The sequence below is a fragment of the Aspergillus japonicus genome (genome assembly GCF_003184785.1).
Source record: "Aspergillus japonicus CBS 114.51 unplaced genomic scaffold BO86scaffold_21, whole genome shotgun sequence".
NCBI classification, from domain to species: Eukaryota; Fungi; Ascomycota; class Eurotiomycetes; order Eurotiales; family Aspergillaceae; genus Aspergillus; species Aspergillus japonicus.
This window is the reverse complement of record NW_020291658.1, coordinates 1-63505: the sequence shown is the minus strand read 5'-3', so window position 1 is coordinate 63505 and position 63505 is coordinate 1. Positions and strand designations below refer to the sequence as shown.

The window sequence follows — 63505 nt, the reverse complement described above, 5'->3', positions numbered from 1 at the left end:
TAGTCATACTGAGGTTCATTTGAATCGGTTCGGACGTCGCAAACAGATAGGTCGGTCGACGAGATGAGATCCGTTCTTTCACCACAATCTGTTACGCTCGACTCTCAGGAAACAATGCTCGTTGTCTGTCAGACATGTATGAACTGCGGACGCGGACGGATGCACAGAAGTCAGTCGGCATTGCGTTGGTCATAACGTGGGCACCAATGAGTTCTACATGTCTAAGACATGCTTGCGTCCATCTGGGGCCGCTATCTTATCATTGCTCTGACATGCAGTGGCAATCTCCGATATCTTTAGTATCTCGTCGTGTGGATGGACTCCAGCCTAGCAACTATTGGTTGACCGATGATACTGAAAGAGCCCCAGTGCCTCAAGCCTCTTTTCTGCAGGTTACTGCTCTGCGTCTATTGGCAATTGATTCCTGGTTCTTGAAGCACGGCATTTTATTTGCGGTCTGTCGGCACAGTCACCAGGGTTCGTTTAAGGATGGGTCTTAAGCTTGTTACAGACATTGGGGCCACCCTTGTTACCATTGTAGCACAACGCTCTAGAGGATGGTCCACGCCCTTAGAACAAACGGATGCGGCTCTTGCGTACTCTACGAGACGAACCATCATGTGGATGAAAGCCTCAAATCAATTCTTAGTGGACACTTGCCTGCGAAACTCAGCAAAGCCGGATAGCCAGGTATCAATAGGTATAGGTATATAGACTCAACTACGCACCGCACTACCTTCTCATCCTCTCTCGCTCAGAAAGGCGAGACTCCGTATACTCCCAGCACCTTCCCTACATCAGCATCTCTCTCTCCCTTGACCACCGTGGCCACTCTCTGACCTCCGTCTGATGGCTCCGCAGCATTTCTCTTCCGCAGAGACTCGGGATCGCCGGTCAAGTTCGTGGCACACAATCCTGGGTCGGCTCCAAACACTTTGAATCTCTCAGCCTTCAGCCGTGCCCAGTACAAGACCATCATCATATTCAATGCAGCCTTGCTCGAGCGATATTCAATCCCCCGCGGGTTATAGTATGGTGACTCGGGATCAGCAGCATGGGTGATTGACCCCGTGCTTGAACTGACAAAGATGAGTCGCTTCTCGGACGACCGTCGCAGCAGGTCCAGAAAGGCCTCCGTGGTGCTCAGCGCTCCGACTAGATTCACGTCCAAGACCTTCCGGTATGCATCGCGGGACGGCGGTTCATCCAGGATTGCGATGCCGGCGTTGTTGACTAGGATATCCAGTCGGCCGTACTTCTTCTGAACGGACGCGGCGGCCTCATCAACGGATCTGTCGTCCGTCACATCGATCTGAATGACGGACACGGTTCCCTTGGTTTCGGGGAGGGTGCGGAGGGCTTGAGCGGCTTCTTCGCCTTTAGCTGGATCGCGAGAGCCTAAAAGGATGTGGTAGTCATGACTCGAAAGAAGAAGGTCTTTGGCCGTCTCGAAACCGACCCCTTGGTTTGCACCTAGATTTGCGCTGAGACAGGAGTACAGGTTCGTTGAAGGTCAAACTTGCCATACCTGTGATCAGGACCAGCTTGGATGCAGTGGCCATGCTCGCATGAACTGAGGATCAATGTCGTTTCTTGCTGTCCTGCGTTTGGTAAGACATGGTAAACAATAGGTAGTATGCAAAAGGTTCATATAGATGGGAGTTCGCCGGTTATAGTAATATTAAGTCCGTTGGTATGGCATCCTGGATCTTTCCCCTGCTATCTCCGTCTAAATCCGCTTGACCCCTGGTGAGGTACACATAATATGATTTAAGCTAATGCACAAAGATACACTATTCAGATCTGCTGGAGATATAAGATTGCTTGTCAAAGGCAAGCACTAGAGTCAGGTTACTACCAGCGGTACACTTGTCAAGAAGTTCTCAGCGACGACAGCACCTTCATAACCATACTATCTGTTAACTTGGACCTAAGTGATTAGTGAGAGCTCAAACTCGGACCTTCACGCCTATCCCATTCAACATCAGCCGCATCCACGCTCAAGGGGAGCGCAAGCCAGTGTTCAAGCCAGTGGCAGACCAACTGGGCTTCACTCTACAGCCTACAGTATACCATCTCCAAGGAACGACCCGTCACCCATCTACCTAGTAAACATCCAAATATGACGTATAGACCTACCAAACCGTGCACTGCACAAGGTAAGGTGTAGAATCCACCCCGAATGACCAGCATGCATACCCCCACGTCCGAAGCATCTAGACCATGGCCACTCTCTGTCCCTGTATCCATCCAGCCATCAACCAAGCGCACGCGAACCCTGAATACGCACAACATCGGCCATCACACCGCACAACAACGTCAACGGGCGGTCAAACTCAAGCCCTGCGAGCCCTGCGAACCCTGGCAACGCACAGCGGCAGCCTCACCCTGTAGCGTAGCGTAGCATCCAGCATTTCAGTATCTAGCATCTAGCATATCAGATGCACGCAACCTCATCACTTTCCGTTCGATAATGTGTCCACCTACAGCCAACATTACCTCCTTCCGATATAATCCTTACATTGCTTCGGGACTCCTTGCTGCAGCGCTCTGTGCTTCGTTCCCAGAGTAGAGTCTTTCAGGCGTAATTCCCCGCGATCCGTGTCTTGCTACTAGTACCAAGATATATATAGATATAGTTCCCGGCCCTGATTTCCGTCACCATGAGACGGTGAGCTCGAGCAGCAGCAGCAGCAGCGGCGGCTGCTGCTGCTGGTTATGCAGTGACCTAATCTCCCGAACAATGTCGAGGCGTCCCAAAGCCGCAAGAAACAGGGAACTGCGCAGATAGGGCGCTACGAATCGCACCATCAGCCGATAGATCCGCATTACGCAGTATCCTACCTACCTAGATTACTGCGCACAGTACATGAGACATGAACCTTCAATCTCCATTCGAAAAAGAAAAAGGGCACAGCTGACTTCCCGGGAGGTCCAGTCGGTTTTAGCGTCAGGATTTCCCGAACAGGAAAGCAAATGCTTCTGCAGTGCAGTGCAGTGGTATATGAGCATCTCGGGAAACCTGCCTTCCTCCAAATCCTGACAGCGGTCTAGACCCCACGACCACAGCACCGCATTTCAGTAAGGATGTGTAGAGTAATCACGGCAGACAGCAAGCTTAATAATGCCTAGTAAGTTAGTTCTAGCAATAAATAAACTAAGGTAGACCACACGTTGTTCCCGTCTTGATTGACTAATATTTAGCCATCTCCCGTAAGGTAAGTTAGGTTTACGTACCGGTTATTCCCCCTCCCTCCCTCCACACCGCAGGTTAGCATTCAACTACGTAGTAAGTGGCACGCGTCACCGACATCTATCAACATCACCATTCCTCCGTTGGTACAGTACTTTCACCGCCAGTTCCTCGAACGCCACATCAGATTAGCCAAAGAAAGTCAAACGCCGGCGCACATGAAAGCCAAAACCTTTAGGGAACGGAACGAGAGAGGGGATTTCGGGGGTGTAACCGGTCGTGCCGAGTTACTTTTCTTTATGTTCTTGCGTTTGTACTAATTTAACGTTGATGGTTATACTAATCCTATGGTGGGTGGGGGTGGGGTGGAAGGGTGGATGGAGGGGTGGGTAATTACCCGATCATGACGGCAGCTATCTATGCGTAGAACCTGGTCCCCGACGGACAGCGGACATCGTCGGTGGGGACTCATTCAGAAAAAAAAAAAAAGAAGTTACCGGAGAGAATCGCCGTAGAGCTTCTGGAAGCCATGGGTTATCCCTGTCTTCTGGGAGGGTTGTTTCGGACAGCTGGTCGCTGAGTATAGTTATTGCCTGTCTGGTGGTGGTGTGTTTATCCGGATTAGCAGAGGTCGGATATTGTCCGTCGAGGGAAATGCCGAGGTACGTGCTGCTGTTGTCCGGTTTCATTGGCGGGGAAATGAGGATTTCCGAAAGGTGCAGTGATGGTGGCTGCTGTTAAGGTGTGATTTTCTTGGTGGTTGATGCTCCTCCGTTCTGTTTCCGAAGGGCTTCGTCGCTGGATGGGATGTGATATTGCCGGTGGTTGCGATCGAGACTCGGCGTCTCTACATCCACTCACTCCTCCCAGTCTTCTACAGAACCCCGGGTAAAGAAGCTTGGACAACGGTAGGTATGGGTACATCCCAAGTTCGCAACCAAGTTCAGAACCGTGCACTTCGACCAGATAACAACATATGCCATGCCATACGCTACGCTAACTACACGTGGTCGCCCGAGTAGCGGAGACAGCGGTTCTCCATAATACTTCTGATGTTCGGACATCCTGGCTCGCCAACTGGAGTCATCCTCCTCCGAAACCCCTACTCGCCCCCTCCGCAATCAATCCTTCAGCCATCCTCATTTCCCCCTTCTTCCGTGCTAACCGACAGAAAGAGAACGGACAGCCCGGTGATGAAAATGCGATGATTACCCGATCGAAAACCCATTTATCCCCGGTCAAAGGATTCCTTGCCCAGTCCGCCCTCCCACACCTATCGCATAATAAATCAAATGTGAGTGGCTTGCTTACTCAATTCTGCCCATAGAATCCTGGATCCTGTAGCCGGCAACCCGGTCCGGTCACTGCGTGGAATCATTCTCGAACGTGGTTGTCAGCAACGTCTTCCCCCCACGCCAGCGCGGGGGCCACAGCCACGAAACGTAGTCCCGATACGGTGCGGCAGCCCGGCTATTCATAATCATACTTCACGTAAGCTGCGGCCAGGCAGGCAGATGGGTGTTCTCCGTATATGTTGTACATCATCTCGTATATGCCGGGGGAAAATGCTTGCTTTCGTGGCTTGGTACTCTGGTGCTGTTGCTGTTGTTGTGTTTGTCGTCTTCATCGATTCTATTATTGTTGCTTGGAGGGTTACACATGCTTACTCTGGGGTTTGGGGCTTGGTGGTGGAATGAGGTTGCAGTGATGAGCCGCGCGGGGCGACTGTGGTCACTAACATGGAGGGTAGGGAAGAGGAAGTATTCCCCGCTGCAGATTCCTACGACTATGTACATACCAGAATATACTTCAATTTCCAACTTACACGAGTACTGTACTTCCCTCGACGCTTAGCAAGAAGAATGACCAGCCCTACCGCCTACAACCCACCTCTACCAGACTACTCCGACAACAGCCATCACCCCGTCCAACTCATTAATATCTAACCGAGTTACTATTCAACGCAAATAGGCGAGAAAGTCAACTTTTTAGGTCAAGTTGCCACCCCCTCAATCTCGAAAACATCCATTCACTCACGAACCCGATCACAAATCCGAAACGACAGTACAATTGGACATCCCGGCACCAACTACCGAACATGATCTGACATTCACACTAGAATACGGGGTATACTACCTAGGCACTGTCCATAATATAGAACCCGATACTATACTCCACAAACTAGACAGTAGGCACAGCACACCCATGTCCCATCTCAGGGCTCCCTTGAAACAATGCTTATTCCGGCCTCTAACCCACGGAAAAACTCCTTACCCTCGACGGGCAAAATACTTCCATCAATCAAATCGCGCGGAGCTCTCCCACTTTACGTCGACCTCAAGCTACTAACGGTACGGAGTGCATACAAGGTTTAGTGAGCTTGTCTGTCGGTTAAAAGCCTAGTCTGCCTACCGCAACTCTACCAACCCGCCTACCGCACGAGTTACCAAAACAGGAGATCTCGCCCCCGTCCACGGTAGTTGACTTATGACCCTACCGTGACAGTCACAGTTCCAGTCACAGTTCCAGTTACACCGTCCAACCGTCCAACCCGCCCACCCCCGGTTGTCGTCCGCATGGAGAAGGCGCTGTACGCAATAAGAAACAGCATTGTTCAGCTGCCGCACTTCCCTATTTCCCAATTCGGGTCTGGGGTTTGACTTCCACTGTGGCAAAGGGTTGGTGGGTGTTACACATGATCCTCGGCAAGAGGTGTCTCGGGCTCAGCCGCTCCTCCGCCCCCGCGTCAGCTTTATCAATCCCTAGGTAGACAACTGGGCGGGCTGCTGCCTGAGCTACCAACAATCGGAGTAGCCGAGTGATTGAGTAACCGAGTACGACTTATTATGTGTGTATGTCGGAGCAGACACGAGATGCAAGTGCATTCGGTCTATTGATTTCGGGAAATGGATACATCGAGATGGACGAGTATGTCCTGTACTATAGTTATACACGGCCAACCAACCAACTGTGGCGGTGGCTAGTGGCGCTTAAGACAAGCTTAGCCTAGCTTTCCATCTTTGTATATACCTACATAGTAACGTATGTGGATAGTACCAGACGTACGGTACGCCCAGTACTTCCTGCATAAGCACATACAGACTTCGATAGTCTTCCATCCTTTCTGTACAGCATGTACAGAAACCGGTTTTCCGGCATCTTATCTACAAGTCTATCGATCGGTGCAGGTTGATGCTGAGGGAGCCATATACCTAGTATACTGTACAGTACTTTCCTCAGAGTATATTCCAAATCATATTAACTGCAAGCTCTGCAAGCAACGCCCTATACGCTATTGAAGGAGTACGGACGAAACGCAAGCCACATCCATCTATCCCATCCATGCATGCGCCAGTCAACCCCGGATGTCGGATCCCCTTCCTTTTTTTTTTTTTTTTTTAGGACACAGTACGGCGCCACTTCTCCCTTTGGACTGTATGTGTGGGAGGGGGGGGGAGTGGAGTTGGTGATGGGCGGAGGCCTACCATACATACCTCATTCTACTTGTTGGAGCTCGATCCCGGAAAGCAGAATGGGAATTGAACTTTGAATCCACTCATGTGGCCATGCGCTCGGACGGGCCCCGTGGGCTATACTGGTACAGCTCCTACATCGGGGAAAGGCGACCATACTTTCATAAAGCAGAAGCAGATATGATATGTCATAGTACTATGATTCCGCCGCCACATTTCGATGATCGACCGTCGCAGCGGAAGCTGTCTCCGCGCGATCACATACCTAGTGCCGGTATACTTTTGTTTACGGTGCTCAGACTTCAATGTCGATGACCACCCGGCCGTCCCCACCGCTCCACCGCTCCACTCCACCCCCCCCGTCGGGCTGGGTCCCCCGAGTACGGTACCGGGGGCTGGGCTGGATCCAACCCAGGGATCTCGAGCCCCCCGTTCCCCCGGGCGGAACAGAATCCGCTGCGAGGGATAAAATGTCTAGTTGATACCCTATTCCTGGGTCCGTGTCCCACTCAGATACGATTTCATTTCCCGTGTGCCCCGGTGGGTGGTATGTGCTGCGTGCTTCCATCCATCCCATGCTACGTCGTCGTCTCCAAAGGGACGGACTTCTGTGGGGTACGCACTCCGTTACGGATACTCTGGAAGTGACTCCGTGCTAACTATCCGTAACCTCCGGACAAAGCCGTGGGTCCATGGTTGTGGCTGGTGGCTGGTGCAGCTCTGCTAGCTTACTAGCCACTACTGCCAATCAGTTACTACTAAGTATGGAAAAATATGATATGCATCGACAATCGTCGTGAGGAGTCCCGATCCAGTACCCCGTACCCATACGGAGAATCCATTCCTCTTTCCCCCAATGTTCCATCTGCATTCTATGGATGTGTCGTCCCCCTCCCCCGGTCGGGAAAGCTCTGGCAAACAAAGGTCCCGGGCTCTGTCAGGCAACGAGGGGATCCTACCTTAAAAAAAGACAGGGCGAAAACGATGCATCACCTTACCTCCCCGTCAGGGTCGAAGCGTACGGTTACTAAAGATAACACACGATCTGTCGTGAATAGATTGACCCATTGGCAAAAGCCTACCGCCTCTTCTCAAAATTATCTCATCTCAGGTACCACACTGTAACATGGCAGCACCAGGGCCAATACTCGATGAAGCGGTGAATTCACCGCCTCTTCGAAGAGAGGGGTACAGTAGGACCGGACCTTGTTTACCTACCTAAACACAAACGACTTTTTTGCCGAAGCCCTGCAGGGACGGCGCACCGCCTTTGCGGGATGGAGGGGACAAGAGGGGGGGAGGGAAGGGGGAGGAGTACGGAGGTATCCCCGTACTGTGTACACGTCCTCGCGGTGGTGGACACTGCTTGGGAGGAGGTGTTACCGAACTCGTTTCCTGGGGTCTGTACCTTTTTCCCACCGCTCATGGCTGCTTTTCATCTGGAGGTGGCACAATCCTTCACCACGTAAGCCTGGAGGGGCATGCCTTGCATGAAGAGGTGTGGATGGTGTGGATGAGTGGCCGGGAGTGGACGGGGGGAAGCGCGGGCAAGCTGCAGGAGGGGTAGGTATCCGGGATGATGGGATGAGGAACTTTTGGAAACGATGAGCCGGTCCCACCGACCAATCGATTAATTTCGAGCGATGGATCGAACCGATTGGGGAAAATTCAGATCGCTGCAGTCGTGTCGTTGCCAGTGAGGAAAAACCCATTCGGACTCGGGGAGGGAAACACCAGAAGGTCTGGAATGTCGAGGGGCTTGCAGAACGCGGATGTACTAGAGTGGAGATGTATCATGCACTGTACCAATTAACCGGTCGGTGTGCTGTGTGGCATCTGGCAGCAACGAGTCTGGTGTACTTTGATCCCCTCGCTCGTACTTGATCGAGTGAGCACACACTGATCGACAGATTAAGTACTGTACCCAGAGGATAGGCTGCATACCTGTGCGTGCTTACTGTACATGTACATAAAATGGATACGGTACAGTACATACATACATACAGCCAATGTATATGCACACTATCCTTAATCGGTGGGCGGTGGGCGTGTGTGTGTGTGTGTGCGGTTCATGCGCAGTACATCCGTACAGTACACTAGGCGGAGGAAGCAGGAGTCGGTAATCCATCGGGGTTGGAATGTGCATCCCACAGTGGAATGGACAGCGGAAGTCGTCATCAAGCATTATTGAACCAGCCATATACCTCACGATAGGCATGGAGTAGCATGTCACTGTCGTACTCATAAACAGAGATGCTCTCTCATCCTCATTGAGGATCGATCTGTCGACCGCATGACAACTGATTCAAGCTAGATCTCCCCTCCTGCAAGCCACAGACGTCGCATCCCTCTCTTCCTTCTTTCCCCCCGTTCACTCCCTTGACGTAACCCCATCCACGAACTTATGACGACGGTGATCACACGGCGGAAGGAGAAGCCCCAGATCCCCCTTAGAAACAGTCACGCATCTGCGTTGAGTGCTCCCCCGGGACTCCTGGGGACGGGAAACTTGTAGCCGCTGTTCCGCGGGTCTACCCGTCGACCAGTCCTATGGTACTTCTTTTTCCCCCGCCAGTCAAATGTTGATCAGTCTCAGACCCGAAGTTTGTTTATTTCTCTTCCAGATAGAGGCTGGATAGGTAGGGCGGAGGGGAGCTCCTAATATTACCGGATCGGGAACGCGACGACGATCCCTGCACCCGAGCGTGGTAAAATGGATCAAAGGGGGGGAAAGAGGGAGCTGGACTGGAAAGGGGAAAAGGATGTGTGTGTGTCTGTCTGTGGGGCAGGCAATCCGATGCAGCGGTTCGATCGCCGGGAGGCGTTTCCGCCCATCCGCCGGGGGGTGTAAGAGTTGTTGCTGCCGCCCGGCAAGTGCTTTTCTTACTCCGTACTTTGACTGCGGTTTACCTTACCTAGGCTTTTCTCCCCTTGAGTTGACGGACTTAACTGACTGACTGACTGATTGATCGGGATCAGAGTTGCCACGATTCGTGATCGATAGCTATCCGAGCCCTCTTTCTGTGTCCATGAGTCCATGAGTCCATGAGTCCATGACATGTAACTGGAGGAAATTGGGGATGTATGCTCCGGGGAAATTAACCCCGAGAGTCTAGAGCCGTCCACGGGTGCCTTTAACCCTTTACCCGGTCGGTCAGGCTCAAAGGAAAACAAAATCGACCGAAGTCAGGTGTTTTCGTGTCTTTGCCGAGGCTGGAGGTTAGTAACTGAACGGTGGCGCCGCTTCTACTGTTCCTGCCAGTCAAGGTTCACATGACAAGATTCATCTTGGAAGAGATGGTGGTGATGGCGTCGAATAGTGTACGGTGATAGCCAGCCACTGGCACATTCTGTCTTGTCCATGAAAGAAAACCACCCGGTCGGTTAATCTATCATCACAAAGAAATCAGGTACTGCGCCTTTAGTCAATGAATGGACGTTTGGGATTGTTGTACTGTAGTTTGTGGTGTTCAGCTCCGTACTTTGGTGCCTGGTTTGCTTCTTCCTGGTCCTCCGGCACCAACATGCCGGCAATCTGAAGCCGGGGAGCCCTAGAGATCAAGCGACTGGTCAGCGGGGTGTCCTTTTGTCCAGGGCAGGGATACATATGCGAAGCAATCTAGATTCGATCGTTGATGCTGCACTGTGCTGGATTCGACCTTGATCGTGTCGCCTTAGTCGAGGACGATAGATGTGTATCTCTGGACTTGATTGTCTACTGGTCAAGGTCGATTGAACCTCTCAGGATTGATGCATCATCCATCGAAGCATTACCAAACGAACAATAACAAAGCAAATCGAACCATGCGACCGAATCAAACCCCTTAGGATTCCACAACAATCACCTGAAACAAAAGTCTTCCCACGCTTCTCCAGAGGTCTCAATAGCATCAACCCCGGCACCAAGGCACACATAGACAAAGGGAAGGAAGGGGAGCGAGGAGGTGGTTTCTGGGGGATGGATAAACCAACATCCATCCCATCCCATCCGTCTCCGCGTGCCGCCAAATACCCGTCGTCTAACCGCCTACGCCTAAAAAGTGTGTGACTGACCCTGGACCAACCCTGGACCAATTCAACCCGCACCCCCGTAGGCTTAGTCTGGATTTACCGGAGTAGGTACGGTACAGTAACTACCAAAAGGGGGGGGGGAGTCAACTCCCGAGTTAACTTGACGATGATTAACCGCGCATCCCTAGAACTTTTTTTTTTCTCTTTCAAACGGTCGGCTAGTCGGTCGGTCGGTTGGGTCTGGGCTAAAAGGACTGAGTTCCCTACTCCGTAGTCAATCTGTAATATTAGCCAGACGCTGGGATTTGATCCTGCCCTCCCCCTTCCCCCGGCAATGTCACACGGCAAAATCCGTATCTGGGAGCGCTTTTCCGCGCCGGTCCTCCGCACGGAGATTGTACTGTTCATTCGCAAAGCTGGCAGGCTCGCTAGTTGATGAGATGGGGACTGCGGAGTGTAGGAATTGTTCGTGGCTGAAACGGAGGACCCAGTCGAGGGGTGGTGGTGGTGGTGGTCCGTGGAGAAGTAAGCCTGGCTCCGCCTCTGGCCCCGAAACTCATGTGAAGATGGTAGTACTCAGTAGAATCAATCAGCCCCGGGGGAAACAGCCTTGGACGGGAGGATGAGGGGGGCCGCTGGTACAGTCCGCATAGTTTGGGGGTGGCAGAGATGGCAGAGGTGGCAGAGGACAAGCAGGTGATGCTTATATGCAGATAGCCGAGCGTTGCGCAGGGTCTGGTCGGTATGGCAGGCATAGTAAGCTCACAGATGGGGCACTGTTGTCGCTTCATGTTGGTTTGATGTTTAGTGTGACCATTTTCCCACAATGATGTGAAAGAATTGAGCACTGTTCAATTTCCTGCGGACCTCCTAGACTCTAGTAATAGTAAAAGGGGGAAACAAAGTCAGGCACAAGAGTACGTGGATGTGGATGTGGATGTTAGTCATTACTCCACAACTGGGCAGCCATCATGGATTCATGATAGCGGGTGGGTCAGTCACGAAACTGGGGAACGGGTATCCAGAACTTTCTTTGTTCTGGCTCCCCGTCGGTTCGTGCCAGACTACCAGACAATACATCAAACTAATGTCCATTGACAGCGGGTAAAGCCTTCTGGTTCGTGTACCCCAGGGTTCCATGGTCGAGACCACCACTCCATGGTATCTTCATGGCCGTATCAACTGCTGATTATATGTTTGTTGGATATACAATCCAACCAGGGGACGACAGGGAGGAAACACCACATAAGCAGGGCTTAAGGAAATAGCCGGGCGGATACCGCGCATTGGGGAGGATCGAGTCTCTTTTCCTTAATTCCCACCACTACCACGGGCTAGACTCCTATCTCTGCTAGAGATTATCTTTTGTTTTTTTTTTTTTTTTTCTTTTTCACGTTTCTCGCGATCAGCGCACGAGTTGATTCTCGAGTCGTGTTTGTCCTTGCCGTGGACAAAGCAGCAAAGCGACAAAGCGACAAAGCGACAAAAATACCACCACCACAGACAAACCGATGTTTGCCTGACTGACCGCCAGATGGAAGGGCCTCTGGGAAGACTCGATCGCATCACCATCTGGACGGATCATGCACGCTGTGTGTTGTTGTTATACCTCAACCACCAGTCAATTCTCCCGAGCCTAAACACGTTTGAAACTTCCTGGGATGCTCAAGCCTCAAGGTGCCACAAAAGTAAACGCTCCCCCCACTCAACAGATGTACATACATACATCTGAGTACATCCCCCCATCCTGACTTACAGCGGGCGGATATGTATGTCTCTTATCCCCCCTTCCCCTTTCCCCCCCCCCATGCTGCACATCAGCCAACCTCCAAATGTGGATGTCAAACATTAGGAGCGGTGAAACCTTGAGGCGGAGTGATGTGATCGACAGCACAGGGGAAAGGGGTGAGAACTGAGAGGGCGTCTTTTTGTTTGAGCTGCAGTATTTAGTATGTAGTCAAAGCGAATGGTAGTCTAGGCATGAAAGAGAGGGCTTTGGAGCTTGGAGCGTCAAGCTTGAATGAACAGCTGGACATCCTTCACACACCGACAAATAGACCGCAAGATCCCGTTGCGATGCACGACAACCCAAACCGACAAACCGACAAACCACCAAACTTGGCCGTTCGACCCCCTGATTGAAGTCATCGCGGGACCCGAGCTGTAAAAGTAGGTACGGTACTTACGTTGTCGAGAGGGTCAGTGTGACGGTGATGGCGTTGGAGATGGTGATTCTACTGCTGATGGGGTCGGAGTGAGACCACCATCATTTCTACTACGGGTCCATTGGGTAGGAATTATGGATCAATTCCCTCGGTTCTCTTCAACCCCCCTGAGCTCTGAAACATGGGCTGAAATGTAGAGGGGGCCCCTCTGTCGATTGCCAGTCCTGAGTCCTGACGATGTTTCTGAATCTCGCGATGCCATCAGCGGTGCGAGAGCATCGTTGCTGGTTGGTACAGTACTCTTGTCTGTTCGCTGGACTCGTGTTGTGTGAAGTGTCAGCTTTATTTTGGGGGTGGCGGAGAAAATCAGTCCATGAGGGGAGACAGACTGTACAGTACGGAGTAGTGAAGTACCGGTTAAGAGCAGATCGAATAGAATGAAACCAGATTAAGAATAAAATAAAAATAAAGAAAATACAAGTTCGGCAAAATCACGATCCATGAGTAAACCCGGAAAGCCCCATCGGTAAGTAATCTTAACAGTTGACTTTCTTCCACTTCATCCCCCCCCCCACGGCCTGGAATCCGATCCGATCTTCCCCGGGCCCGTCGTGAGAAGAGAAGAGAAGAGAAGAGGAAATATAAATAAATCCGTCCCCCGAAAAAGAGCGTGCCCACGGTCTGGAAAAATGAAATGCAAAAAGGCAAAAGTGATAGATCCCACGCCTCAATTGACCAGGGTCGGCTGTCAGATTGATCGAGTCCACCTGCAAACGATTCATCGCGAAGACCTTCATTATTTATCCAATGTACTTTTGTTGCTCTTCCCAAGAGGGAAATCGATGTATACACCAGTCACGACGTCAGGATCCGTCCATTTGGAGACTTGATCAACGTCAACATCACCATCAACATCAACATCAACAACACGACGCGTGAAGATCGTGATTCTGGTACTTCTGGGACTCCTTCTTCTCCTTCTTCTCCTTCTGCTGCGTCTCCTCCCTGTCTCCCTCCGCCTGATCGCCGCGCTTGACTTGCAGCAGCTGCCGGAAAATTCCAAACTGGTCGCTGGACGCATTTGTTTGGTGCGAACGAAGTGATCCCGTGGGGCCCTTTTTTTATTCCCTGAATATTTCTTCTTTGGGTCATTTCTTTTTTAAACCCCCTCTTTTTATTATTGCGCCTTTTATTTTATTTTATTTTTTTGCTTTTAATCTAAAAAATTAAAAGACAATAAAATAAAATAAATCAAAGAAAAAAAAAAAAAGATCCAACCCCCCCTCCCCCCGCCTTATCTGTTGGGAGATGCAAGGGAGTCCAGACCCAAAGACGCCTCTTACCCCCGATCGATCTGGCCCTGCTTCTGCTTCTTTCTTCTTATACAAGTACTTTGACTTCATACACCTTCACCTCGAACTCTCCTCTCCGCCATTTGCTCCCAACTTAACTTGACGGAGGTGATCGTTGATCCCCCCTCCCTCCAAGCTTTATTTACTTCCCCAGCTCCTCCACACGGTCGATCATCTTCTCATTCTCCACACATCCTATCCTATATCTACTCCTCTCATCTCCCACCTTCCTCTTCGCCACTCTCCACTCTATCAACACAACAACAACCAAACACAAACAAACACAACACGCTCTGAATATCTCTCTGCGACCGAGATCATCACCTCACCTATTCGATCTTCCATTCGCAAAATCAGCACACAACTCACAGCCATGTATCCCCTACTTCCTTGGAGTCAAAACCAGTCGAGTGTCCGCTCCTCCTTGAGCGAGGCCACGACCAGCACCCAGACGGTTTCCTTCAGCTTCAGCTATGGCAGCTCCTGCTCGCCGAGCTCGTTGCCGCCTCCACCGCCTCCGTCTCCCAGCGACTCTCTGCTCGACATCACTCCCCGCAAGTGCTCCTTCTCCAGCAGCTATGGACTGAACAACTCGTGTGCTTTCCCCTCCTGGCCAAACCGACCATCGCTTCTGAGTGCCGATTCCGAGGGTTCGACCGCTAGCGCCTACCTGTCAGATGAGGATCTCTTCCCCACTGGTTCCGATGTGCCTTCGGACAGCGCCATCGACGAGGAGTCCGCAGCACAGGATCCCGCCATGGACCTGACGACCGAGCAGCAGATCCAGATGCTCCGTGCCGCAGCCGATGAGGATGCTCAGCGCGCGCGGTTCCTGGCCCAAGTACAAGCACATGCCCGAGCCCAGCAGGCGATGCGGGTAGCCCAGATGGCAGCCACCGAGCGCGAGAACGCCAAACGCAACAAGAAACGCAAGGCCGTTCCCGAGCGGAAAAGACGCACTACTTCTGGGACCAAGGCAACTATTTGCCGGGTCTAGAGACCGGAAGAGGGTGCCCGCCGGGTCCTTCTCTGTAACATCAAACTCATATCTCAGCGTTCTTGTGCATGTTTCACTCTCGATACCCCCCCCACGGTCTGTTTTGGCGGAGATTAGGGCTGTCGCATGACCAGCGCCGATCTATCCGCAGTTATTGGGCTCTATCATATGCGATCAGCGATTCGCATCCGGGTCTTTTTCTTTTTCCTTCGACACCCTTTTAATTACTTTGTTTTGCTTTTCGACTTTCTTTTTCTTCGCCTTCTCCTCTGTATCTGGATTTGATCAGGCTCTTTTCTCTCCCTTCCGACCAGTCAGAAAGAAGTTCAGGCGTCTGAGCATCACAAGGCGCGCTGCATCCGATTATTCTCGAACGGGGATTTCCCATCCTCCGGGAACAAGGCGAAGATGACGATGATGACAGTGAGAGCCGCACGTGCGCAAGCCTGGGGTTACGCGCCGTAGCCGGCGGGCGGAATTGACAGCCTGGAGCCCGGAGTTTCCAACCACGCAGTCTGATTTGGTGCCCGAGCGCTGGCTGCCTGATTATCTAATTTCCCCTTCGCTGTCGGCGCATTTGATTGAATTCGAAAATCAAAGCAACCGCAACCCCTCCTTCGTTACTTCTTTTATCGCCCGTACTCCCCCGAAGGCTCGCACACCCTAAACCACCCACCCCCCACCTGCACGCCGGACAGGGCTTTGCACTGCTGGCTGAGCCTATCAATCCGCACGATCTCACCGCCATTGTCAGGACACGCTCTGATCGCATTACCTACCTTGCCTTGATCAAGTGAGGTGACTCATTCATTGAGAACTGACTGGCATGCGCTTTGATACTCTTACTCGGACTTGCGGACTTCAGTTCCAGACGACTATGCGATGAGGCGAGATAACGATCGGTGCCGCGCATTCCTCGACTTTATTCGGAATTTCCTTATCTACCAGATTGACCTTCACCACACACCACCACCATCTATCTCTATTGTTTCATTTTCTATGCGTTGTCGCGACGGTGTTGGCGGTGTCTCGCTCTTACCTCATAATCATGTTTTCTGTTTTTGTTTTTTTTTCTATGTTTTCCCACTTATACCCATGGGCTTTTTTGCTTTTAATATTCCACGTTTACTATTTTCGGGATCAGAAAGCGCTACTTCCTCACCATCAGCTGGATTACCTGATTTGTGGTTTTTATGTTTTTATGTTTTGTTTTTATCATCTGCCCACAAGCGTCTTTACTTGAAGCGTCCGTCGGATGATTAGATACCCCGTCATGTATGTATGCCTCTTTTTTATCCGTTAATTTTTTTTTTTTTTTTTGTTTTTTTCACTTTTCCAGCCCCATACCCCCGAGCGTGTTACACAGAACAGCTCCAGCGTTACTTTGCTTGAAACTGCATAGCTCGGCGAACCATACCCTAGCGATTAATGCTGCTTTGCTTTGCTTTGCTGGATAGGATAGAACTTAGGATAGCAGACCCAGGATGCAACTGGTTCAGAAATGAAGAATTACACGATATCTATTACTTTCGTTCCCGAACTATCACTGGTAGATTTAAGATTCAACTTGGTAAGACAACGAGTGATCCCGGCCTAATCTCGTCTTCTTCTAGTTGTAGGAGCCTATCTTCGCAAAGCCAGCGGTGGCTCGCTCTCTCGCTGCTGATTATCGAGGCATCGCGGGGGAGAGCTGTGTCGTTATCTGGAAATGCACAATGCAGGACTGACTGTATACAGTACCGGGGTGAGATGGAGATGGGAACCCGAGTACAGTGAATTATTGAATCGTTCACCGCAACTGACCCATCACGTCGCTAACTCATCAGTGTATCCAAGTCATGCATTCCTCCACCCCTCCCTCCAAGCACCAAACACGCCACAATGACCATGATCAAGGAGAAGGAGATGATCTAATCCAGAGCATAATACAGCGTCTCTCTGTGAGAGAGAGAGAAAAAGAAACACTACAGCCCCCGTCCCAGCAACACCTCCCCAACCTCCCGAAGCAGCGCCTCCTCGCCCTGGAGCGCGGGGATCCCCTTCTTCGCGGCGATCATCTCGCGCACGCCCATCGCCTTGCAGAGATCGACGACCTCCCCGTCCTCGGGCGCCTCATACACCAGCAGCCCCAGCGCAAAGAGGAGCCCGTGCCCCGCCTCGCGGCTCTGGGTCTCCCGGTCGAGGGCCTCGACCAGCGAGGCGACGAGCTCGACCTGCATCTCCGTGGGGAGGGGGTCGGGCCGCCCGGCGAAGCGGGCGTTGTGGTTGTGCGCGGCCAGATTGTAGGCGAAGGAGGCGGCGACGATGCGGAGGTTCGGGTGCGGGTCGAGGAGGGAGGTGGTCGTTAGGTCGAGGAGGAGGGGAAGGAGTTGCGGGTCGTTGTTTGGGGAGCTGGCGAAGAAGTGGTCCGGGTAGAGGGGGGTGGTGAAGAGGTTGCAGGCGAGTTGGCAGAGGGTGATCCGGAGGGGGTAGGGGGTTGTGGTTGTGGTTGTGGCGGCGGCGGTGTTGGTCGAAGACAGCAGCGTGCGCAGGAGCTCGTGGTGCGGGTCTTCGGCGGCGAACCAGCCGGATACCCTGGGATCGAGGAAGAGGAGTCGGACGAGGTCGACCAGGGCGAATTGGTTCTCCGGGGTGAGGGTGCCTAACGTGGTTTGGAGGTAGGGGCCGAAGGTTGGGAGGGATGCGGGTAGGGCGACGTCGGCGGCGGCGGCACCAGTAGAGTCAGGGCGGGTGGTGATGAAGCGACGCTGGATGAAGTCGAGGATGGAGGTCAGCGTGGAGTCGTCGGTGTGGGGGTGGAGCTTCTGCCGGAGCTTGTCGAGTGGAGGGATCTTCTTGTAGGTGACGTAGTTGGGGAGGTGACGCTGGAAGCTGGGGAGATGGAGCTGGCGGTGACGGTGCGTCGGGGTGGCCATCTCCAGCAGCAGGCGCACGTTGCCGCGCAGCTGCGCCGGGTTGGCGCCGGACCACTCGTCGACCTTCTGGGCCTTGAGGTAGGTCATGAAGGTGGGCGTGGCGCGCACGCGGTATTTCGTGCTGACGTCCATCGCCGTGCTGATGTCGACTTTGATGAGGATGGCGCGGTCCCCGGCCTCCTCGGCCAATTCGTCGTACATGGGGTAGACCACCCTGCAGGGGGGACAGGTGGCGGAGGTAAAGAAGATGACAGCGCATGATTGGGAGGCGGCGGTGAGGTATTGCTCCAGCTGGGCAAGGCTGCTTGCCATTCGGACCACGCCCTGGCTAACCGGCGGCGAGGAGGGTTGTTGGGCCGGGGTCGCTGCTGCTGCTGCTTCTGCTGGTGGTGGTGGTGGTCTGGAGGCGGACGACGCTTGAGCACCGTCTGTGCCAGTGCCTTGAGTGACACCACGCAGGGCCATTTCAATCTGTGGCTTCATCATCTGCCCAAAGGGAGTGCTCAGAAAGGTCTGCGGGAGGTTTTGGATGTGTTCCGGGATGCCCTTCCCGAGCAGAAACATGGCCAAGTCTTGGGTGAAGTTGTTGCAATTATGCAGGAAGAGATCGTAGGACTGAAAAAGGATGTTAGCTGTTGATTTTTCTTGCATTACACACACGCAACGCACTTCGGGCGTATAGATTTCTGCCATGGACTGAACGTATTCTTCAATTACATCCAGGGGGAGCTCCGTTTGGCCCAGATGCAGCTTCTCCATCGGTTGTCCATGGTGTGTGCTACCGGGGACAGCCGTCTGGATGCCTTGGCCGAAGTAGTACTCGATCCCATTGAGGACCAGCGAGGTGTGGTAGATGGCATCGATTTGGGTGCCGGTCAAGGGCATGGAATACTGGGGGGGGGGGGGGGGGATGCTTGCATTAGACACGATGCAAGTGCTGCTGAGCGACAATGACTTACCAATCGCGCAAGACCCTGTGGGAGAACCAGTCAGTATTGTGGACAGTACCAAGACTCAGAATCAATAGAACCACCTTGGAGAGGTCATAGACGTACAGCTCAACATCCATGATGAGTGGACTGGTAGACAGGACTCTGTGAATGGTGCTGGTTGTTCGTTCTGTTCTGTTCTTTTTTAAAGGTGTGTAGATCCGAGCAGGCATCCTTGCGTTTACGTCAGCCGCAGGCAGTCACGAGATGGAAGGGGAAAGATTCTCAGGTCGAGACTCACAGCGTAGTCAGGTGTACTGTACCTAGTACTAGGTAACTTGTCTAGTGTCAATGCCTCAAAGGTAGTAGTAATAGCTTCTATGTTAAGTCCGTCCCTGAGTTGAGTGGAAAGAAGTGAAGCAAGCCTAAGGCCGCAAGGGTCTCAACACCTCCACCAATCAGCAGCTCCCCCGCGCCCATGGCATTTCTTTGACATTGACATCATCTCCTCATCTCCTCATCTTCTCCAACTCCAATTCTACTGAATATTCATTCCCATTACACTTCCAAGTTTGCGCCCGCGCAATCTTTTCTTCCACCTCACCCTCCTTCCAACATGGTAACGTACTCTCCCAACCCAACTACCACCCCAACACCAATCCCTAACATCAGGAACCCCCCGAACTCAGCCTCCTAAAGCCCGAAAACGCGGCCCCCCACCATCCACCGCATCTGCCACCTCCGCCCCGAAACGCGCGCGACAATCCAAACTCGCCAAGGCGAACGACATCACCGCCGCCGAAGAAAGCGAGATCAAAGAAGTGTTCCACCTGTTTGTGGTCGACGACGACGAAGGAGTCGACGAGTTTCCCGACGAGAAGGAAGGGGTGATCCCGGTGGCAGATGTGAAGAAAGCACTTTCGTATGTACTGTACATACCTACCATACCTTCCCCTACTCTACCCTTCCGGTTTTCTCGATTCTGGGGAGCATGTTCCAGTATACTTACTTCACGAATCCAAAAGAGCACTAGGCCTCCCCCCCACCACCCCCGAACTCCCGCCCATCCTCGCCGCCCTCGACCCCACCGACACCGGCTACGTCCCCTACGAACCGTTTCTGACCGTCGCCGCCGCGAAGCTCCGCTCCCGGTCCGACGAGGCCATGGCCGCCGAGGTCGATGCGGCGTTCCGGCTCTTCACGCGCGGGAGCGGCGCCGGCGCGGGACCCGGTAGCAGCAGCAGCAGCAGCATCATCACCCTGCACCATCTGCGGCGGATCGCGCGCGAGCTCAAGGAGGACGGGAACCTGGATGATCAGTTGCTGCGGGATATGATCCTCGAGGCGAACGGGGGCGCCGGGGTGGCGGCGGGAGTGACCTTGGGCCAATTCCGGGAGGTCATGCAGCGCGCGGGGGTCTTTTGAGCGCGCTCCGGCGTTTGCAAGTGTGGGATGATGATGGTGTGGGTGGCCGTGGTCGTGGCCATGGCTGGGGTTCCAGCGATCGGGACTTTTTTGATGATGATGATGATGATGATGATGAGAATGATGTTATGTGGCGTTTATTTTGGGTAAAGGGCGGAAGGTAAGAGTCAACACTTTGGACTACAGTACATTGGCTATAGCGGGCGTTGGTGGTGCAAAATGGGTAGCGAGGTACAGTACCTAGTACTGTACAGCATATCGTCGGCATCGCGTGGGTTGGCGGTTGTTACGACATTGTACAAGGTTGTTGGATTTATGATGGCAAAGGTGCAAGGTGAATGCCATGCGAACATATCATTAGATCTAGCATGCTTAGTCCTTGTCAAGCAAGGGATGGATGTAAGAATCTTCGAGCCTCCTAATCGCCCACCGGCCTCCTAAAATACAAGCATTGTTGTACAGATCATGCAGCTGAAGCACGGTCCAATGAGAGAAGAACGAGAAAGGAAACTTTTTCCAAGAGAGACAGGAGTTCAAACGCCGTGAGAATGAGTTGTGCACATGAGGGGGTATCACATAACGCTGATATACATAGGTTCGGGTGTCAGGTAGGATGGGTCCATTAATCCACCTCCGACCCCAACGGAGATTTCTCGCCAAGAGGTTCGACCGGCAGCGAAGCCGTGACGCTCGTTGTTTGCGACCTGTCCGAGACAGAGTCCCCCGTGGTTGATGTAGCCGACATGCTGTCAGACGGCGGCCGGCTGAATATCGACGACGGCGAGAGGTCGCCTTCTTGCGAGGCCAGCTCGTCCGTGTCCGCGCTCCCAGTCGAGCTCGGCTCCACTGCCTCGTAGAACAGCATGAAGGCACCGCCTTGGGACATGACGCTCGCTTCGCTGACCATTTGCACGTCCTCGTCGCTGAGGCGGTACCATCGCTCGGCTTTCTCCTTGCCGCCGTCCGCTTCGAGAACGGCTTCCGGTACGTGAGCCGGGAAAACCTCTGTCGTGTACTTGCGGTAGCAGATATAATGACCATTCTCGTGGCGACCATAATGCGTGACCACGGCTCGCAGCTCGTAAAGTCGACGCGAGGAATCGTCACCGCGACCCCGCGACAGCATCGAGATGCTAGGGTCAATTTCCCACTGCTCTATGTCCTTGTGGGTTCGATCTTGGGCCAATCCTCCCAGGCACCATTCATTCAGGTCCATGGTCGTCGGGAACTTGACGGCAGCATAGTTCTTTTGCAGCATCCCTGTCATTTCATCAAACATGCTGCGGTTGACGTGAACAGCCAGACACTTAGGAGGTCGGGCAATCACGGCCTGGCGTGACTTGGTCGTCGATACCCGGCTCTTCGAAGGGATGTGGCATTTCCCTGACAACGTCTTCTCCGTGAAATCTTCCTCCTCGAGGGCCTCATCCACGGCTCGCAGACGCTCCCGGGCCGACTGCCTGAGAGCAGCCGAAACCGTCTGGGACTCAGAACTAGTCGGCGGGGTGCCCTTTTCCTCCTCAATCTGGGACAGCAGATTCAACAACTGACTCCGTGTGCGCAGCAAGGTACATTTGGCGCACTCCACCCCCTCGATTGGTTCCAGATGCATATACTGATGAAGACACTCCCGGATGTCGTACTCGAACTTGGGCCCGAGAGGCACCGTCAAGCAGTTAAACGGAATCAGAGACAGTCCCTCCGTCCACCCGCATTGAATACAACCGACTCGCTGCGCGAGGAGGCCCTCCAGCGGGTTTCCAACGAGCTGGGGTTCCGCGGCCAACCGCAGATCCACAGCGTGATCCGCCTGCACCGACCCTCGATCCCCAGTGCCGATGACATGTTCCTGCGGCCCAGCCATTTTCAGGCCGAGGTTGCGCGTCTGCCAGCGCGTCGCTTGCCGCACCTCGAAGTCCAACTGATCCACCACCTTCGCAAAGTATTCCTGCGCATCCTGCTGCTGCCAGCTACTCATAGACTTCAGGTCCGGCGGCGTCCAGAGCCGCTGTCCGTAGCTTTCCGGACTGTTCAGCCGCTCGATGATCTCCTTGAGGGCCTGGTGGGTGGAAACCGAGGTCCGCTGGCCCAGTCGCTCGAGGTTCCTGTCCAGAAAGTCCTCCAGCGAGTGGAGGGATGCCAGCCCCTGGATGATGCTGTTCTGGTAGCACGAGTTGTCCCAGTTGCCCAGACCGGGTGGGAAGTTGTCCCTGCCGCTCAGGAGCGACGTGCTGAAGCCCGAGAAGGTCGACGCGCGAGGCAGGAGGGCGGAGAGGAATCCATTATCAAGCCCGAGAATTCGTCTCATCGCTTCGCTCTTCGCTTCGAAGCTCATCGACGTCGACGAGGAGGAGTCCTCTGGGTCGGGTCTCGTGGAGTCGAGGGCGGCGACCAGTCGTAACGGGGTCAAGCGGACGGTCAAATCCCACGCGAAACGGGCCAGCGAAAAGGGAACGAAGCCGAAATAGTTGAAGATACAGTATACGGATAAGATGGTCACTAGTACACCGGCTGTGAAGTTGGAGTGGCCTTGCAGATGCTGGAAAGCGGTGTCATAGTTGCTGTAATGCACGCTGCTGAAGGGTCTCTGAGTGGAGAAGTCAATCCCCTCTCTGCGAGCGTTCATGGCTGATGAGAGAAAGTCAAAAGCTGCGGCATGGGGACCGAGCTATAAGCATATCGCAGTAAGCAGTAAAGGCAAGCAGAGCCAAAGGTAAAGACAGGTAGGATGGTCTGATGCGAGGACCAAAAGGCAGTCAGTCAGTAAGTGCCAGCAGAATGGATGGGCGGCCGAACAACAAGCCAGGCCGCAAGGCGGAATGCGCGTTGGGTCACTACCGCCAGCCGGAAAAGGTTTTATCGATAGGAAGGAAAGAAAAAGAAAGTCTCCGTCCGTCTCCACAACAATTTATTCCCATCGCTCGGGCTCACTTGGTATTTTCTGCTGTGTGCACCATGGCAAAGTCGAGACGTAAGTATATGACTTGTTGCGCTGCGCTGCGCTTCTAGCACTTCGGAAAAGTTACAGTTCATTTCTAACGTTATCGCATTACTATAGCCCAGTCGAAACATTCCCGAGCTGCCCGCCGGGCAGCTTCTCCCAGTCTCGATCTCGATAAGTCGTTGACCACCCTCCCTCGCGCGGAAGAAACCACAGTCCAGCGTGAATCCATTCTGGCCGATCGAGCAAATGCTGGCGTCTCAAAGAAGAAGTCAAAGTCGAAGCCTTTGACTAAGGCGCAGCGCGCGAGGCAGCAGAAAGGAATGGAGAAAGCAGAAGCGGTCATGGATCAGCTCGAGAACAAAGTCAACCGAAGTGTCAACCGTGCCAAAGTTGTCAAAGCTCGTAGGGTATGTGTTCAGCTATCGTTCCTGGCCCCTTGCGCACAATCTCACACATGTAATAAATCTAGGGCGAATGGGAGGATCTGAACCGCAAGGCGTCAAAGACGATGTTCCAAACTCTTGCCGATGAGGCCGATGACCTCGACGACGCCATGATGGATGACTCAGCCCCTGTTAAGAAAAGCAAGCCTGCAAAGCAAGCGAGCTTTGCCGTTCAGAACCCGGTCACCGATCAGCATGCCGACAACGATGAGGATGACGAGATCACTTGAACCAGTTGCGCAGGAGAAAGTTTTGGGGTTGCACCAAATCTTTACTTCCTGGGCCTCAGCTGGTTGATCATTCGGTCGATCTCGGCGGCGGCTGGCCCGGACGCCCGTGTCTGCAGGAGCTCAAGGGCATTCAGATTCTTTGCCCGGAAGGCTTCCTCGCCTGCTTTGGCAATCATCCCACACTTCACCCACATTTCCACTTTTTCCTCTGATGGCAGGTTGGTGCACTTGGGGACAAATACTGAGGCAAGCTTCGTGTTCCCCGCTCCCAGGATTTCATTGTAAAAAGGCTGTTGTGAGTCTGGTGAGTATATGCATGCTTCAAGGGCGCGGGGTCGTGAATTCGTCTTACCTCCCACCCTATGGGGGATTTCTTGATTTTACCGATATCTTCCAGATCGCCCCAGTCTCGCTTAGCGACTAGAGCTCTCAATCTCAACCACCAGAATGTTTTCTCTGGCATCTTGAATTCACTCTGGAGCTTCTGTGCTCTTTTGCCGTAGCCTGATCGGATCAACCTAAATATCGTTTCGTTCAAGCTTAAGCCTAGAAACTCGGTCCTGTCAGCAAGATCCTTGTCCAACAGTTCCTGTACTTTTAAAAGCTGTGAGGCCTCCGACAGTAGCTTCTGCTGCAGGACCACCGAAGGATCTTTCGAGTCTGACAAGAGACGGGATGCCAGGTGAAGCTTTTCTGTCTTCCGCGGCAAGTCCGTCTCGTTCAAAGCCTCCGAAAGAAGTACGTTCGAGCCGTCGATGGGGCGGTCATCCTGGTAGAACAAGTCTTTGAGCAATTCTGTGTCCTGTGAGCGGGCGTTGGTCTCCACAAGAGCAGATGCCATAGGACGGGTGTTGATTGTTCGGAAAAAGCTCGCCAGAGGAAGCTTTGTCTTAAGATGCAGAAGGACATAGTTCACTAGATCGACGTCCCCACTCTCAATTGCCTTGTCCAGGGCAATCTCATCCTCTTCCATATTCAGTAATAGCGGAACCTGCTTACCGGCCCGCGGTTCGTGGTTCAGTAATTGTGTTGCGAGCTGCACGCGCCCTTCGTCGTAAGCCGTCTGAGCAATCAACTCAAACGATATGCCTGGCTTTCCGTCTAATCTTTGGACAATGAGTTTACATACGGCCTCGTCATCTCCCGTGGCGACTTTGACTTTTTGGCTCGCCCAATGAACGTAAATCTTGTCGGCGGCAAGTTCGAGGTATTCAGAAATTCGGATCGCCAAAAGGTACTCATGTCTGTTCACCAAGCGTTCAATGAGTCGCTCAGGCGTGAGGCGCATGTACTGCTCGTAAGATATAGGCAATCCGATCCGATAGTCCCTCACAGCTTTCAACACTCGCAGTTTCTCCGTCATTTCCACAAATTCGTCGCTGTTGTATAAGTCAAGCACCGACTTTCCGAAAGAGGCTGCCTTTAACAGACGCTTTTGCCAGTGCGTATCAAATTCCTGGCCCGCCGCTTTGACGCAGGTGTCAACTGCCTCGGGCAGACTTGGGCGAATACGTTGGATGTTTTCATCGGCTTTTGGAGACTTTTTCTCTAGCAGGTCTACAGAATCCAAGAGCACTGATGCCGGTGAGGTAGAACCAAGCCGAAAGATGGCCTCCGTGACATCTGACCCAGGGTCTCAGTGGCTGTCGATAAGAGGGTATGGAGATACAGACCAGTGACTTTATGCAAGAATTCGCATGTATCGTTCGTGATGAGTCGTACACCATCGAATTCCGGTATAACATGAACGGTCCCATCGTAATAATACCTGTACTGGTTGGCATCGCTGGAGCAAATGCAAAATAAGATGACTAGTGACGTACCGAGCAGCAACCCCATTCGGTCCAATGAGATGTACCTCGTCCTCCCATGCAATAACAACAGCATCATCTCCACACCAATCAACAGTTCTGGGTGTCACTCGGGACTCCGGGTCATATTCACTGTACTTACTTTGGAAGTCGCTACTCACCACCCAGACTTTACCTTCTGCAGTGATAAGTCCGACAAATCGCCCGGTTGGTGAGACGCTCGCATGCTTGAACGGTCCGTTCTGTAGGACTTTGTCCTCCGCTTCTGTGGGATCGACCAAGTAGACGGTCTTATCAACAGCCAACAGAACTTCGACTGAGCGGGAGAGCGTGTACGCCGGGGGGATCAAGGACCAGGATGATACCTCTCCTTCTGGACAAGGGGCCAAGAGCCGGGGACGAGGCTCGTCGTAATTTGACACGGCCACGAGCTGATTGTTCGAAAGCAGAGCCACAAATCCAGAAGTCCAGAAACGGCACCCCCTTACACCGTACTCTTCAGCCCCCTGAACCAACGTCAGGATTGAACAGAGCTCGGACCATCGACGCCGGGGAGACTCACATTGCCGAGAGAAAAAGAAGTGAAATCGCCATGGAGCCCAAAGTAACGACGAACCGTACCATCTTCAGTAATGACCAAGAGCTCCTCTCTATCAGACCATCCGAGACCCCGGATCGTGCCAAATTCCCACTGTGAGGAGGATTAGTGAAGTCCAGCTCTTAGTCAAGGGAAGGGAGGGATGCTTACATTCAGACGGTTGATCAGCTTTCCGGAGCACGAATAGATGTCAATACTCGACTTGGTCGTTTGAGCATCACGGAACCGATACGGCTTGCTTTCATCGCGGTGCAGTGCTGTTGAGGGTCATTATTATGATAAGTACGGAGTCGCGGTCCACAGCAGCAAGGCATGTCCTTACCGATAGCTCCCCCGTATGGAGCGCCAGCGATGATGTAGTTCTCTAATTCGATGTCTTCATCGAAGATGGCATCATAGATGGGAACCTTGCGATAGAAACTATCACCCAATCTCTCCCAATTGGCCAAAGGATTAGATGGTGCCATTGACAGGGTGGTCAAGAGACTGAGAACAGCCCGAGAGAATGACAACAATTGAACAATGCAATGAACGATGTTGATGTTCATCTGGAGGGTCCTTCCGGAAAGCAGCCGCAGTCGGGCGGGCAAAGTTGCTAACCCGATTGAGTCATTAGCGTCGCTGCTGTAACCAACTGACCGACAACTGGTTAACTTGGATCTATCGATGCTTCCGAAGGCTGCCTCAGGCTTTAACTACACTTCTTCCACCCCCCCCCCAAACCCATCAAGATGCTGCAGTCATGATGCCTACGCATGCAAAGTACGATGGATCTAAACGTGAGCATCCGCAATCTAGCCTTAGAGTTATCTGATCTAGAGGTCGCTTTGTTTTTATGTCTTGCAGTCCATGAGCATTGTCGGGTCGAGACAACCGACACCAATATCCATGACGTTGCTAAAGAGCTCGCTCTGGTGAATTACAAACTACTCTCCATTCTCAATCCCTCTGGCTAATGTGCAAGGCACCAGATCTGCTCCAATACCTTTGGACTGACTCAGGTTCTCGTCGACTGTTCCTCCGCGACCACATTTGACACATTCCTCTCAGAAATAGCTACACCGCAGAGCGGTAATGGTCGGACAAAATCGTCAAGATCACCTGGACAAACCTTCCAGATCCCCAATGTCATCATAGCGAAGAACTTCAACCACGTCGGAGATGAGATTCAACGCTCAGTGCTCGAGGTCAGCAAAGACTAGTTGCTACCTACCACAGCATGTGCTCAATCTAACATTCAACCACTAGCTGATGCGCTCGAAGCGACTGTCCATGCAGGCTGGGACCTGGGAAGCACCAACAGACTTCCTCTTTGTGCCGTTGATAGCACGCACCGGGGGACGAGGCCAACCCTCGTTGAATTCTCATTTGGTTTGGCATCCCTACCATACCGTACCTGTCTCTCGGCACTGCTAAGACGTATCCAGAATGACCACCTCTTCATCTCCCACTACCAAGAACCCGAGGACGGCTACGTCTATCTCGAGGAAGACAACGACTGGCTCTCAGAGGGACAAGTATCTGCATCATCGGTGATCCGCAAGTCCGAAACCCAACCGGAAAAAGGTCATCCACATGTAGATCGTGAGGTATGTTTGGTCCCGCCCCTTTCCCCCTACCGGGGACTTCAAGTTGATGCGGAAACTCCGCAGTTGTTGGACAAAGTTCGGCAATCCAGCAAAGCTGTCACCGTAGGGGCAGACATCACTCGCTACCAGCAAGATATTATCGTCTTTCTGCGGCTCAGTCGCGCAGTTGCCGGTGGCATCTCCACGCATTCAAACCTGCATTTCAAGGCGTTCTCCAGGTTAGTGCTCCCCTCCACCTTGCCTGTTATGATAGCACGAGGAAGGACATCCCTAGCTTACCGTCATCTCGGCAGGTTACTTGCCGTCTTGCATGGCCTGGACTTCGTCACCCCCTCCATTGTAGCGCTAGCGGCGAAAAAGGTCTTCCGTCATCGTATCGTTGTAGCCAGGCCCGAGGACGACCGAAGCTTGCAGTATGGGAGTGATCTGGGGGCCGTGACCAAGGTGCTGGAGTATGCCAACCCTGATACGATTTTGGAAGGAGTCCTTACGTTAGAGGCGCCATTGTGATTCTCCTGAGCGGTGTCCTCTCCGGGGCGTTCAAGAGGAGGAGTCATGAATATCAACTAAGATGTAGAATAGTCTTCTGGTAAAGCTTGATCGATATTCTTCACTGTCAGGCTAGAACTTTTCCACCACGGACGTTTTTCGTCCGCTTTTTCTGCTCCTCCTTTGTTCCTTACTCTGTAACTGAACTTTGAATGCCTCGTTTCCGATGGTTAAGTCTCCAAGCACGGCCTACCCAACCATCGTGGCACGGAATGTTACACCCATCGTTGCCACTGATTCCTTTTTCTTCGAGTTACGCTGGGTCTTAACTTCTCCCTGCCTTTAAACGTCGTATTCAGTTCCATGTGACATGAATTCATAAGTCATAAATATGCCCATATTTTATGTACTGTCCGTGGCCTCAAATGGCTTATGTGCGTTATCCGTCGCCACTAACCAACAGAAATACAAAATAGGAAGTCCTGTGCAACCCACAACTCCCAACGATTCCCGCTCCGCCACTGCAGGAAGCTCCTGCTCGATCCTACCCTCTCCCTTCAACCACCCAAACCCGATCCTCAATCACACCAGAAAACCGGTGTTCTCTAAGCTGCGACACTCATCGCCGCATCTCTCCTCAAAAACATTTCAGGCAGGACAAACCCGGTGACCCCAGCATCGCCGCCAGCAGAGGGGTCGGTTCCGAGGACATTGTTCGATCTCTCGACGTCAATAAACGCCATCGTCTTGCGCCATTCATCCAAGATGACGTCAACCTCGGTCTTGGCGTCTCCAACGATGGCGTCCATCTTGATGTCGTTGCGATCATACCCGAACGGATCCTCGAGCTGCGAGCCGATGCCTTCGATGCCGTACAGCGTGAAGATCACCAGGCTGACCATCGGAATGGTCCACCAGCCCATGTCGTCGACCATGCCGAAGGGGAGAACGCAGCCGAACAGGGCGAGGACCTGTTTCTGATGGATTCTGGATGTGCAAGACCGTGATTTAGTGGAGGAAGTGAATGCCAAGGGTGTTCTTGTTTGGAGACGAGCGGCATGGAAGTGTCATCGGGGAGGGGTTACGGTCGAACTTACAGGTGTGCAACGGGGATAGGCGTGAGCTTGATCGTCTCCATCCGGCCATAGGCGTCGGTCAGTGTGTTCAACTGCGCCTGCATCTGGCTTGCGCCGGGGGCGTGGAACCAGCCGCGCTCGACCCCGCGCTTGATGAACTGGTCCACGAAGAAGGTCAGCTGATAGGGGAGCCCCAGCCCTCCGTCCTCATGGCCCTCCAGCCCCGCAGGCAGGAGGCTGGCATAGTCCGGGTTGAAATCCGTGACCCCATTCTCCGCGACGTCGTTGCCCAAGGCCCATGCGGCGCCCCACTCGGCGCGGAGATGGTTCTTAACGGCAAACGGGATGGCCATCAGGATGCGGACCGTCCGCTCGATGTCCTGCTTCTCTGCCGCCGTTGGGGCGCCCCGGGGGCTGTACCCATTCGTGATGATGGTCCGGACCAGGTTCCGGACACAGGTGTTGATGGTATTCATGCCATTGCGCCCATCCCAGAATCGGTTGTAGGATGTCTGGTTGCGGAAGACTAACATGAGGCCGACGACAATGGACAAAGATGGGATCTGTCGTACGGTTTCGTTGGTATCGTGGCGATGATCTGCGGCCCACTTCGATCGCAGGACAAGGACAATGAAAAAGAAGGATAACTCACGATGCTACTCGGAAGGCCGACGGTGTCAAAGACATCCTTGTCTAACCATACCACGAAAGCTGTAAACAAAGCGTGCAGGAAAACTGGCACTAGAATGGCTGCATGGATTGCGCCTTTGATGAAACGGAACACAAGAGGCCATCTGAAATCACGTCAATATGAGTAAGAGAAGAAGAAGATCATAATACGGGCCTTCTTGGTTTGTGCCTGGTGGACAAAAGGTGGGGATGGGTTCCATGGCGATAATGATGAGCATTGTTGAGAAACATGGTATTCCGCCGGCTCATGGCCGGCGTGGACGGATTACTGAGACTCAACCGCATATTGCCCCTGCAGTATACAAATGCACGGTAATTTACCCGGAAATCCCTTATGCTGTTGCTTTGGTTTCCTGTTATCCGATGTCAAGGGAGGCAAGAAGAGAATAAAGAGAATGAACAAAGAGCGGTCTGCAACTGAGGAATTGTTTAGGCTGATCTGGATCTTATCAGATAACAGAACAACCCCCCACCGCACATCAACTCCACAGTCTTTCTTCACTGCCAGTCAACCTCCGCCAAAGTGTGCACAGAACAAAGGCATCAATGCGTGCAATCCTTCTTTATCCCAGACATTCAGAAGCCTTGTGAATACAGGAGTTCATCTCGTTCTACGGCATCTACATGCCAAGATCGGACATACCGATCGTATAGCCTTGCGCTTGCCATGCATATAAATTTACCCATCAATCCCCTCTCGAGTATCTGTCTCATCCCCACAACCGCACTTCGGATACCGACATTTCTCGTGGTTACTTGAAAGTCGCTACCAAGCCTTATCAGCTTGCTACTATCGCATCTCTCTATCTTGTTCAAACCAGATCGTTCAAGATGTCTTCCATCTACGGCACTTACAAAGGATGGTATCTCCCGGGATTCGAATCGGACGAGTCACTGGAGCACAAACAGTTCGAGCAGCAGATGGACGAAACAGATGTTTCTGTTTCGAACGAAAATCCCGGCGCTTTCAAGTACACCGGGCAGACGGTGAACGAAGCGTTCGTTGGGAAGGTGACGCAGCTTCTGGTGGGCAACGGAATCCCCAACTTCCTTTTCGGTGACATGATGCTCCGTTTCTTTGGATGTGAGACTGACGTGCTCAGCATCAATCTCTCGATTCCGGATGAACTCATGGACGAGGCGGTCCGAGTCTTGCGTCAGGCAGGGTTCTACGACGGTCCCATCGAGCCCTTTGAAGTCGAGAAATCCCAGTGTGTCCAGGAGTTCCAAATCCGCCAGGAGCAGCAGCCCTTTCTCGCCTGGGGGTGCCGGTACTTCGACGACCACGAGTACCACCGGAATATTGGAGCTTGGTGGCTGCCCACGCATGTGTTCCATCTCGATCGAACGCCTGGCAAGCTAGGTCACGTTGATCTCAACCTCTTCACGCACTCGCACTACTTCTGGGACCTACCGGCTCCTACACTGGCTCCCGATGAGGATGCCCGCAGCTCCTACGTTCTGTCCACTGACTGCCGTCTTCCAGAACCGGTCTGCTTTGGTCCCAGTCGCCATGCGGTCAAGATGATCTCACCTGCCCGCCTAGTTGAGGCGCTGATCCTCCTCGCCTACCGAGATATACATGTACCGTCGCAGATCACGTTCAGCGACTGGCACGACGATCTTTTCGTGATCTTCAAGATGGTCAGCGGATGGGAATGGCCCGAGGACGACCCTACCTTTGTTGGGTACAGCCAGTTCACCGAAGCCGACCCCCATGGGTGGCAGTTCTCCTTGGACGGCCAGCGCCTCCGCATGCGAAGCAAGGTGACGGGTTTGGATCCGAGATGGCTTCGACTGGCAGCCTTTCAGCCACTGTTCCGAGATTACTTCGAAGAATTGTTCGAGACGGTGCACCTACCACGCGAATCCTACCAACGCACGCCGTCACCTCAATACACACCGAGCGAAGGAGAGAAAAAGGAATATGCAGAGTGGGAGAAGCTCATGGAGAACGAAGAGGAACTCGCAGAATGGGAGAAGCGGATGGAGGAGGATCAACCCGCCTTTGACGATGCATACGATGCATGTGACCAAATGCCAGCAACAGATTGGAAAAAAACAGGAGAGAGGGCCTTCGAAGCAGAGGAGAGGGCCTATCAGATCCGGTGCCAGAGGGCTGGCAGGGTCATGGTGGGACCTGACGTACTGGAATCTCGCGACGGCAAGGTCATGGACGATTTCGCTCAGCGTCTGGCAGAGGCGTGGCTCTTGCCTGAGAGCCCTTTCGATGCATTCAATCCCAAGATCAAGCGCCTCGAACCTGATGTGCCAACCACCTGGACTTTGCGGGACGAATTTCGGTAAACAGTCCCCGGTCTACCGTTGTTCAATGTTCGTGGGCAGTGTTTCACTTTTCTCAACGTATAACTCGTGATCTGAAGTCAATAACATTTGTACTAAGTAACAAACTGTTTCTCTTTACTTTCTTGTTTTTTTCGTCTTGCGCTTTCATCTAAATAGTCCGTCGGATCCTGAATTACTCAATCGGCATCGTGCATGATGAACGGATGGAAATGACAAGCCAAAATCAACATAAATAATAGTAGAACTTGAATTACGACACAACTCCCACTCCACTGAGACAGGCTCCGAACTGACACTACCCCGATCATTGAGATGCCCCCACCCCCTTCTCATTAGCCACCGTGATTGGATCCAATCAATCTTGAGCAACTGGCAATGACAGCTCAATCATATTCGGAGAAGCAGGGCCGAGTTCCCAAGTAACGGCTATCACGGACGCCCCAGCCTCCTCAATCATTGTTCAATCTCGACTTGAGCTCTTTTCTGCCCTCGGGGCCTCTCCAGCTCAGAAGATTCTGAAGTTCACTGAGACAGGGGTATAGAGCCCGAGTGTGGTAGACCGTCCACCGAAGTCGGTCTTCCCCACGTCCCCGCACACCCTGCCGTGCATTCGTTATTGCGATAGCACTGAGCAAAGCCTCGACGTCCTTTGCGATCGCGTGGCTTGTCTCGCCCGCCAGCAAGCGCCTCTTCGTACACCGCGCGATCATGATCGTCAGCGCCGTTTCCACCGATGCATATGAAAGCGGCCGGTGCATTTGGATGGCGAGTGCTCGCCGCATCTCTCCAATTACCTGGTTTAGGAGCGGTCGATGGAGATAGTGGTCTGTCGGGAAGTTTGGTTGAGGCCTGCTGACAACATGCAACTTAATCTCAGTGTGCTGGTACCACAGCCGGTCGCCCACGAGGCGGAACTCAGTGGGCCGTAGTCGTGCCAATTGTGCCCTGAGCGTCGACTGCACATCCTGAAGGGTGTTGTTGATACCATCTCCCCTATCCTCGAGAAGGAATTCCACTGCGTATCGCTGTGATGGCGGTAATGATGCGTGGCCATGTACGAATGACGGCTGTGAGGGAGTGTCTGGACTTACATCATGTTCCTGCATCCTCCTGAGAAGAGGGTCAAGTCTGGTTTCGAAGCCGGGGAGTTGGCGACCAATAGCCAGATGTCCGATGATGATGAGGTTCGAATTCCATCTACGAGGGTCCGCTCGAAGACACCTAAGCACCAACCTAGCCACCATTTCAAGATTCTCAACGCTCATGATGATGGCTCACAGCTCTGAATAGGTAAGCGCTGCTTGAATGAGGATGGAAACGAGATTGCAAATCAAGATGATGTCTAGCATTATGAAGGACCGGGAAAGCACCCGGGACTTTATACCTTGTGGTTCCTGGAGGAACAGAACATGGGAGACCAGATTCTGGCCGGATACAACGGCCCTTCGATGCCTGCCTTTTGCGAGGTGATCGTCCGACGCAATCCTAGTGCTGGCATGGCTTGCTCACCGTGCAGAAGTACCGTAAGTTGGCCGTTTGCTGCAGCATCCGAGACATAAAGCCCGGCGCTTTTAATACCCAGCCATCACCGCCCGATCATGATGACATCCGGACGAAAGCAAACGGATATTCCGTTGTTCCTCTTCTCCAGGCGCAATGTGGCTGACTTGGCGAGGTCATTAGCAGTAATCAGCCCATGTAGTGGCTCCTCCACCCCGCCCCAAGCGACGGGCTCTGGGTAGTTGTAAAGCACCAGTGTGTCTCATCCAGCGCGTGGATACCTCCACTATCCCCTTGGCGCCGCTTCTAGAAGTTGGACCATGGTCAGAGACTGTCATCAGAGTAACTGAAGACTGGGACTACTTGCTTACCTGTATGTTTCGTTTTGCTGCTTGTTGAAACGATAGTAAAGAGTATGGATGTTGGCTGGCTTGAACCGAGACAATGGTCGAAAAGCTGGATACCACACTGCTAGCAACCCGAGACCAGGCTGATACGCGACACACTCTCTGGATGACAAGACTGGGAAGTGATGAACCTCAGTCTGTGGTGGGTACATACAGACTGGGCTCTGGTTTCGTTGGCCCTGATCGGTTTGGGATTGTGCGGGGGTCGGGGGACAGACGATCGCAGGAAGCAACAAGCACACCAGGCTTCACGGTTTTGTTTGGCTTAGGAACTGCTAATCAAGTTTTCGACCTCGTTAGGATTGGCAGATCCTTGTCTAAGCTGATCTGAGTATACCCTGCGCCATCGTGTTATGGACGCCCTAGGGAGCCATGTCACTACTGAGGACGCATTTCTCTCTCCTGTCGTGCTGGTGGTTGGGAGAGAGCTCGAGATGAGCGTTGAACAAGGTCTCACTTGTTTCAAAGTAATTTGCCTGATTGATGTTCAATGTTCAGGCTTTCAGCGTTGGATGTTTCATGTGTTGTCTTGTGATAGATACTGCGGAAAGCGTTTGTCGAGGCATCCCAAGATGCGGTGAGTGGACTTTGGGAAACACTCAGGGTTTGAAGACACGCGAGCACAAAGAAGAAAAGAGAAACGAAGGAAGAGAGCCAAGGCAGAATTGAAGGGAGTCTGTAGGCATTCACGTGACGAGCCGGAGGCTTGAAAGCATCATTTGTTATAAGTCTTTTGAAAAGCCTTCGTCCCTGCAGCTATCAGTGGGTTAAGAACAGCAAAAGTCTGCCGTTATCGGTCTGCTGTGAGTCCGTCGTTGGCAAAACTCTCTATGCTTTCTTGGGGTCTCTGCATTGGGGGGGATGTGTCTAGGTTGAGCATATACAACAACAACCTCAGAGTTAGTCAAACAGCAGCGTTAGTCGGATATTGTCTTCTCGGCTAGGATGATCGGACATTCTCTCAACAATCTCAGTTGAGATTCAAATGTTGAGAAGTTGCTTCTACAGACCATCCGTTTCGCATCTGACTTGAACATCTTGCACAAGTAGAACAACATCGGCAATTGAGTTGGGGCAATTGTATACATGATCTAGAGTGGGTCCAGCCGCTGATACCTACTGTCGTTAGCAGCATGCATCAAGGTTTGACAGCCGAAAGCGCAAGTATGTGTACATACTATGTACTTGCGGATAGTCCCAAGTATAGAGTCTCCGCACCTGACTCCCTAACCATGCCATATACCAGACAAAATCAGTCAGGACTACTGCGCATAAGGAGACCAGGCACGAGACTGTCAGTTCCAAGCGCTTCTAGAAGACACAGTTCCCAATGAGTCCACAGCTCAGCCCCTGTGATGGGTTTTCGTCATTGTCCTGAGTAAGCTGGATGTCTTGCATCATGCTGCCAGTCAGAGAAAGTGGCATGTGTTGAATAGGCATTTCTTTCCGCTGGATCAGGATAGTCAATGATGTAAGCAGGCGAGTTGATGGTTATGGGATGGCTGTAAGAAATGAATTCATGATCGACACATATGGCAAAGGGATATAATTAGAATTGATGAAGATCTTCAAGATGACCTACGGTTCCATGATGAAGCTCGGAGAGTGGCCGTTGAAGGAGGGCATGACTAAGCTAAAGACGCTTTGCCTGGTTGAGATTTCCAGATGGAGCTTACACAGATTGGGGAAGGTGCAGTGGAGCGGCTTCAAGATTCCCGCAGCAGCAGCCAATCCAAGGCTGTCCCCCGCAAATGCCAGACAGCTCGGACCAATGACCAGGCGCACTGAATACGCCGCCGACATCAAGGGCCGGCTGGGCTGAAGTCATGATCGGCAATGCGCAACCGGCTTTTTGATGGCCAGCCCAGCCTTTCTAAGTATGAGTGAATAACTATAGTAAGGTACTCATACGTAGTGAGAATATTGACCCTGTGGGTGGTCCCTTTGGTCCCTTCCTATGCTAAGCTGATTTCTCTCCTACGCACCCTAGACTACCCAGTTTAAGCTGTCCCTGCCCCACACGTAATTGCTCCAGACTCCCCCCTCCCCCCCTTTCCCGCAGCGGGTCGAGGCTTGCCTGGAGGGTTTAATTCTGGACGGGATGATAGACATGCAAAACTAGAGTAACTAATTAACTGCCGATCTAGGGCTGACCATCGATTAGCACATCACGACGTCATGTCCTCGTCGGCCTCTGGTGAATTCACAAGTCAAACAAACAGTTGTACCAAGGCTCAATTCGTAAAGGTGGTGCGTGGTATTCACCAACGGCCCGTTTGACTCCCAGCCTACGTAGCCTTACGTCATATGTCCTGTCCACCTCATTTCTTCCCCCCCCAGGCAACAAGCTATATAATCCTCCCAAATTCAGCTCCAATCCATTTCTAGAACATCTTCAACTATTCAAATATCATAACAAACACTATTACCAAAGCTTCATCTGAACACACACCATCCTAACTCTTCTACATCACTTCTCCCCATCTATCAATTGAAATCATCCATCATGTCGAACATCATCCACAAGGTTAAGGACGTGGTCACCGGCCACCACCACGAGAACAAGACCGAGAACACTGCCTCCGACAACCACGGTCCCCACAACTCCAAGATGGCCAACAAGCTGGACCCCCGCGTGGACAGTGATGCCGGTAAGTACATAACAAAACCATCCCGACAAAGACTTCCTGCTGACATGCCGTTCTCAAGACAACCGTGCTCGCCACGAAGCCATGGGCGGTGCCCAGGGCCCTCACGAGTCCAACATGGCTAACAAGGCCGATCCCCGCGTCGACTCTGATCGTGACCACCGCGCTCACCCCACTTCCACTACCACCGGAGCTGGCTACGGTGGCAGAACTACTGCTGGTGGCTACAGCGGCAGCACCAACGCTGGTCCCCACAGTTCCAACATGGCTAACAAGGCCGATCCCCGTGTTGACTCTGACCGTGACAATCGTGCTCGCCACGAAGCTATTGGCGGCGCTCAGGGCCCTCACTCCTCCAGCATGGCCAACAAGATGGACCCCCGCGTCGACTCGGACCGTGACAACCGTGCCGCTCACCACTCCACCACCTCTACTGGCGCTGGCTTCGGCAGCAGCACTACTGGCGCTGGTTACGGCGGCAGCACCACTGCTGGTGGCTACAGCGGCAGCACCAACGCTGGTCCCCACAGCTCCAACATGATGAACAAGGCCGACCCCCGTGTCGACTCTGACCGCGACAACCGTGCTCGCCACGAAGCTCTCGGCGGCGCCCAGGGCCCTCACTCTTCCAGCATCGCCAACAAGATGGACCCCCGCGTCGACTCGGACCGTGACAACCGTGCTGCCCACCACCACTCCACCACCTCGACTGGCGCTGGCTACGGTGGAGCCCCCACCGGTTCCGGTGCCTACGGTTCTTCCACCGGTGCCGCAGGCTACGGTGCCGGTCCGACCACCACCACCACAACCGGCTTCGGCGGCGGCAGCACCAACGCCGGCCCTCACAGCTCCAACATGATGAACAAGGCCGACCCCCGCGTCGACTCCGACCTTGACAACCGTGCCCGTCACCAGGGTATGGCCAGCAGCAGCTACAACACCGGAGCCACCGCCGGCCCCCACCGCTCTGACATGGCCAACAAGATGGATCCCCGCGTGGACTCTGACTTGGACAACCGTGGTACCCTGGGGACTCAGCGTGGTTTCTAAGTTGATCCAGCACGAGAGACACTTAGAGATGCAAAAGACATAAACAGAAGAGGAGAACTTGGGGAAAAGTTGAAGAACTCGCTTTATCTCTCGATCCCTTCATTTGTGTTTTCACACCTAATGATGCTGTTATGACCTGTTGCTATGCCTGCCTACGTGCGCTTGCTTTGTTGCCACTGTTGCTCTTGTTTGATACCAAGCAAGTTTAATGATGCCCCGGTTTCTTTTTCCTACCATGTACTTTATCAAGATTGATATGCTATCAACTGAATGAAATATTCAAGATAAAAGCCTTTTTTCTGGTCGTATCAGTCTCTTCGGCGGAATTCAGACTGAGTGATTTTGAATCATCTCCGCATGAGCCCGAACCTACCCTTGGTAAAGAGTAGAACAAAAACATGGCAGATAGGAGCTAAGCTCCCCTTCGACCAATAATCGACCACCCACGTGAGCGAAGTCCTTGACAACCTGAAGTCTCCCGATCCGATGATCAAACCCGTTAAGGATATAGATCCAATAACCTCCTGCCCAACCCTCCCTCCTCTCTCACATATTCATTCACGACTTGGAAAGCGAGGTAATTCTATCCCGAGTGCCGAAACGAATCCTTAAGTTTCCATGGCAGGACATCCCCTCTCCTTCGCTCCCCGATTCCAAGATTGCAGGATCTGGAATGTGGTATGCATGACTTCATCCCCCCCCCCGCGGCTCAAACCCTCATACCCTCGTCAAGTTACTATGTATGTATGCAAATTAGAATTGAGTAGGTCCGCAAACCCCCAACAGCAGCTTATGCTTGCTTAACGTCCTTTCCCCCCTCCTCTCCGACTCGTACTACTTTCATGCTGCGTATCGTAGCATCGCATCCGGATATATGAGGGTTTAAACCACCACCATGCGATTCATGCCCAGATTACTCCGTTGATGCGGAGGATTTCGCGGAGAATTTTATCAATGCGCAGATCCTTATTCGAACCTCGATGTCTACCAAGCCTGGTACTAAAATATGGAGGGGGGGCGGTACGGAGATAGACCCCAAGAGACAACCGAGTCAGGTCACAAGATGGTGGTTTCGAATGAAGTACTGTACTGTGCTGTGCTGTGCTGTGGGTGGCATTTGCAGGTAAGACCTGCAGCAGTTCGCCAGGCCAGGGGGCTGGCGCATAGATTCGAATTGGGACTGGGTGGGCATGGCTAGATGCATCATGCGCGTAAGAGATTAACTAGTTGATATCTCTCCTCTTCGTTTGTTTGCGGGTAAAACTGGTTCTTCTGGGGCATTGAGACATGTTACGCAGACTCTGTGCAGCCTTAAACACCTTAATTCAACGGTAAGTGACCCATGGAGAGGATGGAAAGGACAATCTCAATATGCAGGCGTTCAACTACCGGACGAGTATGTATGTACACTTTCACCAGAAACACCCACACAGATTAGAGAAATTAGAGAGATAAGGAAGTAAGAGATAATCCGACTCGGGGCATCCTTTGAATGCACCTTCGAAAAATCAGGCGAAGCCTATGAGCGAAGGAAGCTGGTCAAATAGCTGCCGTTCCAGAGGATACCGTCCTCAAGGTCGGATTTAGGAAGTAAAGAAAGGGTTGCTTCAGAATGGGTATAAGTCATATCAACGGGGTGGACCGCAATGCTCGATGCTTAGGCTGAACAGAAGAAGAAAAACATATAGAAAATGATGATGAGAACGACGTGGATGATAGTGGCTGGAACGGAAATGCAAACGGGAAATGAAAGAGCGCGACAGTTGTGATAGTGGCCGAGATCACAACAAATGCAGATTTCGCTAGAGCAAAAGTCTTGCTCAATGCAAATTTAAATCCCCCGGGACGCAGCGTAGCCGGACCTGGACTAGGGCATTGCAGCCCGGCCGTCGAGGGCCAAAGGGCCCGAATCATTCAACGGCGTCAGAGGGTTCTCGTCCGACGACTCGGAGCGCACGGGCGTTTCAGCACGCAATTGGGCCGGGCGATTTTGGGCGGACGAGGGTGACTGGGTCAACGACTGCCAGCCGGGAACTTCATTATTAGCATTGGACGGCACAGAATCAGGATTCGATGTAGGCGCCGGCGGCTGGGAGGAATTGTCATCCGACGCATCTAGCTCTTGGAGCCGCATATTCTCGATATTGGCGGCCAGTCCTGCCTCGACAGGGAGTCGAGTCTCGGGTTGACGCTCATCACCAGAGGTCCGCGAGGGTTGTGTAATAGCGTTGGGGTCCGGTTGGGGGGTATGTGTCTCCGACCGGGCGGGTTCCAGGGCGCCGGGCTTATCTTCCGCAGAAGCGGATTTTGATTCCTCTTGCTCCTCAAAGTCGTTGGTATCGTCGACCTCCGCACTTAAATCGGTGTAGGCACGGCAGTTGGGGCATTGGAACATGGGGTAGTCGGGCGTATGGATCAGGCGGCTGACACATTTGTAGTGCCAGACGTGGGCACACGCCGCCATGAACAGGCACTGGTAAGGGCGCTTCGAGATTTGTTAGCGACGGTAATGCCAGGTGAAGACGCTGAAAACTTACTAGAACAGATCCTAGGCAAATGGAGCATTCCCGGCATCCAGAATACTCTGCGGTATCCCCCTTTCCAAGATTTTTGATAAGATTTTCGGTGTTTTTGCTATTCTCCGTTAGCTTCATTCACATCGCGTTGGTCACTCTAGGAATCTTCGCATACTTGAATTCATTGGGCTGCTGCTGCCAGGACCGGTTGCATTCGATCCGTATGCGGACGCAGCGAAAGATCATTTCCTCGCCACCGCGGAAATCAATGCCTAACTGCACAATATCTCCATCTTTGATAGTATAGAGTCGGGAGGCGATATTCGGCTGGCTCAGTCGCATGTGGTTGAGAAAGGTGCCCGACGAACTACCGACATCCTTAACATGCCACTGTCCGTTCAGATACATGAACTCGCAATGTTTGCGACTCACGACCTTTGATTTGAACCCGACAGGGGCATCGGAAGGCTCTGTGGGGTTGGCCACGGGCGTGCCATCCCGCTCGGAGTATCGCCCAACACGGATAACACAACTATCGGATGGCAATGTGCGAGAAATCGGGATGAAAGGCAATGAAGGGCGGCTGCTAGCGTGCGAGTCTTGGTGAGGAAAGAAACGGATGGTGGCTTTTTGTTTCGGTCGCGGGGACGAAGTACACGGGCTTTCGGACACGACTGGATCTGGGCTCTCAAGGGCGCCGGGCTGAATGTTCCCTGCGCTCGACACGTCCCCGTGGGGCCTCGCCTCGACAGCTTGTGATGAACCTCGGGGTCGCGCCATTATTTCTTGCGTCTGATTCCCAGCGGTCGTCTCGTTGCGAAGAGGGGTGTTGGACGATTCTGTAGGGGATGGCTGGGAGCGCAAGTCGAGTTCGAGGCCACGGTAGCTGGGGGAAAAAACCGAGCTATAGCGGGCGAACGTGGACTGATGTTCACTTTCGGGACATGGGGCCCGGTTGGTTGTCCCCACCGTCGAGATTGAAGATTCGGGTCCGGTGGAGGCGGCTGAAAACCAAGAAACTCGACTACCGAGAGTATGACGACGCGAAACCCGCTGGCTGTTGGTGGACGAGGAGGAAGAGGAGGCGACACTGGGTTGTTGTGGCTGTTGAGGTGGAAGTGGAGGTGGAGGTGGAGGGGAAGGGGAAGAAAAATGAAGTTGAGTGTAGGCACGCAGTTGACTAAGGCGACGGAGAGGACGTAGACGAGAGTCGGAGGAGGGAGGAGAGGGAGAGGAGGGGAGGAGGTTGGAGGAGGGAGAGGCGGAGGCGGAAACGGAAACAGAAGACATGGGGGGTTTGGGGGGTTTGGGGGGTTAAGTTGACGTGGAACGGATTTCTAGTTGGTCGGGCTGGACTGCACTGGGTCCGGCGGGAGGACAGACAAGATAATGATCATTCAATCATTTAATCAGAGAGAGTATGGGTGTGAGTATGTGAGTATGTGTGTGTGCGTGGCCAGTGAGTGTATATATGTTTGTTCCAGAAAACAAAGAGAACAACAGCAGCAACAATGGCGACGAACAAGAGATCCTCCCGATCGATCCCTGAATCTTGGTTGTCCCTCGTCCCTGACTCCCTCGCTGATGGATGGAGTAGGCAAAACTGGATCTCGTGCGATCAGCGCGACAGCCCTAAATTGGGATCTTCTGCGCCAGTCAGTGGTTCCGATCGGTTCGGTGAGTAAGTTAATGCGCTTCTCGAAGACGAGATCTATGCTCCAATGCGACACGCAGGAGAGCGCGAGGGAAGGGAAGGAGGAGAGAGAAAGCGCGCGCGCGACAGAGAGAGGAAGAGAGAAGGAGGGAGGAGGGAGAAGGAGAGAAGAAAAAGCCAGGAGGGCGTGAACAGACAAGGAGAAGAACAAGAACAAAACCAGAACCGGGCAATACTGAATGATCGATTAAATGATTGAATGAAACTGGAATGCCGGAAAGAGATGGCCACCATGCGAGTCAAATGGTAAGATCGACTGCCAGTGGGGCGAGTGGAATGTATGGACTATGGACTATGGGCTATGGGCTAATGTGTACGGGCGCAGAGAGGCAGGGAGAAGAAGACAACGACGACGACGACGATGATGAAGAAGAAGAAGAAGACGAAGAGCGAAGAACCTGATGAAGATTCATCGCACCATTTTTATCAGTTTCACCCCCTCTCTTCATCCCGTCCTAGAAGACCCATGGAACTTAGTCCCTACTTCGTACACTGCTCTAATTTCGCTGTTCTTCACCAAATCCAGCCCAATAACTACTCGCTACATTTGCTCGGAGCATTTCCCTTGGACGCGTCAATGGATACCTTAGTTCCTGCACATCCAGCAAGAGATCCACTGATTGAATCCTCAAACATTGCCCAACGGAGGATTTCCATGGGTTCCGTCTCTTTGGGTGTAAACCACTGAATATGAAAGCATGTCTTGGCCCTTACCGCCACAGCTCGCTTCATTCCTACCAGGCACGGATGCGGCAAGCCACGCAGGAAGAGCTATGAGTTATCAGTGGAGTTTGTGAGGTGATAGACGTCTGATTACAGCAGTGGCCCAGAATCTCAGGCTGGATTAGCTTTGCGGGGAAGGAACTGAGCGCTAGTTACCTGCCTCTGCTTGTTCGCCTCTCGGTCCGGTCACGGGCGCGGCCCTCCATGTGATGCAGCCATCGGCCGGGATCATCTCACGTGGAAGCGCAGCACACGCCTGTCCATTGGCGATCATCGAGGGTCGCGCGGGGGGTGGACTGGCATTCCTCTGGCTGGTGCTGGGAGACATCCCTAGTGGGGTTGATTACCCTGAAGCGTGGACAGAACGTCAACTAGATAGATATGACAAACCGGCAGGGCTTGGTCGGTTGATCACGTCGACAGCTGCGTCCCGTCTATCTTGATGAGACCCTCCAATAGTTCAGACTTTTTTAGGCATGGAATAAACAATGCAATGCGAGACATATATGAGTGCGCGCCCCGCTAATATGAGAGCAAGCGTCTCGGCTGCAACCACCCGAACAATATATATTTGTGATGAAAAGGGGGGGGGGGGGGGAGGACACCAGCTGGGTCATTCACCATCTGTCTGGTGATCGATCATATTGCAACCCTTCGGGTGAACTCAAGTTGTTGTTTAGAACTTCACCGTCTAAACATTGTGTAGAATAGGTTTCACCGCAACTCAGACTAGTTGAGCTGGTCGACCGCGGAGAATGTCAACCCAAGACCAGTGGCGCAATTGGCCCTGGGTACTGGGTAGTAGTGATCATGGAGTGAACCGTTAGCTTCCGAGGTGGAACCGGGGCAAAGCTGCCCCCATGATAACGAAGGAATCGGTGAAGGACGAGGAGGGTTCGATTGGTTCGCTTGAAGGAAGAGGACGTTTTCGCCGCGTATGGAATTGGTAGAGACTTTTGACTATCAGTTAGTGAACCATAAGAGTCATAATAAGTGTGATTTTGAATTGAGTTGCGATTGAAAGATCAACCCAGCAAGAAGCGGTGGGGGAAGGAAGAAAGAAGAGATGACGAGGTGACAATGACGATGACGATGGATAGGGAGAGATAAACAATAGTTAGACACTGCTATAACAGAGTCACGAAGTAATACGTAATTCGATTTCCGTAGAAGTTGGGGAATCTGGGACCAGGAACCTAGGATCATCTGGTCAATTGGATGTCCAAGGATAGCGCAGCCATCGCAGGTGTTTTGTTCCTGATAAAGATTGCAATATCAGTAGGTTAGGTACTGAGTAATGCTGGTAGACTGATTGTAAAGATCTCCGACCGGTGGAGCTTTCTCAGGCTGGCAGATGAGATGATGGAGTGCGCACGCTCTTGCCTGCTTACTTGCCTGCTTACTTGCCTGCTTGCTTTGCTAGCTTCCTCCCAACCTCCACTATCGTAATGTCACCATTCACCAACTAAACTACCTACTGCTACAACCACTGCTGCTGCTGCTGCTGCTGCTGCTGCTTGTGCTGCTCAGTGACTTTACTTACCCGCTACTGCGAGCTGCCGTCTCTTTCTTTCTCTTCTCCAGTGCTTCTTCTTCTTCTTCTTTTTCTTCCTCCTCCTCTCTTTCCCTTCCCCATTCCCCAATCTCTCTCTCTCCCTCCCCCCCAATCCCTACTCCCCCCAATCCCCCCCCATTTCTCTCCCTCCTCCCCCCATCTCCCTCTTCTCCTCGTTCATTGTATCCGATCTTCTCTCTCATCCACTTGTCCGATCGAACCACCTTCCCATGTCAGGATTAAAGTGACTGCTGGAATAAAGGGAACATAGGGACAGGGACAAAGAAACTTGGACCCTCCTGCTCTCGCATCAACCTCCCATCCGCCGCCTCGTCTACTTAAAAGCGGTGCTCACTAACCGAACCATCCATCCTGCCGTCTCGCAATCTCCCAGCCGCTAGTATCAGCAGAGCCTCCCCCGCCCCCCGGCCCCTTCTTTGTTGTTCTATCGCCTATTCGATCTTTCCTCCTTCATCCCATCGATTCCAGATCGTTAATCTCTATTGCGAGCTATTCTTGCCTATACACGTTTACCGCCTTGTTCGTCCTTGATGCAATAAGGAAAGCAACAAGGAAACAAGAACAAGATCCAGACGAGTGGCTGCCCCCCAGTCTACGATCGCACTTAGGCGTCCTGTCGCCATCTGTCGTCCTTGAAGTCATTGCTTGCGGGGCCTCTTCCTGGTCCTGCGGGCTTCTACAACCGAAGACATGAGTGGAATTACGAGCGCTTGTTTGTCCTGTTTATCGACGGTGGACCGTTGGTGTCATATCTCGGCATGCCTCGGTCCGATCGGTGGTCGCTCTAGGGATGGGATTTACGAATCCACTTTGGCAGACAATGAACGCGAAGCAGTCTCTGACTTGCTGCAATTCCTCGATGCGGTAAGCCCCGTCCTCTCTCAGGCCGTGACCTATCTCTGGGGCATCGCTCACACATGCGCGACAGCAACAACGTCAAGAGATTGATTTCTTCAATGGCGAGCCTCTTCGGGCCTTGAGCACTCTGGTGTATTCCGACAATGTAGAACTTCAGCGAAGTGCAAGTTTGACCTTTGCTGAGGTCACAGAGCGAGGTACGTACGACGCGCATAGGATTGATTACGGCAATGGCTGACGGCTGAGTTACCCGGCCATAGATGTACGCGAAGTCGATCGGGACACTCTCGAGCCTATCCTTTTCTTACTGCAGAGCTCCGACATTGAAGTGCAACGGGCGGCCAGTGCAGCACTTGGAAACTTGGCTGTGAACGGTAGGGCCTTTCCCTTCCTCTACAATCGCCTTTGCTGATTGGGTCCAGCGGAGAACAAGGTGTCGATCGTCGCGTTGGGAGGTCTGGCTCCCCTAATACGGCAGATGATGTCCCCTAATGTCGAGGTCCAATGTAATGCCGTTGGTTGTATTACGAACCTGGCTACCCACGAGGATAACAAGGCGAAAATCGCCCGCTCCGGCGCATTGGGCCCATTGATCCGGCTGGCAAAATCCAAGGACATGCGAGTACAGCGTAATGCGACTGGCGCGCTGCTGAATATGACGCACTCGGGTCAGACACCTCACTACAACAGCGACAGCCCAACCTCGCTAACAGAATGCGCAGATGACAACCGACAACAACTCGTCAACGCAGGCGCCATTCCTGTTCTGGTCCAATTGCTATCCTCCTCCGATGTTGATGTACAATATTACTGCACTACTGCCTTGAGCAATATCGCCGTCGATTCGTCGAACCGCAAGCGACTAGCGCAGACCGAGTCTCGATTAGTCCAGTCGCTTGTGCATCTCATGGATTCCTCGACACCAAAGGTCCAATGTCAAGCTGCTCTGGCACTGCGCAATCTGGCTTCCGATGAAAAATACCAGCTTGAGATTGTGCGCGCGAAGGGACTTTCGCCGCTGTTGCGCCTCCTGCAATCCTCTTACCTGCCCCTGATCCTCTCCGCCGTCGCATGCATTCGCAACATCTCCATACACCCCCTCAACGAATCTCCCATCATCGACGCGGGATTCCTCAAACCTCTGGTCGATCTGCTCGGCTCGACTGACAACGAGGAGATACAATGTCACGCCATCTCGACCCTGCGGAATTTGGCGGCAAGCTCTGACCGTAACAAGGAGCTCGTTCTTCAGGCCGGAGCGGTTCAAAAGTGCAAGGACCTGGTTCTTCGCGTCCCTCTTAGCGTACAGTCCGAGATGACGGCTGCGATCGCTGTGCTGGCCCTCAGCGACGAATTGAAACCGCATCTTCTGAACCTCGGCGTCTTTGATGTTTTGATCCCTCTCACCGAGTCGGAGAGTATCGAAGTGCAAGGAAACAGTGCCGCAGCCCTGGGAAATCTCTCATCCAAAGGTATTTGAGCCGCTAGCCTACGGGCTTGTTAATGCTGAGTTCATGGACTAACGTGTGGTAGTGGGAGACTATTCGATTTTCGTGCGCGACTGGGCGGATCCTAACGGTGGCATTCACGGCTACCTTAGCCGGTTTCTCGCAAGCGGCGACCCGACATTCCAGCACATTGCTATTTGGACTTTGCTGCAACTTCTCGAATCTGATGACCAGAGATTGATTGGGTACATTGCCAAATCGGATGACATAGTCCAGATGGTCAAATCGATCTCTGATAAGAACATTGAATCCGACGAAGAAGATGCAGATGAGGGTGAAGGCGAGGTCATTGCGCTGGCACGGCGATGCCTCGAGTTTCTGGGGAGTGGTCACAAGCAGACCCTTGTAGAAGGCTAATCTAATTTCGTCTTTTCGAGCGCTGACGCCGGTTTGCGAAGCTCACTACTCCTGTTCCTTTTCTTACCTCGATAATCATTCGATTCTTCCCCGTGTCTTCTGTCTTACCTACTATACCTTGAGTGTCCCTGTTATGTGGATGTTTTGCTACAATGACCTATATTTGTCACAGGTGTTAAGCGAGCATATGATTCGGTGTCACTTATCTATTATTCTATCATGTCAGCGAGCATTAGGTGTGAGTGATGAGAAACTGATTTGTTTTCGTTGGGAGTGTGACCTACAGTTACTTCTAGGTCACATACGAGTCATCTGCGACTAACGCTGTATTTACTATGTACCTAAGAGCACATCTCGAGCCTATCATTTATCTATAGCTGATTTGCTTTTTTGCTTTTTTTTTTCTTCCATCATTTATCATTAGAGATATTGAAGCGATGATGTCATGTGCGCGAACACTCGCATCTTTCTGTGTTTGTTCCGTATGTCCATCCAACGCTGAACGGGGAAAGAGTTTCTCCCGTCCCGTCCGGAGCTCCGCCAAACTGAAAAAAGAAGTCAAGCTCTGCGGCTGTTCATCATTCCACACCTGCCGAACAACTGACAGCCTCACCTTCTTACGATACCATTCATTCTCCAGCTGCATCAGCTGCATCAGTTGCCTCTCGATCGGAATGGCGAGCACACTACCAACTTTGGCCATTCCAGGCCAGCGTCTGGCCCCTGTGAGCTCTTACGCCGCAGGACCCGGCACTCATGTGCAAAATGCGAACATCTACGCCTCCATCGCCGGACCCGTTCTCGTAAACCCCGCGAGCTCTAAAACCGCCAAGTCCACTCTGAGCGTCTCTCGCAGCCCCCTCCGCACAGCTGCTCCTGCTGCGCCTCAGTCCGCACCGAAGTCCACCGCTCCCGGCCCCTCCAAACTCCGGTACAACACTCTCCCGGCCGTTGACTCGATTGTGCTCGCCCGCGTGACGCGCGTGCAGAAGCGACAGGCCACAGTCTCCATCCTCGTCGTGCTCGACGAGTCAGCCAGCAACAAGGCGGGCCCGCCGCCGACCACGACGACGGCCCCCACCGGCGGTGCGTCGGACAACGACAACATCGAAGCGATCCTCTCCTCCGCCGCCAACCCGGAGAACCACAGCAACTCGGACGAGCTCCGGTTCCAGGCGCTGATTCGCAAGGAGGACGTCCGGGCCGTCGAGAAGGACCGCGTGGTCATGGACGAGATGTTCCGCGTGGGGGACATCGTGCGCGGCACCGTGATCTCTTTGGGCGACCAGAGCTTCTATTACCTGACGACGGCGCGCAACGACCTCGGCGTGGTGATGGCGCGCAGCGAGGCGGGCAATATGATGTTCCCTGTCAGTTGGAAGGAGATGCGGGATCCTGTCACGGGCGTGGCGGAGCTGAGGAAGGTCGCGCGGCCGTTTTGAGGCTCTTGCGTGAACCCTTTGCGCAATCTGATGATGATGATGATGATTATGATAATGATGAATCTGATGGGTGGATGGGCGGATGGTTGGGCTGGGATTTGTGACGCACAGGTGGCTAGGGGACGCTCTGCTTGGCTGAGTCCTGAGCTTTCCGGTTGAAGCAAGCCCTTCTCTCTGTCCGCATTTCCGCTTGTCTTGTCTTGCCCCAGGATTGGACCCATGAATGATTTCGCCTGAAGCCAACCCAACCCCTCCCGAGGTTTCGGCTACCGCCTGCAGTACAGCGGTGGGCTGGTCTTAGCTGGAGATGGAATGCCTGGAACGGTGGAATCCCTTTTGTTTCGCGTGAGCCTGGCTTGGGGCTGGTTGTATGACTTGGATAGGAAACTTTTTTTGAGAAGGGAGCTTCTAGTTTCAGACAGAACCACCTTATTCCTGCTGGCATGCGGACTCCGTGTCCGGTCCGGACTTGCAGAACGTGCTGCGGTTTGCGCCGTCTCAAGCTTGTTACACGACATCGGTACCGTTGCGACTGATGTCTAAGGGACTTCGGATGTTGATACTGACACTCTCGAGCGGCGGCCAGGATGGGCAAGAAGCCACACGACTGTACATAGGGCAGTGCACCTTGCACCAAGCGACTCCCCTCAGGGAATGTCAACACATGGTGGATCCGAGGATTCTTGCATTAGGATTGAGTCTAGAATAGAGTATACCTGAATCAATCTATGTATTAGCCACTCTTCCTGTTCGCGGAATATGAATACTACTTGTAGATCATCAATTCAATATTCTAATGCTTGCGGATTCACGCTCAAGTTGATCATGGTTTCAGTATACAATTCTGCTTCTTTGGACTACCAAGTTAAACAACATCGCCTGCCACTTGAACTCCAGAGACCAATGCGCTTGTTGATAAGCACATATCACCAGCATATAAGACTTGCCAGGGTAGCAATCTCCCACTACCTAGTTACTATATCCTGAGCCCCCTTGGCCACCAGTCACACTAGAACCCAAGAAATCCACACACACCAAGTTCGTACCAACCCAGCATAATAATGCTACATACTAATCATTCATAACCTTAGTCTACTAAAAATCCCAACCCCCCCAAGAAAATCAGGCACCAAACCATCACCGAAACTCTCATTTCTACAGAAAGACTTTCTACATCCACACACACACACACACACAGGCACAAAGAAAACTCCTACTTCTTCAAAGTCTTCTGCTTCTCGGCATCGATCAGCTTGCGGCCCTGCACGACCAAGCCCTTCCGCCGGCGCACGGCGTCCATGTACCGCTTGGCGACGTTCTCGCGGTCGGCCAGCTCGCCCAGGTCCTCGAGCTCCTCCTCGGTGGCGGGCACCCAGAAGGGGTCCTCGTCGAGGGCCTCGTACCCGGCGAAGATCAGCTGCGGCTGGGCGGCGCCCGACGTGCGCTTGCGGATCTCGTCCGCGAACCCGAAGGACTCGGCCACGGGCAGCAGGGCCAGGATCGTGAAGAACGGCGTCCCCTCCTTCATCGTCTCGGAGAGGATGCGGCCCCGTCGGCGGGTGATGACGCCGTAGACGCGGCCGAGGACTTCGGCTATCCGGGGGGATTAGTTTTGTGGTTGAGGGGGGGTTTTTTTTTGGTGGGGGAGGGGGTTTAGGTAGGGTTTAGAAAGGGAGAGGGGGCGGATAACGTACTCGACGCTTGGATCTCACAACTGTACATTGCAAGCATGATGCGCGGACTCCAGTCCAGGAAGCCCTGGGAGATACTCTCGCGGACGAGGCGGATGGCTTCACCCGTCAGCCGGCCGAGGTCCAGGTCTTCGCCGTTGGTGGAGTTTGCGGAGAGTTCTTCCAGGAAGACGGCGACGCCTTGCATGGGCTCCTGGCAGAGCGGTCCTTGGCCGGTCGCGAGCTGGAAGGCGTACGCGATCTTGTCGTTGAAGTCGCGGACGATCAGAGCGTCGCGGCTGTTGGTGGTGTCTGCGTTGACGGTGGGTTGTTGTTTGGGGTCGTCGAGGAGGCTTTTCTTGAATGTTAGTCAAGTGAATTAATTACAAGGGTCAGAGTTGGTGGGTGTGAGAATAGCGTGCTGCTGGCTGCTGGACTTACAATTTCTCGCAGGTGTTCACGGTTGTAGCATCTACCAGGATGTTAGGGCCGACTCGTCGGGGCCCAAAGGCTGTGATCCGGTCGACCACGTTCTTCCACAGCTCTTTGTCCTCCTTGACCTCTTCGTCGAAGATCTTGTTGAGCTCGGCGCGGAATTCCTGCAGCGACAGTAGAGTCGCCTCGCGGGCTTCCTCGGTGGTGGCTTCGCTGGTTTCCACGGGCTGGGTGCTCTCCGCTGCACCTTCGGCGTCGCTGCCGCCGGAGTTGTTCTCCGCAGCGGTTCGTTTCTGGGTTTGCAGTCGCTTGATGGTCCCCACGTGCTTGGAAAAGAACTCCGTCACAGCCGAAGGCAGGGGCACCACACGCAGTCGCATGGTCAGTTGCTTCGAGGGCGACACGGCCAGGATGCCACCGCGGCCGAGCTCGGGGTTCTTGGGTGCGGCCATCTCCGGGGCGCTGATGATCGTCTCGCGGTAGGGCACGATGGTCTGACCGGTTTGAATGTCACACTTGGCGAAACGCTCGCGCAGATCCTTCAAGCAACGCTCTAAGTGCAGTTCACCAGCCGTCAGAATCACATGCTCACCGCTATCGAGGACCTCGTATTGCGCGCAAGGGTCACTTTGCTCGAGGAGTCGCAGGCCGGTGACCATCTTGCTCAAGTCGGCCGGGTTCACAGGCTCCAGGGCAACGCGGACGATTGGAGGAGTGTTCAACGAAACACCCGCCAGGTTGATGCTGCCCTCGAGTTGCGAGCAGAGCGTTCCCGTCTTCAGAACGTGGCCAGCAAGACCCCCTATACCGAAGACAACACCCGCAGGCACGGACTGGAGGGGCTCCAGACTCCGGCCCATCAGCAGATACAGATCGGTGACTGTAACTTTCTGGGGCTCGGGGCTGGCATGCGGGTTCTCCGGGTTGAATTTGGGAGCGATCACATACACGGAGTCTCCCACGGAGAGCGTACCCGAGTAGAGACGTGCGAATCCGATCAAATGCTCGGGGTCCTCTTTCTCCTCGGGCTCAGCTGGCGCATCGTCAAGATAGGTTCGCTCGAGGGCCGACGTCACGCGAGAGAAATCGTCTTGCTGCTGACCGCCAGCTTCCGCCTGCATTTTGGCAATCTCCTCTCTCTTCTTGCGGGCAATCTCCCGCGCTTCATCCGCGGACATGGTGGTACCAGAGCGCTTCTTGCTCGATGAGAGCTCACTCTCCGGGATGGCGACCATCTTACTAACGTAGGCCACAACTGGCTCGTTCGGCTCCGTCTTGAAGCTGATCATTGCATCCTTCACCTTCTGGTCGATAAAGTCTGCTCCCGGGGAGTCTGCAATCAAGGCCGGTAGACGGGTTGCTTGAGCCGCGGGCGGACTGGGAAGGTATTCAATGACAGAGACTAGGACAGCGGTCGAAAGAGGCAGCCACATCGAGAACAAGGTGGTCATGATATTCTTAGGGTCGCGGGAGCGTAGGATGTAAGGGGGGATGTTGATGTTCAGAGACTTGGTGATCTTCTCCAACAAGGCCGGGTCGCTGTTGACGGTCAGTAAACGAACGATGGGCCATGTGCGGGTTACATCTCTTACCCCCGCCCTGAACCTCCGCCAGTCGTCGCTTCGTATGCTGCCCAGATACTGTCCAGCACAAGTTGCACGAACATCGGCTTGAGAGCGCGGCCCTTCAGATGCTTCTGCCCAAGGACTCGCTTGGTCTTGGGGTCCAGATAATAGTCTCCCCAGAGGACCTTCTCTAGAATCTCACGCTTGATGCCGAGCTTCTTCTCGTAGATCACAGCAAACTGTCGAACTGTGAAGGCCCAGCCATCGACTGCACTGCAGAAGATGACGTTGTTCTTCTCTGGCGCAAAGTAAAGATCCTCGTCGTCCTTCTCCTCATACTCAGCCGTTTGCTCATCGTCGTGATCTTGCTTCTTGTTGAGGCGCTCTTCCATGCGTTCCCGCCACTGCAGGTCTTCTTCCATGCGCTCACCCTGGTAGAAACTTCCGATAACCGCATTGACCTGCTCCAGCAGCTTGCTCATGTGCAAGTAGGCTTCGCCCGGGCTCATCTTCAACTCCGTCACCAGTCGGTCAATCTTGTTGATCACCAGAATAGGCTTCAGCTGCTCCACCCAGGCTTGACGCAGCACGGTGACCGTCTGACTGCAGACGCCTTCGACGGCATCGACCAGAACGACGGCGCCGTCGCACAGGCGCGAGGCAGTCGACACTTCGCTGCTGAAGTCAATGTGTCCCGGAGAATCGATCAGGTTGATCAGATACTCCTTGGGCTCGGGGGCGGCGTCGAGCGCGGGACGGCGCATCATGGAGAAGAACAGAGAGATGGCCGACGACTCCATGGTGATACCCCGGAGCTGCTCATCTGGACGAGAGTCCAGGTAGCGGATCTTGCCCGCCAACTTGGGAGAGATGATACCATTGGTGGCAATCAGACTATCCGTCAAGGATGTTTTACCATGATCCTGGACGATATCAACGTGTAAGTCTCGAGGTCCCTTGCGGCCACAGGATCAGATTTTTCTTTTTAAGGTTGCTACATACAACGTGGGCGAGAATGCAGATCTGAATGTGAATGTTAGCGTTGTTCTGGCTGTGTTGTGACAAAGAAACATGAGCGCGCAAGGAAGTCCGACGTCATGTCATGCGAGGTGGGATGATGGAGGGGTAAACTGAGATTGAACGTACATTCCGGATATCATTGGGCTTCCGTTGGAGACGAACGAGGTCATCCACATTGACAACAGGCATCTTGAAGACGGATTGGTGCTGTCACACAGCTCCCACGGTTTTCAAGAGTGAGGTTCGATTGAATGAACGAACGGCTGGGTTGGTTTTTTGGTTCCGCCGTTCGCTGCGGAATCCTAGGGGGAAAAATTATCTCGGGATTTTTGGTCCTGCGTCAGATTCCTGACTCTCTTTTCCACCCCGCAAACTGGAGTCAAATAGATTAGAACAAACTGATCGATAAGATTGCGCTTGGGATTTTTTAATAGAAGGATAAATAGGATGTTGTTGGATTCCACGCACTTCCTGATTATTAATTGCTTCGGGGTTGGCAGTAAGTACTCTACAACTACGGGCCCGCCACTGCACTTGTCAACTATACCACCAAGGTGTGGCTATGACGGTTTCTCTTCATGCAGCATAATAGAGCATTTAGTCTGAGATCTAGGGTATCATGGATTGGGCTATGTTCACGAGTCAAAATTTATCATTATGACTCATTGTCAAACGAAAGCTTGATCTTCTTCTTCTGTTTCGCCTTTCGCACGCCCGACGAGTCTTTCTTCTTGGTGTCTTCGCTCTCTGCGGCTGGGGCGTCTTCGCCGATGACCTTGGCTTGTTTCCTTTTTCGTGGCCCACCAATCTCGGCGATGTTCTGCTTGGAGGACGATGTCTCCGCCCCAGTGTCTGATTTACTACCCTCCCCGGGCTGGCCTGCGGACTTGTTCTCGTCCTTAAGGTCCTTGTCGGTTTGATCATCAGCCTTAGCGGGTTTGTCCCCTCGTACAAGAGCTTCATATTCCTCTTTGGAGATGATGTCGTTGCTCTCTTCGTCCACGTAGGTAGGCCCATCGTCGTCGTGTTCCTCGCGCGGCTTCCGTGGCCGGGCAACGGGTCTCTCAAGGCGACCCGAATTGTCCCCGTATTGATTCCTAAGTCTCTGTAGGAAAGCCGGCTCCTTGGCCTCTGCGACATGTTACTTTGAGTCCTGGATGCTCCTGGGGTCGAACGTACCGTAGGCGAGGTCTTTTGACTTGAAGGACATAATTGGGACCAGTCAGAAATATAGTCTGTTAGCTATGCACGAGTGAGTGTAGTGAGTCTATCCACAGGTACAGATATAAGATTTGGAACTGTTATCGTAGCAGTTCAGGACGCGGCCGCAATAGCGCTTCACAGCAAAGGTGTGGGGAACCTCTTTAAGTCCTAGTGTCGCGTCCACTGCTGTGACGTAGAATGTCACACTATCACTCCCTCTTCTCGTAAAATTCGACTTCAATGCTGTGTACTTTCTCTTTCTTTGGCAAGAATTGTGATAGAGAGCCAAGGTAGCCAGAAGGCAATACTTTGTTTGTTCAGGTTGAAGGTCCAACCGTCGAAAGGAAGGAGCTTGAGTGGTAACTAACCGCCAAGCAATCGTCAGCGATCAGGCTTGCGGTGCGGCTAATCCAGATCGGGCGAGGTCGAAAAGTCCAAAGGAGCCCGCAAGCTGCACCTTCAACCAACAACCTCCCCATCAACCATCACATTCACACAAACATGCTGTGCGCAAGTAAGTCTCTGGATCTTACGCGTCTGTGTAGCTTTGGTGCTAACGAAAAACTGCCAATAGTCTCAGGAGAGGCACCACAAGTGCCCGTCGTCTCGCCCAAGAGCGGTACGTTGCAACCTCTCGCGTGCGCATCAATGCGACCTACTCGTATCTGACGTCTCAGCAGGCAGTGTCTTCGAGAAGCGACTCATCGAGGCGTACATTGCCGAGAACGGCAAGGATCCCGTCAATGGGGAGGAGCTTGCCGCAGACGAACTCATCGAAGTCAAGTCCCAGCGCGTTGTCCGGCCTAGACCTCCCACCCTCACCTCGATCCCCTCATTGCTCAGCGTCTTCCAGGAGGAGTGGGATGCCCTGGCTCTTGAGACCTACACGCTACGACAAACTCTGGCACAGACCCGGCAGGAATTGAGCGCGGCGCTCTACCAGCACGATGCCGCCGTTCGGGTGATTGCTCGGTTGACGAAAGAAAGGGACGAAGCCCGCGATGCACTATCTAAGGTTACTGTCAGTGCCAAGGGCGCTGGCGAGGCTATGCAGGTGGATTCGACCGGTCTGCCCGAAACAGTCCTCGCTCGCGTGGAAAGTACACAGGCTGCGTAAGTCTTCCGTGCCATGACCAACTGGCAGGAGCCCGCTGCTGACTCGCTTGCAAACAGGCTCTCCAAGACCCGTCGCAAGCGTCCCATCCCCGAGGGCTGGGCTACGAGTGAAGCGATCTCCGCCTTCAAGCCTACCCAAACCTCCGAGACTCTCCAGCCCGGCGCAAAGACGTTGTCTGTCAACTCGTCCGGAGAGTTGGCTATCGTCGGCGGCGCAGACGGTACCGCCAGTGTGTACTCCGTGTCTCAGAAACAGGTTGTTCAAGCCTTGCCAGCGAGTGGACCCATTACTAGTGCTGCGTGGGCTGGTGAGAAGGCTATCATTGCTTCGTCTACGGGCTCTGTCAAAGTTTTCGAGAATGGAGCCGAGATCGCGAACTTCAACTCTCACGCTGGAGCCGCAACGGCTGTGGCTGTACATGCCACTGGCGACATCGTCGCTTCTGTTGGTGCCGACAAGAGCTACGTGCTGTATGACTTGACGACGAACTCCGTCATCACCCAGATCTTTAGCGATGCTTGTAAGCAGCCCTTTGGAAATCCCTTACTGTGCGGAATCCGACTAACGCTCGATGCTTGATCTAGCCCTCCTTTCCATTCACTTTCACCCTGATGGCCACCTCCTTGCTGCTGGTGGTCAGGATGGCCAAATCAAGATTTTCGATGTCAAGACCGGTGCTGCCGCCGCGAGCTTTGCCATGTCCGCCCCTGTCAAGGGTCTCTTCTTCTCCGAGAATGGTACTTTCTTGGCTGCCGTGGCTGAGAGCTCCACCACTGTGTCTATCTGGGATCTTCGCAACGGTCAAGAGGTCAAGGTGATCGAGACAGGCAGCCAGGTTGATTCCATCAACTGGGACTACACCGGACAATTCCTGCTCACGGCCGGACCCAGCGGGTTGACGGTGAACCAGTACTCCAAGGCGGCCAAATCGTGGTCGGAGTCCCTGCGGAGCGCCGTACCCGCGGTGGCAGCGGTCTGGGGCTCTGCTGCTCAGAGCATTGTGGCGCTGAATACCGAGGGAGGTGTGACGGAGCTTACCGCACAGTAATTCTGTTTGATACCTGGTGAAATTGGATCGAAAATCAACAATGATTATCCTGTAATTCTAGCTGGCTGTGGTTTCATTTGATTATTCGTGAATGGCGTCTCTGCTTGGATTCTCTTTTTCTTTCATGTTTTGTTTTTTTCCCCATCCCACTGAGCCAGACCATGAACCGGATCATTAGATTTCAACGAAACAGGATAAACAGAAAGAAAGAAGTGTTGATGGTGTTGATGGTGCCTGATTACGTGTAGAAACAAAACCGAGTTGTCACCTATATTTGGCCAGTTGTTGGTGGAGCGGGCAAACTCCCGGCTGAAAGAGGTCATCGGCAGCGTCACCGGTTACATACAGTAAGTAAATGTAAGTTACTGTACAGAACTCAACTTAACTATCCAACCCTTGATTAATCTGATTAATCACCACCACGGTTCAACCACTTGTTGGCTGCACGGAGGGAAAGAAACCCAAGGGAGCCGGTATGCCGGGACCCAGCCAAAATTAGGATTACTACCATTGAAATGAACCTCTTAACCTCTCTCCGTCCTTCACCTCCACTGCCTACTAAGCAACATTATGGCCTCCACCGTCTACCGCCGGCAATGAGGCCTAAACTCCGCCTCGGCCTTTCTTTGATAAACAACCTCCCTCTCTTCTCTCAACATTTCTCTCCCCTCTCCCCTCTCTTCCTTTCTCCCGTTCCCCTCACTTGGGGCTACATCTGCCGTTTACTTTTTAATCGGATGCCCAGCATGAGTGACGATTCAGGTGTTCAATTTGTGACTTCTCGGCCAAGGAAGGTTGGTAGTTTCCTTCTCTCCCCGCTAGTCCGCTCATTTTGCCGCATGCCCTCAATCCTTCCCCTCAGGCGGGGTACACCCATCGTCTAATCGTCGATGACTTGAACTGACCTTCTATGCAGCGACCGCATCATGAAATAGCAAGAGCTACACCTCCACAATTTCCCGGCGGCGAATCTTCATCATCCAGAACGCTTCCTCCGCCCTCGCCACCACGACGGCGGTATCCCGGAGATGGCTTTGACTTCCGTCGGCCCATTTCATCGGCGACCCCCAACGCAGAAGATGTCATCGACTTGACCTTGGACTCAGATCCTCCCGAGCCCAACGCAACTCAAGATGTTCGGAATACCCACCAAGATCACTCTACACAAACCTCACAATCGAGGGTCCCGGAAGTGGTGGATCTGGAAGAAGACTATGAAGACTTAACTCAAGATGAACCTCCCAGCAGCCCGGAGGTACAGTTTATTGCTGCTACCGCTCGGCCGTCACGACCTCCTCCACCCTCGACGATTCCAGAATGGGCACCGCAGTTATTTAGAATTTTCAACATGTCACAGAGCAGGTTTCCCGCACGACATCGAGTCTTGCGGCCGCAAGATGTAGACGTTTCATATATCGGAGAGCATCCAGCGGGCGCTATTGATCTGACGTTCAATTTCGACATGAGAAGACCTGACATGAGAAGACCTGAAAGACCCCCAGCGAACGCTTACAAGCCGCCGAGCCCGCCACCGGATGGATTCACAAGGACGCTCGAAGAGGATGATGTTGTGGTATGCCCCAACTGCGACGGGGAGCTGGGCGTTGGCGACGAGATTAGGCAGCAAATATGGGTAGCAAAGCAATGTGGACATGTACGCAACCTTCGTCTTTCACTTAGACCATTGCAAGGCCACTGCTAACGTGCACAGGTATATTGTGGCCGTTGTGCCCATCACCGCTCCAAGGCCAAATCAAAAAAGTCGTCCGCCACGAAGCCATTTTCTGTCTGTCAGGTGCCGGAGTGTGGCAAGCCGGTTAGCTCACACAAAGCCATGCTTCAAATCTACCTCTAGCCCATTGTCCATCTTTCTGCATTTACAGGATTTGGGAGTCATGGGAACAGGTTTGAAATTGGTTGCATGTTGCTGGCGTTAAACTGCGAGGCTTCTTTCACATTCTCATATGACTACGTTGCATCAGGATACCCCATTTTCTTTTCATTTTTAATGCTCATTCCCCCCTTCCGGTTTGGTCGAAGGGATACACCATGTTTCTTGTCGATATCGATCTTAGGCATTCTGGTCCGGGTACGATATGCATTGGCCTTGCATATACATGTGGATAATAATATTGTTCCAACATACTTTGATGACGCTTCTCCAACATAGCACATACCCGTAGAACAATTCATAAAGCAATTTGTACATATGATACATATCCGATTCCAAGACAGAACCACGTTGGGGGATCCCCCCGCGGGAGAGGGAATGCAGACGCATGAAAAGAGCTAGCCCATAATGAATAAACCAAAGAAAAGAGTTTCCAAATTGTAACACCACTGCAGTAACCATATACCCCACTTTCCACTTACACCGACTTGAAGCCGCCGTGGAAAGGGTCCCAGATACCTCTAACACTCTCGTTAAGACTCGTAATAGGCTTCTTGGTGCGCTTCGTCTTCTCGCCGCTGGCCGCCTTCAGCAGATTCGCCTTGTTGAAGATCTGCTCGGGCTCGAGGTTGCGGACACAGATCGCCTTCTCGCGGCCGTTGATGTAGTGTCCCTTGATGACGGGGTGCTTGTGTGGCCGGGGCGATACTCGGATCTCGATCTGGGGGTTGGCTTTGGCGAAAGAGGGGAGGTGGTGCTTGAGGAAGGAACTGTGTAGGGGTTGGAAACCGTCAGTCTATACCGCTCAAGTCACCCGAGACTGGGTACTTGGGAAGAGACATACACCATGCCGCGAGAGCTACCAGCCCAGTCGCAGTAGTGGAAGTCCAGCTGCTTGCATTGTAGGATAAAGGCTCCGACACCGTTCTGAACAAGCGCGTTAGTCCAATTCTTGAGGATACATCAGGGACCCAAAGCAAGAAATAGAGCATACTCTGGCGGTCGTCACCGTCCGAATCCCTTGGACAGGCATGGTGCTGTATATGTCTCTGTTGTCTTAGTTTGCTGGTCGAAACGACTTCCCACACTTCTATCTCCAGACACTCTGGTCGGGGACTTTTCAGCGGCGCGGCGCACCCGAGAATCTCCGCCCATCATTGGCCAGGGCGGTAAACTCGGCTACCGCGACTAGGCGGTTCTCGACCGGTGCCAAGACCACTCAACCTGGTACTAGCGGGAGCCCGTGGAAAGACGGGACGACAACGACGACGACGCGAAACTCGCTTCCAACACTACTTCCCCGGCGAGCTTCAACACTTATCTCATCTCATCTCACCTCACCCACAGAAGGTCGAGATTCAAAGAAGAGGGAATTTCAAATCCTTCAACCACACCTGACATAATCCCAGCCATTTGGATGCTTTTCGCCAGGCAATAATAGACTAGAGAATTCTCCCGCATCCGAAACCTCTTGTGACCTGACAAGGGCGCAACATGACGGACAAGCTCCCCCCTCCGCTTCTGGCGCTGTTCCAGCCTCGCCCGCCCCTCCGCTATGTCACGCCTATCAACCGGGCCCCCGAAGACTGCAAGAAGAGTTCTATCGGCGGGATTGCGCAATTCCTGCCTGATCTGAAGCAGTATGAAGAGGAGGTCCCCTACAATGCCACAGAGAGCTGGATTCAGCGCAAGTTGCGACAGAAGGTGGAGAAGAAGGAAAACATGGAGAAGCAAGTCACAGAAGGGCTCGAAGAATGTATGCATCTTTCTCCTTATTTACCTCTCGATGTTTTGTGAACCGCCAGTTTTGCTGATATCCTTTTGCGCGCCACAGATGATCCGTCGAATGACCAACAAGCTCGTGGAGACCCGTTCAGGACCCTTTTCGTTGCCAGACTGAGCTACGATGTCAAGGAGTCGGACTTGGAGCGGGAGTTCGGCCGCTTTGGCCCGATTGAGAGAGTATGGTCACCAGAGACTCCCGGTCGCGGTTTATAGGATTAGCCAAACTGACCATCAGTAGATTCGCATCGTCAAGGACACTGTAACACCAAAGGGTTCGAAGAAAGCGCATAGAGGATATGCTTTCATCGTGTATGAGCGCGAAAAGGACATGAAAGGTATTGCTACAGATCTAGTCGCCGATTACCCCCGGATGACTACTCCCGGTGTAATGATCTCCCGTGCTACTTGATTGCTAACCTAGTGTTTTTTTCTTGACGAATTTTCAGCGGCCTACAAAGAGACAGATGGTATTCGCATCAAGGATCGCCGGGTTCTGGTAGATGTTGAGCGTGGTCGGACTGTCAAGGGCTGGAAACCCCGTCGCTTTGGCGGTGGTCTTGGAGGACGAGGTTACACCAAAGCTCTGCCTTCTCGGCCCATTGGACCTGGATCTTTCAACGCCCCTTCAGGCCCCGGTGGCTTTGGAGGTGGTTTCCGAGGTGGGTTTGGCGGTGGCAGAGGCGGCCGGGGAGGCTTCCGTAACGATCGTGGCTTCGGTCCTCGCGGTGGTGTCGGATACCAAGGAGGCCGTAATGGCTTCGGCGGACAAGCTCCCCCCAATGCTCCCTCGGGTCCCGGAGGTGGACGCAGTGGTGGCTTTGGTGGCCCCGGTGGCCCCGGTGGCCCCGGTGGAGGTGGCAGGTTTGGTGGTCGTGAAGACCGGGGAGGCACTGGTAGCAACCGTGAACCCATCAGACCCCGGGACAGTTTCGGTGATCGCGACCGCCGAGACCGGGATCGTGACCGTGAGGGTGGTGACCGCTACAGAGACCGTGATCGGGACAGTCATCGTGGTAGCTACCGCGACCGTGACCGTGACCGCGAGCGCGAGCGCGATAGATATGGAAGCCGTGGCGATGACTACGGGCGCAAGAGATACCACGAGGACGACTCGTACGACGACCCCCGCGCCAAGAGAAGGTACTGAAATGCTTTGGCGGCGGGCTTCTTCATTTTAGTATCCAATGACCGTTTGGTGGTGGGTATTTCTGATTGCTCTCCTTTCTCGTCCTCCCGCGTCGACAAGGGTAAGGCCAGCCGATACCGTCTCAGATCATGAGAGCTTGGGCGTCCATGAGCCAGTCAGACAACCTACTAGGCAGTTCCCTACGAGTGTCGAACGTCACAACATCTTCCCATAACATCTGTCAGGAGGTATTCCCAGCAGCGCCAGCAGACGTCTCATTCACATCAAGTCGATCGATGTCTACTCCCGCATCAGACGCTTCGCAAATTCCTATTCATGCTCGTCATACTCAGCTCCCTTCTCTTTCTCTCTCGTGTCTTCATTAACATTCATGTCCTTTGTGCTTTATGTTGTTCCTGGGCTTTACTACGGCCGTTGCTCTCTCATTGTGGGGTAAGTATGTACGTTAGATATTCAACATTTTCTTCAGGCGGAATCGTGGTTGGGTCGGGACTTGGGACGTTCAGGTAAGAAGATCAGGTAGGGTTCTCCATCAGCAATGACCGATACCAGGGATCTTCTCACAGAGGTAAAAATTAAGGTAATGATTCGTTAGTTGCGTCAGGGTATGGTGGATAGTAGCAATAGGTTTTCGCCATCAAAATTGTTTATTGTAGTATTCTTGCGTGTAGGTCCGGGGAGCCATGGTGGGAGGATTTGAAAGGTCTAGACCCTAAGATCAGGCTGGCTACTGGCCGCGGGCAGAATAATTTACTTCCTCATTTGGCTTAAGTTCGGCCCGTTGGAATTGAAGGCACTGCGCAGTGTGTCTGTCCTCCTCGTGCGCCGTCACCAAACCAACCTTGACCGCTCTAATCCGATACTCCATGATGCACTTAATTTCTATTCTTCAGTCTCTATACACGGGCGGGGAGGGGTAATTGAATAAGTATCATAAATAAAGGAATGAAACTTTTCTAGATGAGAAAAACAGAAACAAAAAAAAAAAAAGGTGTATATGAAAGAGACCCGCCCCGCAGACCTTTGGAAAAGAAAAAAACATGATAAATCTTGGGAGTTGTTCATTGCTTTTTTTTGTGTCTGGTGTTGTCATCACAACATTTCTTGTTTCTTTACTCCTCCATGCCATCCCCATCCTTCTCCAACAGCTCGACCTCATTCGTACTCCGGGTCCAGTGCGCCTTCAAGGCGACCCGGAACTCCGACGAGACGACGCCGAACATCTTGAGCAGCGTCGTCTGCCGCGAGTCCAGCACCTCGCCGGCCCGGCACACGGGGTACCCCTCCTGGTCGTCGGTCAGCTCCAGCATGACCTTGCCCTTGACGAGGCGGGTGGGCACGCCCAGCTTGCGGAGCTCGGGCTCGATCGTGTGGCTGACAGGCTCGTCCTCCGAGGCCGGGATCTCCCCGGCCCGCGAGTACACCAGCCCGTTGGGGATGGTGAAGGCGCGCGTGCTGACCGTGCCCGCGCGAGCGTAGTCCAGGGGGCGGAAGCCGTCAAAGTAGTCCGTTACCGAGGCCGGGTCGCGCGAGGTGAACAGGAGGCCGACGGCGCCCGTCAGCGTCGGCGCCAGCTTGTGCAGGTTCTCCGCGGCTTCGTTCTCGGGCGTGTGGCCCAGCGCGACGGCCATGACTTTGGTTTTGCCGAAGAAGAGTCTGTTCCGACGGGTGTTAGTTGAGGGGGGGGG

At 53.1% G+C, this 63505-nt stretch overlaps 22 protein-coding genes across 22 annotated transcripts; 11 read left to right on the top strand and 11 right to left on the bottom strand.

Moving 5' to 3' along the window:
• Positions 1-754: 754 nt before the first annotated feature.
• BO86DRAFT_399134 (NAD(P)-binding protein) lies at positions 755-1562 on the bottom strand (the record flags this gene model as incomplete). The annotated part of the gene is made up of 2 exons (XM_025673605.1): positions 755-1473; positions 1529-1562. 2 exons carry the CDS (start codon positions 1560-1562, stop codon positions 755-757), a joined length of 753 nt encoding a protein of 250 aa, XP_025528071.1.
• A 13005-nt stretch (positions 1563-14567) lies between these two features.
• Positions 14568-15191, top strand: BO86DRAFT_312258 (uncharacterized protein; the record flags this gene model as incomplete). Its single annotated transcript, XM_025667943.1, has 1 exon — positions 14568-15191. One exon carries the CDS (start codon positions 14568-14570, stop codon positions 15189-15191), a length of 624 nt encoding a protein of 207 aa, XP_025528070.1.
• Positions 15192-16727: 1536 nt separating this feature from the next.
• BO86DRAFT_361375 (bifunctional C97 family peptidase/thioredoxin family protein) lies at positions 16728-19230 on the bottom strand. The gene is made up of 4 exons (XM_025669858.1): positions 19140-19230; positions 19066-19080; positions 18776-18997; positions 16728-18721 (listed from the first exon to the last, which is right to left on the bottom strand). The coding sequence occupies exons 1-4, from the start codon at positions 19173-19175 to the stop codon at positions 17156-17158; spliced, it is 1839 nt and encodes a 612-aa protein (XP_025528069.1). The 5' UTR covers positions 19176-19230; the 3' UTR covers positions 16728-17155.
• A 340-nt stretch (positions 19231-19570) lies between these two features.
• BO86DRAFT_388909 (EF-hand superfamily Ca2+-modulated protein) lies at positions 19571-20923 on the top strand. Its single transcript, XM_025671984.1, has 3 exons — positions 19571-19654; positions 19725-19957; positions 20061-20923. Exons 1-3 carry the CDS (start codon positions 19652-19654, stop codon positions 20458-20460), a joined length of 636 nt encoding a protein of 211 aa, XP_025528068.1. The 5' UTR covers positions 19571-19651; the 3' UTR covers positions 20461-20923.
• Positions 20814-23214, bottom strand: BO86DRAFT_388908 (ubiquitin-specific protease UBP1). Its single transcript, XM_025671983.1, has one exon. The coding sequence runs from the start codon at positions 23084-23086 to the stop codon at positions 21083-21085; it is 2004 nt and encodes a 667-aa protein (XP_025528067.1). The 5' UTR covers positions 23087-23214; the 3' UTR covers positions 20814-21082.
• Positions 23215-23361: 147 nt separating this feature from the next.
• Positions 23362-24514, top strand: BO86DRAFT_337947 (Alb1 domain-containing protein). Its single transcript, XM_025668972.1, has 3 exons — positions 23362-23431; positions 23519-23811; positions 23874-24514. Exons 1-3 carry the CDS (start codon positions 23416-23418, stop codon positions 24075-24077), a joined length of 513 nt encoding a protein of 170 aa, XP_025528066.1. The 5' UTR covers positions 23362-23415; the 3' UTR covers positions 24078-24514.
• On the bottom strand, positions 24119-26953 carry vp16 (tethering complex subunit VPS16; the record flags this gene model as incomplete). The annotated part of the gene is made up of 7 exons (XM_025675082.1): positions 24119-24367; positions 24430-25700; positions 25751-25845; positions 25901-26394; positions 26451-26579; positions 26637-26743; positions 26809-26953. The coding sequence occupies 7 exons, from the start codon at positions 26951-26953 to the stop codon at positions 24119-24121; spliced, it is 2490 nt and encodes an 829-aa protein (XP_025528065.1).
• A 218-nt stretch (positions 26954-27171) lies between these two features.
• Positions 27172-28707, top strand: BO86DRAFT_388904 (uncharacterized protein). Its single transcript, XM_025671982.1, has 6 exons — positions 27172-27400; positions 27458-27673; positions 27735-27857; positions 27914-28075; positions 28139-28293; positions 28369-28707. The coding sequence occupies exons 1-6, from the start codon at positions 27254-27256 to the stop codon at positions 28583-28585; spliced, it is 1020 nt and encodes a 339-aa protein (XP_025528064.1). The 5' UTR covers positions 27172-27253; the 3' UTR covers positions 28586-28707.
• Positions 28708-29169: 462 nt separating this feature from the next.
• On the bottom strand, positions 29170-30173 carry BO86DRAFT_409494 (bestrophin family protein; the record flags this gene model as incomplete). Its single annotated transcript, XM_025674418.1, has 2 exons — positions 29170-29551; positions 29662-30173. The coding sequence occupies 2 exons, from the start codon at positions 30171-30173 to the stop codon at positions 29170-29172; spliced, it is 894 nt and encodes a 297-aa protein (XP_025528063.1).
• Positions 30174-31251: 1078 nt separating this feature from the next.
• Positions 31252-31908, top strand: BO86DRAFT_311957 (uncharacterized protein; the record flags this gene model as incomplete). Its single annotated transcript, XM_025667934.1, has 1 exon — positions 31252-31908. A coding segment is annotated over one exon (657 nt), but the record flags the coding sequence as incomplete, so codon positions are not given.
• A 953-nt stretch (positions 31909-32861) lies between these two features.
• BO86DRAFT_83731 (uncharacterized protein) lies at positions 32862-34109 on the bottom strand. Its single transcript, XM_025677724.1, has one exon. The coding sequence runs from the start codon at positions 33900-33902 to the stop codon at positions 33087-33089; it is 816 nt and encodes a 271-aa protein (XP_025528061.1). The 5' UTR covers positions 33903-34109; the 3' UTR covers positions 32862-33086.
• A 2857-nt stretch (positions 34110-36966) lies between these two features.
• BO86DRAFT_409491 (uncharacterized protein) lies at positions 36967-38528 on the top strand. The gene is made up of 2 exons (XM_025674417.1): positions 36967-37195; positions 37254-38528. Exons 1-2 carry the CDS (start codon positions 37051-37053, stop codon positions 38240-38242), a joined length of 1134 nt encoding a protein of 377 aa, XP_025528060.1. The 5' UTR covers positions 36967-37050; the 3' UTR covers positions 38243-38528.
• A 1375-nt stretch (positions 38529-39903) lies between these two features.
• BO86DRAFT_83619 (FHA domain protein) lies at positions 39904-42337 on the bottom strand. Its single transcript, XM_025677723.1, has 3 exons — positions 40934-42337; positions 40780-40876; positions 39904-40727 (listed from the first exon to the last, which is right to left on the bottom strand). The coding sequence occupies exons 1-3, from the start codon at positions 42046-42048 to the stop codon at positions 40110-40112; spliced, it is 1830 nt and encodes a 609-aa protein (XP_025528059.1). The 5' UTR covers positions 42049-42337; the 3' UTR covers positions 39904-40109.
• A 2890-nt stretch (positions 42338-45227) lies between these two features.
• vac8 (protein anchor VAC8) lies at positions 45228-47678 on the top strand. The gene is made up of 6 exons (XM_025677722.1): positions 45228-45635; positions 45700-45826; positions 45890-46003; positions 46052-46297; positions 46352-47101; positions 47163-47678. Exons 1-6 carry the CDS (start codon positions 45462-45464, stop codon positions 47492-47494), a joined length of 1743 nt encoding a protein of 580 aa, XP_025528058.1. The 5' UTR covers positions 45228-45461; the 3' UTR covers positions 47495-47678.
• A 338-nt stretch (positions 47679-48016) lies between these two features.
• BO86DRAFT_83576 (exosome non-catalytic core subunit CSL4) lies at positions 48017-48994 on the top strand. The gene has a single exon (XM_025677721.1). It carries the CDS (start codon positions 48169-48171, stop codon positions 48934-48936), a length of 768 nt encoding a protein of 255 aa, XP_025528057.1. The 5' UTR covers positions 48017-48168; the 3' UTR covers positions 48937-48994.
• Positions 48995-49780: 786 nt separating this feature from the next.
• Positions 49781-53653, bottom strand: BO86DRAFT_388897 (GTPase RIA1). The gene is made up of 4 exons (XM_025671981.1): positions 52634-53653; positions 51048-52580; positions 50631-50959; positions 49781-50529 (listed from the first exon to the last, which is right to left on the bottom strand). Exons 1-4 carry the CDS (start codon positions 53404-53406, stop codon positions 50150-50152), a joined length of 3015 nt encoding a protein of 1004 aa, XP_025528056.1. The 5' UTR covers positions 53407-53653; the 3' UTR covers positions 49781-50149.
• A 575-nt stretch (positions 53654-54228) lies between these two features.
• On the bottom strand, positions 54229-55167 carry BO86DRAFT_337918 (DUF4604 domain-containing protein). The gene is made up of 2 exons (XM_025668971.1): positions 54806-55167; positions 54229-54757 (listed from the first exon to the last, which is right to left on the bottom strand). Exons 1-2 carry the CDS (start codon positions 54834-54836, stop codon positions 54282-54284), a joined length of 507 nt encoding a protein of 168 aa, XP_025528055.1. The 5' UTR covers positions 54837-55167; the 3' UTR covers positions 54229-54281.
• Positions 55078-57212, top strand: BO86DRAFT_455934 (pre-mRNA-processing factor 19 family protein). The gene is made up of 5 exons (XM_025677141.1): positions 55078-55343; positions 55404-55448; positions 55510-55942; positions 56003-56466; positions 56531-57212. The coding sequence occupies exons 1-5, from the start codon at positions 55331-55333 to the stop codon at positions 56992-56994; spliced, it is 1419 nt and encodes a 472-aa protein (XP_025528054.1). The 5' UTR covers positions 55078-55330; the 3' UTR covers positions 56995-57212.
• Positions 57213-57426: 214 nt separating this feature from the next.
• BO86DRAFT_388894 (putative RING finger domain protein) lies at positions 57427-59155 on the top strand. Its single transcript, XM_025671980.1, has 3 exons — positions 57427-57788; positions 57911-58648; positions 58706-59155. The coding sequence occupies exons 1-3, from the start codon at positions 57510-57512 to the stop codon at positions 58847-58849; spliced, it is 1161 nt and encodes a 386-aa protein (XP_025528053.1). The 5' UTR covers positions 57427-57509; the 3' UTR covers positions 58850-59155.
• On the bottom strand, positions 59036-59985 carry BO86DRAFT_361330 (mitochondrial 54S ribosomal protein mL43). The gene is made up of 3 exons (XM_025669857.1): positions 59880-59985; positions 59730-59812; positions 59036-59655 (listed from the first exon to the last, which is right to left on the bottom strand). Exons 1-3 carry the CDS (start codon positions 59916-59918, stop codon positions 59364-59366), a joined length of 414 nt encoding a protein of 137 aa, XP_025528052.1. The 5' UTR covers positions 59919-59985; the 3' UTR covers positions 59036-59363.
• A 394-nt stretch (positions 59986-60379) lies between these two features.
• Positions 60380-61817, top strand: BO86DRAFT_399113 (U1 small nuclear ribonucleoprotein 70 kDa; the record flags this gene model as incomplete). The annotated part of the gene is made up of 4 exons (XM_025673604.1): positions 60380-60641; positions 60720-60847; positions 60909-61053; positions 61117-61817. 4 exons carry the CDS (start codon positions 60380-60382, stop codon positions 61815-61817), a joined length of 1236 nt encoding a protein of 411 aa, XP_025528051.1.
• A 1112-nt stretch (positions 61818-62929) lies between these two features.
• Positions 62930-63478, bottom strand: BO86DRAFT_312021 (ribosome assembly factor MRT4; the record flags this gene model as incomplete). The annotated part of the gene is made up of 1 exon (XM_025667935.1): positions 62930-63478. A coding segment is annotated over one exon (549 nt), but the record flags the coding sequence as incomplete, so codon positions are not given.
• Between the last annotated feature and the right edge of the window lie 27 nt (positions 63479-63505).

What these genes read in the sequence shown, in the direction of transcription:
- BO86DRAFT_361375 (XM_025669858.1), bottom strand. Translation starts at nt 19,175, where the DNA reads ATGGATGTTGAGCTGTACGTCTATGACCTCTCCAAG. An exon ending in CAGAAATCTATACGCCCGAA is followed by an intron (nt 18,722 to 18,775) that starts GTGCGTTGCGTG and finishes ATCCTTTTTCAG; the next exon opens with TCCTACGATCTCTTCCTGCA.
- BO86DRAFT_388909 (XM_025671984.1), top strand. An exon ending in GATGTGAAGAAAGCACTTTC is followed by an intron (nt 19,958 to 20,060) that starts GTATGTACTGTA and finishes CGAATCCAAAAG; the next exon opens with AGCACTAGGCCTCCCCCCCA.
- BO86DRAFT_388908 (XM_025671983.1), bottom strand. Translation starts at nt 23,086, where the DNA reads ATGAACGCTCGCAGAGAGGGGATTGACTTCTCCACTCAGAGACCCTTC.
- BO86DRAFT_337947 (XM_025668972.1), top strand. An exon ending in AAGTTGTCAAAGCTCGTAGG is followed by an intron (nt 23,812 to 23,873) that starts GTATGTGTTCAG and finishes TAATAAATCTAG; the next exon opens with GGCGAATGGGAGGATCTGAA.
- BO86DRAFT_388904 (XM_025671982.1), top strand. Translation starts at nt 27,254, where the DNA reads ATGGATCTAAACGTGAGCATCCGCAATCTAGCCTTAGAGTTATCTGAT. An exon ending in TTCAACGCTCAGTGCTCGAG is followed by an intron (nt 27,674 to 27,734) that starts GTCAGCAAAGAC and finishes TTCAACCACTAG; the next exon opens with CTGATGCGCTCGAAGCGACT. An exon ending in CATTTCAAGGCGTTCTCCAG is followed by an intron (nt 28,294 to 28,368) that starts GTTAGTGCTCCC and finishes TCATCTCGGCAG; the next exon opens with GTTACTTGCCGTCTTGCATG.
- BO86DRAFT_83731 (XM_025677724.1), bottom strand. Translation starts at nt 33,902, where the DNA reads ATGAGCGTTGAGAATCTTGAAATGGTGGCTAGGTTGGTGCTTAGGTGT.
- BO86DRAFT_409491 (XM_025674417.1), top strand. Translation starts at nt 37,051, where the DNA reads ATGTCGAACATCATCCACAAGGTTAAGGACGTGGTCACCGGCCACCAC. An exon ending in CCGCGTGGACAGTGATGCCG is followed by an intron (nt 37,196 to 37,253) that starts GTAAGTACATAA and finishes GCCGTTCTCAAG; the next exon opens with ACAACCGTGCTCGCCACGAA.
- BO86DRAFT_83619 (XM_025677723.1), bottom strand. Translation starts at nt 42,048, where the DNA reads ATGTCTTCTGTTTCCGTTTCCGCCTCCGCCTCTCCCTCCTCCAACCTC. An exon ending in CAGCAGCCCAATGAATTCAA is followed by an intron (nt 40,877 to 40,933) that starts GTATGCGAAGAT and finishes AACGGAGAATAG; the next exon opens with CAAAAACACCGAAAATCTTA. An exon ending in TTTGCCTAGGATCTGTTCTA is followed by an intron (nt 40,728 to 40,779) that starts GTAAGTTTTCAG and finishes CAAATCTCGAAG; the next exon opens with CGCCCTTACCAGTGCCTGTT.
- vac8 (XM_025677722.1), top strand. Translation starts at nt 45,462, where the DNA reads ATGAGTGGAATTACGAGCGCTTGTTTGTCCTGTTTATCGACGGTGGAC. An exon ending in TGCTGCAATTCCTCGATGCG is followed by an intron (nt 45,636 to 45,699) that starts GTAAGCCCCGTC and finishes CATGCGCGACAG; the next exon opens with CAACAACGTCAAGAGATTGA. An exon ending in TGGAAACTTGGCTGTGAACG is followed by an intron (nt 46,004 to 46,051) that starts GTAGGGCCTTTC and finishes GATTGGGTCCAG; the next exon opens with CGGAGAACAAGGTGTCGATC.
- BO86DRAFT_83576 (XM_025677721.1), top strand. Translation starts at nt 48,169, where the DNA reads ATGGCGAGCACACTACCAACTTTGGCCATTCCAGGCCAGCGTCTGGCC.
- BO86DRAFT_388897 (XM_025671981.1), bottom strand. Translation starts at nt 53,406, where the DNA reads ATGGAGTCGTCGGCCATCTCTCTGTTCTTCTCCATGATGCGCCGTCCC. An exon ending in GGCGGAGGTTCAGGGCGGGG is followed by an intron (nt 52,581 to 52,633) that starts GTAAGAGATGTA and finishes GACCGTCAACAG; the next exon opens with CGACCCGGCCTTGTTGGAGA. An exon ending in TTGTGAGATCCAAGCGTCGA is followed by an intron (nt 50,530 to 50,630) that starts GTACGTTATCCG and finishes CCCCCCGGATAG; the next exon opens with CCGAAGTCCTCGGCCGCGTC.
- BO86DRAFT_337918 (XM_025668971.1), bottom strand. Translation starts at nt 54,836, where the DNA reads ATGTCCTTCAAGTCAAAAGACCTCGCCTACG. An exon ending in GTCAAAAGACCTCGCCTACG is followed by an intron (nt 54,758 to 54,805) that starts GTACGTTCGACC and finishes AACATGTCGCAG; the next exon opens with AGGCCAAGGAGCCGGCTTTC.
- BO86DRAFT_455934 (XM_025677141.1), top strand. An exon ending in CGTCGTCTCGCCCAAGAGCG is followed by an intron (nt 55,449 to 55,509) that starts GTACGTTGCAAC and finishes ACGTCTCAGCAG; the next exon opens with GCAGTGTCTTCGAGAAGCGA. An exon ending in CCAGATCTTTAGCGATGCTT is followed by an intron (nt 56,467 to 56,530) that starts GTAAGCAGCCCT and finishes TGCTTGATCTAG; the next exon opens with CCCTCCTTTCCATTCACTTT.
- BO86DRAFT_388894 (XM_025671980.1), top strand. Translation starts at nt 57,510, where the DNA reads ATGAACCTCTTAACCTCTCTCCGTCCTTCACCTCCACTGCCTACTAAG. An exon ending in TGACTTCTCGGCCAAGGAAG is followed by an intron (nt 57,789 to 57,910) that starts GTTGGTAGTTTC and finishes CCTTCTATGCAG; the next exon opens with CGACCGCATCATGAAATAGC. An exon ending in TAGCAAAGCAATGTGGACAT is followed by an intron (nt 58,649 to 58,705) that starts GTACGCAACCTT and finishes TAACGTGCACAG; the next exon opens with GTATATTGTGGCCGTTGTGC.
- BO86DRAFT_361330 (XM_025669857.1), bottom strand. Translation starts at nt 59,918, where the DNA reads ATGCCTGTCCAAGGGATTCGGACGGTGACGACCGCCAGA. An exon ending in GGACGGTGACGACCGCCAGA is followed by an intron (nt 59,813 to 59,879) that starts GTATGCTCTATT and finishes GCGCTTGTTCAG; the next exon opens with AACGGTGTCGGAGCCTTTAT. An exon ending in GGTAGCTCTCGCGGCATGGT is followed by an intron (nt 59,656 to 59,729) that starts GTATGTCTCTTC and finishes ACCCCTACACAG; the next exon opens with TTCCTTCCTCAAGCACCACC.